Raw genomic sequence first — 71,567 nt, forward strand, 5'->3', positions numbered from 1 at the left:
ATCAAGTATGCGCCGCAACCTCCCACGGAAAGTAAAACACCAAACACCAACCGCTTCCTTGATCGCAAACCGGTTCCTTCCCGTCCCGTCTACCGGTATGGCCCGCCGAATTTCCCGTCCTCCTCCACCGCCATGAAAACCGAAACCTGGAATACAAGACACTTTGATTCGGTCGCTCGCCCACAACAAATTACGACTTACCATCGAGAAATTACGATCGTAATATTACTGTTGAGAAATCTCGATCGTGGATCGAGAAATTACGATCGTAATTTGTAATACAATTTTTTTTAAATATTTTTTTATTTAAACGGAATATTTAAAAAAATTAAAAAGCATAAAAAAATAGAAAATTTCAAAAATATCAAAAATTTCAAAAGAAGGGGGGGGGGGGGCATTTCCAAAGAAGTGTTCATGTGGTTTGTGGATGGTCCCTTAGTATCGCTCCCCAGTTAACTCAATCGGAATTCATTTCGAATCGTTTACGTATTCCGTTTCAAACGCAACAACCGATTCCGTGTACGTACCGGTTGTTGCGTTTGAAACGGAATACGTAAACGATTCGAATTGAATTCTGATTGAGTTGACTGGGTCGTAGCATGAAATTTGTGTTTGTAAGATGTTCATTGGCCTTACTCAAAAAACAAAAATCAGTTAATATAGAATTTATTTTTTATTAACCCAAACAAAACTCAGAGCCTATCAGATATTTTGTTAGCCACGGTGCGTAGATTTCCGTACACTTTACTGGCTGGCGATCCAAGAATTAGGTGGCTTATGGCGCGTTTGGCGTACTGAATGTTTTTGTAATTGCCAAGAATGTGAATTTTGGAATCTTGCAAAACGATGCGCGTCTTGGTGGAGTTTTCCAGCGTGAACTTGGTGCGTCCTCCTTTACCGGCCAGCCGACCAATGGCTCGACTCAGGTGGTCACCTGAAACAAATTAAACAATCGAGTTTTAAAAAAACGCCCCCGGAGAGGGGAAACGAAGAGGGAAAATCCTACCTTTCAACGTTTTGACATCGTTCACTTCGAACGACTCGATGAACAGATCGTCCAGCCGTAGTAGTGCCAACGCGTCTTCGACCTCAAATCCTAGCACGAAGGCGCGGACAAAGTCAGCACCACGCTGCAGATTCGACGGATCGCGTGTCTCCGAACCGAGTCGAATTTCCACCTGCTTACAGCGCACATTGTAACGGATCTGCAGCAACAACTGCTCCACAACCGGGGTGAAAATCTTCAGCCATTGCTCCTTCAGCGCGGACTGTCTGTGTGGACGAAAAGCAAACAATCAGTAAATCGGGGGAAACATAAATTCCGCGCGGGGAAAGAAACCAACCTGGACCGGGGAACGAAGATTTTGCGGATTTCCTTTTTCTGTCCTGTGCTGGCCTTCTGCGAGTTTTGTCTCGTGGCCAAGGGAGATTCCTCAATTGGTGCACTATCGACCTCCATTTTATTGAGCTGAATTGGTAATTGCGAACAATTAAGGCAGAAAAACAATTTTTAATTATGGAAATTGCTAGCACATGGCATTGTTGTCGTTATGGAAAAGAAACGTCAACACCCCAACACGCAAAGCCGACATTAGTCTTTTAAGACTTAAAATTAGGCCTTATCGAACCTAACCGTGTTAAGTTTTTTTTAAGCATAATGATGGGTTTGTCTTAAAAAGACTAGTTTCGTTTTAGTACGAAAAAGCCTAAATTTTAGGCTTAATGTTATCGCCAAAAAAACATAAAAATGCGGCCGAAAAAACGGCACAAACGGATCTTGTGAACAGTGTGCAAAAGCGAAAGCTTCACGATGGCATCCATAACCTCGAAGAGGAATCGCGTTCGAAGCACCCGTACAACACCCGAGCGGCGGCGGCGGCACTTTCGTCAGCATACCAGGTTCCCGGTAGCAGCAGCAGCAATGGCAACAACAACGGTGCATCAGTGGTACTGAATGCAAACATCCCAATCAGCAACCAGTTCGACGGGCTGGAAGAGGAGCAGGGTGACGACTCAATTTCGTTGCGATCAATTATCACACCACCTCCGGTGCTAAAAATCGGCGAACCACGAGGGGTGGCTAACTTCCGCCTTGACCTAGCGATAAAGCAACCTTTACAAGAACATTCAACGTTCGTTTTACTTTTTCCACCTTCTGTGACCTTTTCTTGTGCTAACGCGCCTTAACTCGCCTTTTCTGTCCTTTTTTGTTGCCTTCTCTCACCAAACTGCTCGAATTATTTGACAACGAGAACTGTCAAGTACAGCTGACAGTTCTCGCTGTCACATTGGTCGAGCAGTTCGTCGTGGTAGAAAATTTATGTTTTTTACAACTATTTGCCACAAAATGCCACAAAATTCCGATTAAATTTAAGCTTTCGTGAAAAAAAGGTCCACCAAGGGTTTGGTATTGCAATAGTCGGAACTCTTCCACACGACCGGTATGGATGGATAAAGAAGGAGAATGCAGCGAAGGTCTCGGAAGAGCACGGAAGATGCTAAGTTTCTTCCACCGAATCTGCTTCGGCAAACATCAGATCGTCAAACCTGTAGGGTTTTCGTCCTTCAAAATAATGTAAACAATATAAATATATTGACCGGGTAATAATAACCCGAAACAGACTATCCCTTACTGAAGCGTGTACTTGGTTTTTGACAGCGCATGAAAAGAGGCGCGTGTTTATGTTTACGCTGTGGACAGTTGAGAGTGAACGTTTGGCGCGGAAGTGTAAGTGCGATTGAATTGTGCTGGAACCGGTTGGCGGAATCCGGAGCAGGACACGACGGAAGCGGACATGAGGTCAGTGGGTGGTTGGGAGGTTAATGATCGGCAGCGATGGTGCTGCGTCCGGAACGTCGTGTCTCAAGGAGTCCCGGTTGCGACTCTACATCTGGCGACGAGGAGAAAAGGACCGTTTTTTTATCAGAGGGAGAAGAAGGGGACAACGGACCAGTTTCCGGGTGTCGTCAAATTTTAAACGAGCGATTGTGTGGGAATTGTAAAATTGATAATTTGATTCTGGTAGTGAAGTGGTGAAGCGAGTGTGGTTTCTCGCAAGATTGTTGATGAGAAGAAAATAGTAGAAATTATTGAAAGTGGAAGCGAAAGTAAAAGTAAAATGGTTGATTGTTTTCCCGGAGGGCTTGTCGTTGTTTATGATTTGATTCTTGACAGTTTGGCTAGAGGGCCTTACTGCAGTAGAAGATGTGCTGAGCTGGAAGGGTCATGGATCGAATATTTGGCTAGGGACCAAATGTTCTAAAATGATCGGGCTCTGGAAATGAATTTGGCTAGGGGGCCAAATGATAAAAAAAAACTTAGCAAAAGCTAGGGGGCTCAAAATTGAATTTGACTAGGGAGCCAAATGATCAAATGTTTGCAAGAGCTAGGGGGCTCTGGAGTTGAATGATTTGGCTAGGGGGCCAAATGATTTAAAGTTTGCAAGAGCTCGGGGGCTCTGGAGTTGAATGATTTGGCTAGGGGGCCAAATGATTTAAAGTTTGCAAGAGCTAGGGGGCTCTGGAGTTGAATGATTTGGCTAGGGGGCCAAATGATTTAAAGTTTGCAAGAGCTAGGGGGCTCTGGAGTTGAATGATTTGGCTAGGGGGCCAAATGATTTAAAGTTTGCAAGAGCTAGGGGGCTCTGGATTTGAGTGATTTGGTTAGGGGCCAAATTAAATAAAGTTTGCTAGAGCTAGGGGACTCTGGAGTAACATGATGTGCTAGGGGGGCAAATGATCATAAGTTTGCAAGAGCTAGGGGGCTCTGGATTTGAGTGATTTGGCTAGGGCCAAACGATTGTAAGTTTGCAAGAGCTAGAGAGCTCTAGAGTTCAATGATGTGACTCTTAAATTACTCAATTTTGGCTAGCGGTTACAATCTATAAAGATTTGCCAGATCCTGGGAGATATAAATATCAGTGATTTGGCTTGGGGGCTAAATTTTGATAGCGTGGAGAAACTAGAAGGCTCTACAGTAATATAACTATTGCAGAGATGTCATATGTCTTTTGATTATCCGATTTAAGAGGCACCTTAATTTATTTAAAAGAGCTAAATGTTTGACAAGAGTCAAAGGAATTGAATTTGTACGAATTGATTCCCAGTACGTTGTTGTATTTAAAAGATGTTTCCTAGTCAAATCTGAAGTATTCAAAAGTAAAAGTGATTTCTCGATAGGTGTATAATCGAGGCAAAATCTTGACGGAGTTTGAGGACAAAATGTAACTGAAAGATTTCCGAGTCGAATTCATTGACAGTGTTCTATATATTTGACAGAAAAGGTTTGCTTTGGTTTGAGAGCCAAACGATGATCAAATTTTAATGTGCAAAGACTTGAAGACGAAACATTTGAGACTAGTGGTCGGATGTGGTTGGAAATGTGACAAGAACAAAACGCATGCTGCAGTTTAACTCACTTTACTGCAATATTAATTAGACGATATTTGGTTAAAGGAGTTTGAAGTTGAAAAAGGCTTCAATTGAAATGATTCAACTCTTCCATGTTTGTTATGATTAAAATTCCCACCAGGAAATATTTGTGAACCATTCAAAACATAAATGTGCTAATTGTTTCAAGTTTTCAAAGTGCCTTTTGTTTTGTTTGGTGTTTAAAACAATAGTAAGGTCTTTCTTCTTATCATTGTGGCGCATATGAGAGCAAGCTAGATGAAAGAAAAGGAAAGAGATGAGAGGTTGGCAAGTGTTGGACGAACAGTCCAAAGGTAGACCGAAGGTGATCCACAGGTTGGCGGGTTCGAAGTGCATAACAGGTTTTAGTTAGAGGTTTGCAGCAGAGACCACCGAAGGTTGTAATGCAGATGATTTAGTAAGTTGTTTACATTCCTAATGTTTTGTGCCTAGTCTAAGTCGCAAAGTATCAAAATGTTTTCCAGATACAGAATTGCTAAAATAATAGGTAATGATGGAACACGCGATGGATTGTAATTTTTCAATTGAAGTTGGTTAAATGTTTGTCTGAACTAGTCGATTAAAAATAAATGTTCGGCGAAAAAAAAAGAGAACTTTGAATGCATGATGTTTTTAAAGATTTAATTATTCAAGTGGTTTGTGTTACTTGTTGGTTTTATATTTTTTCTGTGATTTGTGAAAGCATACTGTATTAGTACACTGAATTATGTTTTGAGAAACGTAGAATTATGACAGTTGGAAATTGTATGGATCTAAGAGTTTTCATTTTTTTTTAAACATTTTTAAGTTGATGGCCACTGATAAATGTAAACGTAATTGAAAAAAAGTATTGTGTTGTTTTATTGATACTTATTAAACATTATAAAAATGATAATGTTTATAGACATGACAATTTACTGATTCAAATACTAGTATACAGGAAGGCTGCATAAGGTTCGAAAACATTGATTGTGTTTTTGAATAAGTAAAATACTACATGTAAAATATATAAGATTGAGAACAGTTGAAATACGAGAGTACTGATGCATTTGTTTTGAATGGCTAAAGTAACGTGTTTATAAAGATTGGATTTATTAAGGTTCAGATCGAAAGTCGAGATGAGAGGTCTTGTATAATAATAAATAATAATATTAAATTAAAGTGTTATTTGTTCTATGATGGAATTGAAGGATTGGTGAACTTCAATAACCGTTCAAAAGTTAGTTATCATCTCAGTTTTATAAAATAATTGTTAAAGGGCTAATCACTCCTGATATTATGATGATTATGAAATCTCTTTCGATATGCAGCAAAGGTATACTACGTGAATATTTTAGCAAATATGATATAACCAAAGTGATAACCTCTTCTATTGCTGTTTAGCTTGGAACAGTAAAGTTCTCTTCTTCGGTACGGAATAAGTTTTCGACTAAATTTTCAATCCAATGGACGTCAGTTTATGAGTGATAACAAAAGTGATCTAGCTAGTTATTGAACTGAAAATAATCAAACTGTATGAATATGTACAATTTTGAAATTTATTCAGATAATAAATGTTGAGATTTCATAACAAAGTGATTGACCAGAATTTCAAAATAGAGAAAAGATGAAAACATTGCCCAAATATGAGTTGTTGAATTCAATGTAGTTATGAAATGATAAAGAATAAAAGAATAGTCGAACTACTAATGCAATTTTTGGTAAATGCGATAGTAAAATTATAAAAATGCTTTTCAGAGTTTGTTGTGTTGATAATAAATTTATGATTTATTATTTTTTTATGTTAAATTTTTGGATTAACTCCAGGATTGATAAAAAAATAGATATTTTATTTTAAAAGCAATTCGAATAAAGTAGGATGTTTAGCACATTCCATTGGTATGTTATATCTGTAATATGATGACTTAAATCCATTGCAGCTTAAATAGATAAATCTGTGTGTCTTGTATGACATCTTATATTGGGTTCAAAATTCTCAGAATTATTCTCATGAAGAAATTGGGGCATTGACAAAAAAAAAAAAATCGGGATAGAACGTGATTTAATGTTTTGATAGCTTGAAGTGTAGAGAAATCGTGAGAATGTATTTATTAATATTGCATATTGGTCATACGAATGGTTTGAGGTTCATTGAAGTATACTAACTGTTTTCAAAATTATTCAAAAGGTGAAGTGGGAGAGCGGATGAAGAACATAGCTGGTGAACTAATGAACATCACTGTTTCAAATGTGTTGAAGGAGATTGAGTGTTACTTAAAAAAAATATGTTAATTTTCACTTGTGTAGGAAATAACTGAAGACGATTTGAATTCTAATTTGTTTTGAAAATATATAGTTCCATTTCGGCAAGTAATTGTGGCAGTTGATAAGGACGTTGATTTGTTTTGCCTTTAATGTTGAATTATCAAACTTGTTTGCTAAGCAGTAAATAAGCTTGGGATCGCTAGATAACTGGTTGAAACTGATGTGTATTTTGGTGTGGTTTTGTTTAGTTGAACTAAGGATAAATTATTGAAGCAAGTGATGAAGAGATTAAATATTTGAAATTGTCAATGAGAGTGAATTCAAATCCAACAAATGTTTTATTTAAAGGAAGATGGGGATGTAGGGTTTTCGTCCTTCAAAATAATGTAAACAATATAAATATATTGACCGGGTAATAATAACCCGAAACAGACTATCCCTTACTGAAGCGTGTACTTGGTTTTTGACAGCGCATGAAAAGAGGCGCGTGTTTATGTTTACGCTGTGGACAGTTGAGAGTGAACGTTTGGCGCGGAAGTGTAAGTGCGATTGAATTGTGCTGGAACCGGTTGGCGGAATCCGGAGCAGGACACGACGGAAGCGGACATGAGGTCAGTGGGAGGTTGGGAGGTTAATGATCGGCAGCGATGGTGCTGCGTCCGGAACGTCGTGTCTCAAGGAGTCCCGGTTGCGACTCTACAAAACCTCTCTGACCACCAGATCCACTATACAAACTTCTCAACTGAACCTAAAGTAAGTAGAATGAATCGTACGCTGCTTCATTTTCTCTGCCTGCCATCGTTAAAGCCGATTATCATCTTCACAGGTCGGGCAATAGTGTGACATCACCGTCCAGCTGCTGATGACAACGTAACGGCTCCCGGTCTCAAACTCCACCGTTGAGCTAAGCATCCTCGCAGTCAAACTCCTCCTGCAACAACCCGCCCACCAGCAGCAGCAGCAGCAAGATTGTATTTCCCCTTGTAACAATACCACCAGGACACAACCATCAAAGTGACAACATGCCGAAGCTAACCGGGTGGGCTGACTTCGAACGGGTTGACCATCCCGGTGTAGAACCTACAGCAGCTGACGGCGAACACGCTGTACTCTACCAGCGATTGGACTGTTTTGCACCAACCTCCGGACTCGGTGATAATTCCGGCAGCGCAGAAACGGTCGTGGGAGATTCGATGCGGACAGGTTACGACTTTGCAAATTCCGATGGTTGGCGAGCAGTTTAATCCGGTACATGAAGTTGGTCAAACGGTGTACTTTCACGAGGATTATCAGGGGTCGGGAATTGTCAAGAGGAGTACGATGAAGCGCCGGAGGCCGAATCGATCGTACCAGAGGAAGAGGTTCCAGCAGTGGACGATCACTACGGGGTGGAGCCACTGAAGCTGCCGGAGATTTGGAACGATTTGATTACTGCCAACCAGGAGATTTTAATATTGCACGAGTTGCAAGATTTGAAGCACTACATTGTGGACGCGAGGAAGATCGAGGATCAGCTGGTCGCTATGGTAAGGTTCTTTGCAAAGTTTAAGGAATTTCTTAAAGTTTAATCGATTTTGTTTTCACAGACCTTCGACTACTGTCCCAAGGAGCTACCGGATGTGGGCACTTGGAACCTTCACATCAAGAAAATACAATCTTATCGCCCGTTATGAAAACCGCCACGCTGCCGCTGTACCGCACAACCACCGTCGGAGGAACCCCAGGCGGACACAATCACTCAATGATAGATCGAAGAAAAGCTGGTCGGACAGTAGGCCGGCATAGTAGCTGCTAGTCGGTTCTCACGAAACTGGTTAGACGGCTGACATATTTTCGCAAGTTGCTAATCTACGACAAACCCTTTTTGCGACATCCTGTTTTCGTCTAGCACATCCAACGCTTAGGACCGCAAAAGATCCTAAAACAGTTCAACCACTTTTTCTCGATTCTCGATAATGTTTGCAATTAGTATATAGTGTGATAGTGCAAAAATGCAAAATAGATTTAAAAAAGTCGCTCAGTATGCTGCTTCATAAATAAAAAAATGTGTTTGATGACAGCAAAATTAAAGTCATTTTTATTTATTTTTTTTTAATAAAAAAAACCCAATCTGAGCTTCTTTCTTCTCCACCATTCACAGTCACGACCTCTCAGTGGCCGGTTCCACGGCACCGAATCTTGCGGAACTGACGCGAATCCGCGAGTTGTACGCAGCGACAAAGTCGTCCTGCATTAGCGCCGGACAGCCAGCTAGCAAAGTATTCTTCTCCTCTTTCTTGATACCTCAACTCGACGAACCCGCGGATGTTCCTCAGGGCCGACGAAGGTCCGGATGGTTTAAGGAGGACGCATCGTACCTGTTCCAGATTTAAAGTTCTTATCAACATGCGCTTCTTGTCGTTGTAGGTCCTTACACGGTTTAGTACTGGCGGAACAGAACCTTCATTTGGTCAGTACCACGACCGCGGTGAAACCGGAAAAGCCTAGTGAAAGAAAAACTTTTTTTAAAATTCTCCCTTAAAACAACCTCGTGCGAATCTTACCAATTACGGTTTCCGTAGCCAGCGAGCGCAGGATCAAGGTAATCCTGAATGTGCGACATCTGCGGCGAAATCAGGACCTTCAGCGCCCGACCGCACCAGGTCCGAAACCCAAGACTTGTTGAACTGCGTTTGCTGGCCAATCAGCTGGTTGATGTTGGTCGAGTCGCTCATCTTGCCCGGCTTAGGCGTCATCACCGGGAGACATTTTTTGGGGTTGTTGGATCGCTTACATGTGTTCATGCCTCCCGGCTGCAGGCTGATCCTTACTGCGGGCTTGTTGCTGGCGGTGAATGTCGGTTCCCACAGGACCTTGATGGGTGGGAAGAGGTCTTCCAGGAAGAGTTCAATCTTATGCCTAGTCCGGCGAAGGTAAGCGGTTGGCGTTGGTAAGCGTTGGTAAAAACTGGGCCTTGTCGAACTCGACGGAGGCCACGTCGCACGTATTGTTGGGCACAAAGCTGAGACCCTGGATTAGCGAGGAACACTTGTGATGAAGGAGGGGGCAGATGAAGGGCGACTCTTCAGTGACCTCGTAACAGTAGATGGTGGAGTCACCCTTGCAGGTGGCGAAGACTGTCGAGCTATCCTCGTCATAGAACGGGATGAGGGTCGCCGGGAAGTACCTACCGTTCTGTGACTCTGTATGGGGAGAGAAGTAAGGTTACTAAAGGGCAAGTCTTGCGGGATCTCTGAAACATACTTATCAAATCCAGTCATTACTATTTACTCCCCTTCAATCGCCCACACCAGCTTCTTCAAAAAAAATAAATTGTTCGCTAAACAGCAGTTTATTTGCACTTCTTTCACTAGTTTGGTTATGTTTTTGAAGGTTTTTGACAGTAAACATCGGACTGCTAGAAAAAAATCAAAACAAAAACCGAGTTGCCAGAACCGATGAAAAAACTGCTCGATCTAGCATGGCAAGGTTGCAAGTTCGATTTCTCGCAGCTCGACATTCGAGCAGAAGCAAGCCGCCCTATGAGCGCTAACGCGCGTTAGCTAGCCTTATCTTGCCTTCTCGTAGCGTTGTGGAAAAAATCGTCCCTTTGTGCAGCGTTATGAAATTTCGAGCTTAATGTTGAGCGTTTTTGTGATCTAACGCGAAGTGAGCTACCCCTCGCCCCCGCTGCTGAGCAGCCGGTGAAAATGGTTCTCTCGGGACTACCTGTGTATGACGAATTTGAACTGGAAACGGAACTCGCCGTTCTTGGCATTCACGTCCAGGAGCTGAAACTGTTTTCGCGAAAAGTGGTCGGGATGGAAGAGAGTGCGCTGTACCTTCTCCACTTCGCAAAAGGGACAGTAAAGCTGTCCGACCTGCAGAAGGTTAAGGCGGTGTTCAACACCGTGGTCCGTTGGCGCTACTACGAGCGGAAGCCGACCGATGCTGTGCAGTGCCACCGCTGCCAACGCTTCGGGCATGGTATGCGAAACTGCAATCTGGCACCACTATGTGTGAAGTGTGGCGAAAAGCACTTCTCGGCGGATTGCAGACTGCCGAATAAAGCTGAGCTCGCGAGGGTGGACAAAAGCGCGACACGAGAGGCGATTAAGTGCGCGAACTGCAGCGGCCAACACACCGCCAACTACCGGGGCTGCCCAACCCGAAAAAGTTACCTGGCCAAGCTTGCCGAAAAGAAGGCCGAGCTCCGCAACGCGCAGCCCCCAACGCTGCGTCCTTCCCGCAACACCGTGCCGCAGAACGGGAACCCCAGCATCAATTCAACGGCCGACACGTCGGTCATGACTTTCGCCGAAGCACTGTCCCAAGGGAACAGTAACAACACCAGTAATGACCTGTTCACCATGTCGGAGTTTCTCGCTCTTGCAAGAGAAGTTTTTACTCGGCTGAAAAGCTGCAAATCCCGACAAGACCAACTTGAAGCTCTCGTGGAGCTTACCGCCAAGTATATCTACAATGTCTAACGTTGTAGATAACTTGCGCGTGGCTAACTGGAACGGACGATCCGTTCACGGTAAGAAGCTCGAATTTTTCGACTTCCTAGAACGGCACGATGTGGACGTGGGAGTCGTGACCGAAACCTGGCTGCAAGAGAGACTCGCCTTCTACCACCCAAAATTTTCTTGTTTACGATTCGACCGTGCCTCAGCCGATGCCGAAAGAGGCGGCGGCGTCCTGATAGCGGTTCGCAAAGGCATTACTTACACGGAGCTCAACTTATCGACCAAGGTCATCGAAACTGTTGGCATTTCCGTCAGCACGACGGAAGGAAACGTACACATCATCGCTGCCTACTTCCCCGGGGCAAGATGGCGCTCAGTATGGACACAGTTCCGCCGCGACATTTCCACCATCATGCGGGGGGCCGGGCCTTTCTTCGTGGCCGGTGACTTCAACGCTCGACATCGATCCTGGAACTGTGCTCGGGCGAACAAAGCGGGGACAGTCCTGTACCAAGAAGCAGCCAGCCGCAACTTCTTCGTTCACTTTCCTGACGCCTTCACCTTCCACCCGTCAGGCCGCGGGCGGCCCTCAACATTGGACTTGGCGCTCTCCAACAACCTGCTGGACATGACGAAACCGGTCGTCTTGAACGAGCTTTCGTCGGACCATCGACCAGTCCTGTTTGACATCAGTCTGTCAGCTCCGATTGAGCAGTCATCGCCCAAGTTTCGCTGCTACGCTCGTGCCAACTGGCCGAGCTTCCAAAGGGAGGTAAACGCGAAGCTGGACTTACTGAACCCCGAAGTCACCGACCTCAACACGGTAGCCGAAGTTGACGCCGCGGTAGAATTCCTCACCAAGACCCTGCTGGAAGCCGAAGCTGTTTCAGTTCCAGAAGTTCAACAGCGTGACTACCACACTGCGACAATCCCTGAGGACACCCGCAGACTGATCGCGCTCCGCAACATGCGAAGGCGTCAATGGTATAGGAGACGGGACCCGATCACCAGGACATCGTGTCGTCACTAAACCGTCGAATTCGTGAGGAGTGCAACCGGGCAAACTTCAGCAAGTTCAAGGACACGCTACGAACGCTGCACGACGACCGGGACACGCTTTGGCGAATCACCAAGGCCCTGCGCGAGGGGCGTGACAATGGCCTTAATGTATTAAATACTGGCATTTAATACATTAAGAAATTAAATATCTCTTGCCATTTGACATTTGACAGCGCCACACCTGCTTTGTTAAAAACTTTGTGTTTGCTTTTGCGCGCAGCTGTCAAATTTATTTTTGTTTTTGTTTTAAACCTAATTTCACTTCCAAACAAGAAAATCTTTTCTGGAATCTGGCCACTTTAAAGGCAATCGCCCACCAAAGATTCCAACTCCAACTCGTCGGCGGAAGCAGTTACTACCTCCTTCGAGTCCGGATATACGGACGACCCGTCCGCGCCGGGGCCATCTTCACGGAACACAGACCGGAAAAGCCCTCACGGAACACGAGCAAGACCAAGAAGCCAACTACCGACTACATCGAGTTCCCTTTTACGGAAGGTGACGGCGGGGTATGTTTTCTCCGTAGCGTCCGGAACGCTGTTGGTGAAGGCTTCTTCAACCCTCGCCGTGAGTGTTTTAAAGTAATTAAACGAACACAGTCAAAAAAATACTGTTTATTTCAGAGCAACCAGGGACGCGATGGCGTCTTCGTTCGATTGTGCCGCTTGTGCGATTCACTACTAATCCAGAACCTCGGAACGTGTGCCGCCAAGCCGAGTCTGGACCACGATTCGAAGAATTACGACGTCAGCAGGCGTCGCGACCTGTCGTTCATTTCGATCTTCGCAAAGATGGATTCATCTCCGGAAATTACGGTGAATTCACTGGAATGGTGATTCGATTTTGGAAGATCGACAAGAAGACCCGATGGTGATTACATTTTGTTCGCGTTTCAAGGACCACCATAAAAGTCGTCCCGACAAGCATGATCAATTTAATTTATGTAACCTAGGCCCTTGGCAGTTTTTTTTATTGATTTTAATTGATTTATTTATTTGATTCAATTGTGTATTTATAATGGAAACCATTTAAATAAATAAATTAAACTTGTTTTCTAACTGTCTAACAAATGTTGCTGGACCGCCGGGTTTCATGGTCGTACCGGTGATAGTGGTCGTCACGGAGCCAAAAGATGTCACGGATTGAGCAGTACGGCTAGCCCGCTCGAAGGTGTACCCGACTGCTGTGGAGGTATGATGACGTTTTGCTCGTTTGGCGACAGGTACGGCCTACAGATTGTCAAGGCAAACAGATTGGCCGATGCAAAATAAATCGGAACTGCCAGTTTTGCTGGGCGTAAAGGGCGGTTGGTGTCCAGCGCGTTTGGATCTGTCAAACATTGGCCAATCTGTTTCCTTGACAATCTGTAGTACGGCCCGGAGTGAGATTGCTGCTGGTGTTGTTGTTGTCACACCTGTGGCTGCATATGGCCACTGCTACTCAATGGAGGTACTCCAATCAGTTAAGACTGCTGCGTTTGTTGCTACTGCTGCTGCTGCAGACTAAGATGCAAACTTCCCGAAGGTGGTATCGTCTAGTTGCACGATGCTTTGGAGCTAACCGGCGATGATACGGCAGCTCCACGTTAACCTGGTGCCTCAAGGCATCCACCTGAGAGGAAAAACAAAAAAAAAGTTTAGCTCGCGAAACTCTACCTAATCACTAACTCATCATACATGCAGCGATTTGCTCTCGAGCATAAACGCTCCGGCAACGCCATGTGATCCGCCGGGACCGTGTCCGAGGCTCCCACCTCCTCCGACTTCCGTCGCTTGATAGTGGTGGTGCGGCCCTCCGTGGTGCCCTCCACCAACCACACCGTGGCCGTCATGACTCTGGGCACCACTTCCGCCGCCTCCAGCACCACCACACGAGTTCGTCGCAAGAGTTCGAGCAAGTTCTCGTGCGCCTGCGCATTTGCGTGAAGGTTGTTGTTAATCTTAGCCTCCAGTTGCTGAGCGATGACAGATCCTCCGGCCAGCAGCATCTCCTGTATCAGCTACTTTTTGTGATCTCCTGCGCCATCGTTCTTCTGTTTAACTTTTTGTTTGCGGCAGTTCCACCCAACACAACAAAAACAAACGCGATGTCAAACGGTCGTACCAATGTGATGTAAAAAGAGGTGGCGATGTTTTGATCGTAAACAAAATAAATTCCTCGTTAATTAATTAATTTTGGCAGTTAATTAATTAATTTATTTAATTTCTTACTATTGTCGCGCCCCTCGGCCCTGCGGAAGACGACCAAGTACAGCCCTCCGCTGCGCCAAGGAACAAATATCATCGCCTCCTCATCCGAGAAGGCCCAACTACTGGCGGCTAGCTTCGCTCGCGCTCACACCAACCAAATGCCTGATGATCCAGTGACTGCCGCAGAGGTGTACAACTCCATCGATTTCATCGATCGGACCCCGCTGGCGGACAACCATTCGTGGTTGGTTCGCCCCTGGGTGCTGAATTGTGGTTCGCAAAACGGCCTCAATTTTGAACTGTCAAAGTGGAACCAATTTACTGTTCGCCAAAAGTAGAGAGTATTGTTATCGATCATTAAACATTGTTTTTTTTTGTTTGCAAGAGTAAAAAATATGAGGCTTTTGGAACCTGGAGTTGTCAAGAAAACTTAAGAAAGTTGAAGGCGAGATCGTCATTTTTTATAATTATGAATGGAAGTTGTTTGTGGAGTCGATGTGGTTGTATTCATCCAGAAGCTGTCTTTATTGTTTCATTCTATTGAAAACCTACTCACTAAAATGTTTTCTGTTTGTTGGATCAGCTTCGCTAGAATTAGCGATGTTTTTTCGCTGGACCAGGAAGAGCGACAGGATTCCAAAACCAGCCAGCGAATTTATTTGCGACATCGCAGAATAACACTCTCGCCGCAGTTCTTCGTCATTCGTAAAAAAGAAAAACCTCTTCTAACCAATCGAAACTTGCAAATACACACAATTTTCCAGTAAAAAATGTCAAAAACTAGACAAAAAAACACATACTACTTATTATAAAACAGCTCATTTACCAATGAGAAAAAAGTCATGCTTGTGCTTGAACAGCCTGCTACTTTGTAGATGTAAACAAAGTGGGATCATTCGAAAATCACGTTACGCATTCTCTCTATTCATCACCCAGGTTCGCCCCAAAGAAGTGGCGCAGCTCATCCGAAGACTGAAGGCGAAGAAAACACCGGGCCAGGATCAACTGAGAAACATCGTGCTGAAGCGGCTTCCCCGGAAGGCGCACATCTTCATTGCAAAGATCTTCTCCGCCTGTGTCCGACTCGGATACTTCCAAGCCGCGTGGAAGCATGCGGTGGTGATAGGCATTCCGAAGCCAAACAAGGACGCCACTAACCCCTCGAACTATCGGCCGATCAGCCTGCTTCCAACCCTCAGCAAACTCCTGGAGCGGGTGATTCTGGTGCGCATCGAACAACATTTGGAGAACACGCGGTTCATTCCGGACGTCCAGTTCGGGTTTAGACGAGGGCACTCCACCAACCATCAACTCGTTCGGCTCGTTAAGGAGGTGCGCGCGAACTTCGCGCGGCGCAAGTCAGCCGGCATGGTGCTCTTGGATGTCGAGAAAGCATACGACTCGGTGTGGCAAGAAGCAATCCTACACAAGATGTACCTCGCCAACTTTCCGCTGTACATCCTGAAGATTGTCCGCTCGTTCCTGCAAAACCGATCGTACCACGTTGCGGTAAACGGACACGTGTCGGACCGGCACGAAGTTCCTTTTGGCGTCCCGCAAGGCACCGTCCTTAGTCCCACGCTCTACAACTTATTCACGGCCGACTTGGCGATGATCAATGGCGCCAGCTATTTCCTCTTCGCCGACGACACGGGGTACCTCGCGTCGGACTCCGATCCGGCCATCGTCGTGACCACGCTGCAAGCTGCCCAAAACGCCATCGAACGCTACCAGAAGAAGTGGAAGATGAAGACAAATGCCGAGAAGTCGCAAGCGATCTTCTTCACACGCAAGCGAAGCCCACGCTACCTTCCCCGCAGGGAGGTTTCGGTGTGGGGTAGCCATGTGCCATGGTCAGAGGACGTCAATTACCTGGGGGCCGCTCGGACAAGAAGCTGACTCTCGCCAAGCATATCCAGAACGCCACGATCAAATGCGGTAAGATCACCAAGATGCTCTATTCTCTCGTCAACCGGCGGTCTCACGTGGATATCAACTCTAAGCTGCTACTCTACAAGACGGTGTTCAAGCCGGCGATGACGTACGGCTACCCGGCGTGGTACGACTGTGCCGCTTCCCACCGGAAGAAACTTCAAGTCAAGCAGAACCGGCTGTTGAAGATGATGCTAAATCTGGATCCGTTCCACCCGACTGACGACGTCCACAGGATGGCGAAGATGGGTTGATCGATTGGCTCCAGCGAGTGCTACCGAAGTTCTGGATGGGGTGTGCCACCTCAGTCAATCCCCTGCTGCAGCGGTTGTCCCCTTGAGCTGTGATATTAGATTAAGTAATGCCTCCTTTCCTCTAACTATCCCACATCTATTAGCTTTTTGGAGGTTATTTTTGCAATTTTTTTCCTTCTCTGTCTAATTCGTTCTCCCTAGTACCAGTAAACTCTCTCCCCATTTTGAGCAAATCAGCTGTTGAAAGGTAGTCCATATCTCAGCTCAGGATAACAACTGCACCAATGTAATTGTTAAAGCAACCTAATAAAATGAAAAAGTTTAAAAGACTAATTTTTAGGCTTTTGCAGGAAATGGGAGGGGATCAAAGCGGACATAATCCAAGATGGCGGAACTTGATAAGGACTTATTTTATGCCTGAAAAGCCTAGGGGATCAAAATGGCGGGAATAAAGGGTAGAAAATAAAATATTGTTGGGGGGAGGTGTCCACGTGCTTCCATCCCGCCAGTTTATATGTATAGCCTTATGGTACGTTCGTTTGAAGAGCCGGTGCGGCACTGAGTGCCGCACTCGTCGGTGTCAGTTTTGGTTCAATCGAACGTCATTTGTCAGTGCGTGTGGAACTCGCATGAAACTGAAAAAATATCGAGTGCGGCACTAGAGTTTCAGTTCCAAGATGGCGGCGAAACTCGTGCGGAACTAGCGCGAGTTTCTTCAAAGAAACACTTTGACAGCTCTGAGTGCGGCACTCAGTGTGGCACTAGCCATCAAACGAACGTACCATTAGTGTTGTGTTCACTGTATTTGATATTTTGTGAACCACACCGTATGCTGTACTCGACAGATATGGACTGGTTCCCGGCCGGGCTGATGGGTCTCGCAGCTGGCTAGTTGAACGTACCTGTTAGAACATCAAATCATGATGTTTTATCCTTTTGTTTCCTTAGTAACAGGAGAATAGTTAGTTCAGCAAGGGAATCAACAGTTTGATCCGTTCAGCTGTTGAAGCAATTGCTTTCGATTCAAACTTGTGCTGAACATTCTTGGACTACCTAAACTACTGATCAAAGGAAACAAACACGAGGGTACAAAGGGATAAGCTCCCCCCGGATGGGGCTAAATTGTGGAACGCTCCCAGTGAGTTTTACTGAGCTGCTTTGGACATTTTAGGTAATAGTAGTATTGTGGATTTAGCTCGTAGCTGGATTTTCTGGCATTTTCTCACGGTCATTGGAAACGGTCGTGGATAGACCTAGGGGTTTCCAGCTGGAGTGAAAAATATCAATTGATAGAAAAATTATGGATTAAAATTTTGCTTTTTTATCACTTCTCTGACATCAGGAATAATTGAGTACTAAAGCCCTATGTAATTTTTTATGTACAACGGTAAAAATCACGATTAAAAACCATTTCTGATCACTTTTTTTTTCATTTTAATGCGAATTTTTTTTTGACAAGACAACATTTTTTCGATGGATCAACTATGGTCCCCTTGTAACGAGCTGTCAAGTAGGAGCTTTTCTGTCAAGAAGGACGAGGTTAATTTTCCAAAATTGATTTAAAAATCAATTTTAAACTCTATGTGGTCGTACAAAGGGTCATTGCGAGGGGCAGGACACAGTTAATCGATTATATTTACACTAATTAATTAGAGCTGATTTTGGTCAATTAGCTAATTGATTAGCGCTGATCTGATATCTCATTCCTATCCCACATCAAATTACCTTGACATCTGGAGACGAGCCATTTTGACAGTTTGAAAACGTGTTTTGCATTAGACTGAGGAAACAGAACTGCATCAGAAAAAAACATTTATTTCGCACAATTATCTGTAAAATCTAAGCCCGAGTGCGGTTCATCCGGTGCAGGCAGGTTACGGGCTCCGCCGTAGCATGGATTACGGCAAGGCGCTGAGCGTGGCCCAGCGCAATGCAAGATAAGCTTAAAAAGGAAAAGAGGCACGTCGAGAGCTGGAGAAGGAGGAAAAAGCTCCAAGAACCAGAAAGAAAAACGGGGCCGGAGTGGAAGCAAGCAAGCTGGTCAATCCAGACCGGTACAATCCGTGTGAAGAAAGCCGGGAGAAAACGAATGCAAAAACGTAAGAGGAAGCCGCAAAGAAAAGTGCTAAACGGCCGCAAGGGACCTTCTCCACCGGATTTTGTCACGTTGCTTAAGCTGGCAGAGCAGAACCAGCTAGATTCATCGGAGCCTAAGCTGTTAAAATAAGTTAGCTTCCTGCAATAGCTACTGCCGCGGCCTAACCTCATCTCCTCCCGACTTAAGTGCCGACAAAAAGTCACTCTGAAATTCAACTCCCGGCAAATCCTCCTCGCTACCATTAACAGCCTCGTCTATTCTCCCGGCGAACATCCAACGGACGAATTAGTTTTCATCTCCCGATGTCCAGGGTTGTGGACACCGACATCAAGTAGGACTCCGAGATGGAAGATTTAATCGACAAAAAATAGAAATGTATTTTGAAAATTCTTAATGCGACCGTAACGAATAAACTTTTGGTTCTAATAAACGTGGGAAAATATTCTAAGTTAAGTTTTAATTTTACTCAATCGAAATGCCACAAATCTTTGAACCCTGTGGCAAGACTTCAGCAGAATGCAAGCTGTTCTGGGATACAAGACAGTCGGGAAACCTGGAGGTTAACTCCGGGACCTGCGCCGTGGTTTGCTGTTCCGATTACGACACGAATAACCTGTCCGTAAGGACGCCGTTGCGATTCCATTCAGCTACGCACCGGTAGGATCTTGACCGCGAACCTATTCTCCACCCTATACTGCGGCAACGGCTTCGACTGTTGGAAGATTTGTTGCGAGTTGAAACTTCCCAGAAAGAATTTCCTTTGCCTCTTTTGGTAGTCGGTTCTGACGACGGAAACGACTTATGTTCTCTTCGGCTTCCCTCCTCTGCACTCGGTAGCCACTTGCACCTAACCTGATTGGTTCCGGCTTGTCTAAAAATATGGGTTGTTAGGAAAACATCTACGCTGGGCAAGCTCTCCAATCGGCGATTGTCCTGGAGGTGGTTTTATCGGTTCCGGAACCAGTTAGGCCACTTTCGTTGCATACGTTTACAAAACAGCCGCAAGCCGGGAAGTTTTTTTTTGTTTTGTTTGATGTTTTGACGTTTATTCGTCAGCCCAAGGTAAAAGTTAAAAGGAGGGATGCGCTAATTGATTAGCAATAATGCTAATCAACTAACTGTAAATTTTAATCAACTAACCGATTAATTATCGTTGATTAGAGCTTGTGTCTCACCCCTCGGGTCATTGTACTCAGAAAAATAAGCATTATCGCTGTAAACAATAATATCAGCAATCTAAGCCTCATTTTAGGACCCAATTGTTTGAACATGCTCGCAATTTTTTTATTCGGTCGGAAAAATATTAAATTTCTTGAAAAAACTTTCATTTTTAATCACATGATCACCCCTAATTCTGGCTCGATGCCGCCATCATGCGACCGCGTGCTCCGTTTGTTTGTCAACAAAGCTGCAGCTGGATGGTGAGACGAAGTGAGGGGGAAAGAGATTTTGACATTTTTATGCCCGCATCTGGCCCGCCGCCTATTTCGTCGGTCAGTGAGCCGCCGGTCGTTTCCAGTGACCGAGTCCAGCTAGGTACTGATCGTACAATATCACAGAGAACAGATGTATATCATTGAACAAACAGCATTGAAAAACGTGTGTAAAAATTCAAACCAAAATACGTTGAAAAGAGCTAGGGTGCGCACCATCCGCCTAGATAGCGCCACTTCCAAAATCATGATGGCCTACAGTAGCAGAACGTTGGACCATCTAATCACTGCATAAAACATTCCGTACGAACGACATCAGACCAATGTCTGACTGCCCTTCATCAGAGGGTTGCAATTTTACGCGCCAAAGAAGGTAAACAAAACGAAATCGGACATAACTTGTGTAAAGGGACTATTTTAAGTTGTCGCTTGAAAAATAATTTTTGAATGAATTTTCTGTTATGTTTTCGTTAATGTTAATGCATTTTTGTATTATTTTTAGTCAACTGGAATTATACAGAAGTGAATTTTATATTTAAACGAGATTAACATTTATTTTCTTTCGAAATTATTGAGCCTTTTTAATTGTTAAGTCAAGTATTCTCAGTCGCGACGGTGGCGCCGCCAAGCGTATCCTGCACACTCTAATTTCTTTGATGCAAGATTGTATGCAACGCATTTTTTTTAGTTTACACACAAGTTAGAACCAAGATGTAGATCTGTTCTCTGTGGTACGATGTAAAGGGGCCATCCATAAAACACGTGGACACACTTTGAGTGAGGTGGGGGAGGGACTTGCGGTTATCCACGCTACATATTTTTTTTGTAATTGTCCTTGTGGAAAGCCCCCCTCAGAATAACAAAAAAATGTCCATGTGGTATATGACTGGTCCCGAACGTGTTGTCGATCAACTGTAAAATGTCCAGCATGACAAGTAAAAGCTGTCCGACGACTTCGGCCCGAAAGGTTCGATCCCCAATCTTCGAGGTGGTAAAGTAAACGGCGGTGTGATTCAGAAATGCCGGCGCAAGACACTTGAAACGCGTAAGATAGAGATGCTCTTCCAGGTCGTACTCGGAGTCATGATAGACGCTCATGTGCTGCTTCAGGTAACGTACTGGTGTTCGGCTCGGCAGATCCTCATTTGGGACATTCGCAGGCACGAAGCGGTTGATCCGTTTTGTGCATCTGCCGGACGTGTTCCGGAAGGGCCTCGCGGAATCGAACATGATCCTACAGCACTCGAAAACTTGTAATCGATCGGTCAGATTCTTCAACAGATCCTCAGCAGTTTTCCTTAGCGGCAAGCTCAGGCACACTCGTCCGGGCGGGCAGGCTGGGATGGCTGCGGAGTTCGGCGGTGACACTGGTGCTAAAGTTCAGATGACGGAACGGTGACCGGGGGTTCGGTTTTGCGATTGATGGGAACCCGCTGGCCAAATGTGGACTGCTGCTAGCTTGCCGATTCCACCGCTGACTTGCGCTTCCCGGAGACGCTTGTCGCGTCTCCCCCAACAATTGACGGCGACATCATGCTCCCGTTTAAAGTCGTACTGTTGTGGTGGTGGTGCAGATCTTGCACAGGTTCCCAAACGGCAACACCTGGCTCTTGTTCGAGGTAAGCTTCAACTCGGTCGTGACGCACTTCAACAGTCTGGTCGTGGTTGGGTACGTGCGACGTTCGCAAACGGTAGACCTTGGATGTGGTGGCACAGGAAGTCCTTGCAGCTGCGGAGAAAGCGCCGGATCACTTCCAAGGTAGTGCGCCAAATTCGGAATCGCTTGCAGGGGCAAGCAATCCGCCAGCAACGCCACGATCACCTCCTTGATCTGCAACTCAACACTCGATCCGCCACCCCCCTGAAACTCGTCCAGCTAGTCCTCCTGCTGCTGAAATTCGCTGACCTACTTGCTCTCCAAACAATCTACGCATTCCTGCCGGATCTCGTTCGTGATACGCTCGTTCTTCGTGAACAGACCCAAGATCTGCTGGTTCACGTTCAGCTGGCGAATCGCGACCAATGCGTTCTCCAGCAGCCGCGAGCTGTACGTGACGAAGCGCGTGATGTTCAGCATGTGGTCGGCCTTGCCGGCGTGTGGATTAAAATCGAGCAGCAGCTTGTTCGCGCCGGCCAGCAGGATCGAACAGTTGGATGTAAAATGGGCGTCGAAATGGGTGCACGACTCGTCGATGATGTGCAGGAGGAGGCGCAGGAAATTCGACTTGGTATTGATCTGGAGCAGGATGTGGAATCCGGTTGGGAGTTTTCCTCGCGAGGCGGTTGGCGAGGGGAAGTCTGCTGGTGAGGGGGTGTAATTCCAGACGAAGGTGTGTAGGAGTTGAAGACACTTTTCGGTATAGTCGACTTTTTTCTCATCCCTTGCTGTTGTATTCTCGTTTCACGACTTCCTCAATGCCATCTTCCAGCGCAACACGTCATCGAAGGAGGTATTTCCGTTGAGTTTACTCTCGGCATATCCGTCCCCTTCATGACTTTGTCATCGACAACGACCTTCTTGGCAAGTTGCTTGAGTAGTTCCTGATCCGCCTTGCGACGGTCAACCAGCTCACCGAACGCGAGCTCAACCAGCTCACCGAACCATTCGCTTGATGGCGGTCGTGGCCGTGCGGGTAATCTGCTCCGACGTAACCAATCAGTTTGAATCAGTCCAATCTCAAGTTGACAAGCGATAGCGTGTGCAAGCAACGTCTGCCCCGAGCCGGGACCTCTGTAAAGCAAAAATCCACGCGAAGGCGGAACTCCAATGTGCCGATAAAACTCCGGATGCTTCACGTGCAGCAACAACTTTCACAAATCGCGCAAGATCTCCCAAGTAACCATCCAGCACTAAATAACAGTCACTGTCCAGCCCTTAATGCGCTTTCATAGCTGCGAGTAAAAGCTAAACGGTTTTTACTTCAGCACCAACAGCTACTATAGTGCTGAATAGTGGCCGCTTTTGGACTTTTCTCGGCTGTTTAGGCCCCTACTGTTTTCGATCCAACGTCAAAAAAATGGGAGGAGCAAAAATGTTGCTCTCTCTCCCTTTCCTCTCTAGCCATGTTCTATTTTTGGGTTTGTTTACAACTACTACGTTACCGACTCAGGTGATCCGAGTGAGGGATGATTTTTTTTTTGCTCGAACTTGACCTGTTGGAGATTTGATGCCCGATGGTGGAAATTATTGTCGCTGATGTCCGTGAGCCCGAGCTTTCAAGCATAAATGAAAGGTGGCTATCCGAGGATGCTTTACAGGTACTTGTAAACTAGTTGCTGATACAATAAGTGCCAGGAGTGATTACGGGTAGTGTTTTTTGATGATCTATTTTAATGCAGTGAATTCGTTTCGATTTACAAAACATATTTTGTGTTGTTCGTTTTGAATTCTACGTTTATTTATTCAATTTTTAAATTTAACAACACATATCCGATCTACACTCGGCTCAACACTCCGTATTTTGGAACCGCGCACATATTTTCAGCGGTGTATGCACTTCGGAAGGAATCTGTCAAGAAAAATTTCAAATGGGCAGTAGCGGCAGCGAAAGCAAGCCAGAGAGGGTGAAGAAAGGCCCCAAGAAAACACTCCCTCTCCTTTGTTCTGCTGTTCGTAAAGCTGTTTCTTGACTCCTTTCTTTCCGATCTCCATACTAGCCTTTCCACAGTTAACGTTTTCCTGAAAATTCTAATGATGTGTGATGAGTCCGGCGTCCACCCCGAACAGCTTGTTACGCTGGAAATGTTGCAGGCCTTATTTGTGCCGCTTCTGAAATAAATACACACGCCTGTTACCTTGCCTGTTACAAATTTTAAAGACAATTTTGGTTGTTAAACTTACCTATTTGTATCATAATTTGATGATCTCAAGAAAAACTCGCAGTTTCCCACGGTTGGAATGAAATAATAACATGTTTTCATGCCATCTCCCTCGCTCTACCGTTCCGAATATAAACAAAGCTTACGCTGTTGCCAGTTTCATGAAAACTTACAAACAGAGTTGCCAGCCGCCGCACTTAAACAGCACTATCTCAGCTATCTTGAATGCTACGCCCACAATGCTAATTAGCACTTGCACGTGCTGTTGCATGGCAATCTTGCATTAGGATTGCTGATTTATTGCTGTTTTATGATTTTTCCTAGTGCTGGATGGTTACTTGGGCTTGGCCATTCCACCAACATCATCGAAGTACGTGTCCACCAGCTTGGACTAAACCGCTTTGATCGCTCCGATCGACATCCTCTGCCTGCCTGCACTAGAAAGAAGCTGGTTAGTCTTGAAAAAGTATCCACTTTTTTTTTGGAAGGTCTATGAACTTACGCTTCCAGAACGATGTAGTACTCGACGGTAAAGTGGTAGTAGCAGATCCTCGGCGGTTTTCTTTCGCTGCAAGCTCGGGCACACTCGTCTGGGCGGACCAACTTGGATTGCGGCGGAGTTCGCGGTGGCACTGGTACTAAAGTACAGCTGACGGAACGGTGACCGGGGATTCGGGTTGACGATCGATGGGATCCTGCTGCTGGCTCGTGGATCCCAAGATTAGTGGGAGTGCCGATGGGCCGGTCTTTCCGAAGGACGGCATTTGTCTTCTGTGAAGAGGAAAGAGTTGGTAGTAGTTAAGATTGTTGCAGTTTCTTCAGTCAGGTCATGACGTCCCTTCTCACGCGTTCCTTCGTGGACAGTTTGCCGCCTTCAGTCATCACGCCCCGGATCATGGCCTGGAAACTTTTCCTCTATCCGGGCGGGCACGTTCTTGCCGATCGGACCCGGATTTAGTTCGCACGATACATGGGGTTGGCGAAATAAGCTGCCGCATGCTTCCACGTCAACGAATTGGCCGCTGAAACCCTGTGGCCGATGAACTCGAATTCCCGTCGTCCTCGTCGCTCCAAACTTCCGGCAGCTGTACCGGTACCATCGGCATAATCAATGGCACCATCTTGTTCAGCTCCAGCGGCCGGCATAAGGGTCTCGTTGCAGGTGGCCATCACCTCCTAGTCGCTGTTTCTTCGCCCATCCCTACGACGGCTCCCTTTTTGAGCTTCTTGTCCTTTTCGTTCTCCTGCCACTAGCGGTCCTCGGCCTGCTTGAACGTCACCAGCGAATCTTCGTCGTCCAGACAAACCGGAACTGTTTGCACCGTGCTTCGATCTCGAGCAAAACTTTTTCGGAAAGAATTTAACCGACGACGATTCCGCGATGATGTGTGTGTGGTCCAATCCAATACCCGCTAGCCGGTAGCGAAATTATGGGAAAGTATAGTTTGTATCAGACTTGGGTTATGCTGATACAACTTATCTCAGTCCCGGGTATTAGGTGGTGATAGCCCTCGCGCTGCTTCCAACGACCCATTTCAGAATGACAGAGCTCCTTGCGGTCCAATTCCGAGGTCGTTGGGTATTGTCCGGCCCCGCCTAAACATAGAGCAAAAACTAGACGGGTTCTCGATCTATCTTTAAACTTCCAATCCCATCAGGCAAACAGGGATCAGCGCGTATTTAATTATGGTTGAAAAGAAGGCAAAATTTTAAATTTTCAGTTCGGATAGATCTCACCAAGTTTCTGGATCGACTGGTTGTCCAATTTCTAGGCAGCTTTGAAGCAACCGGACGTTGTTTCCTGTTTTGTTCGCAAGCGCCTGGAATTCAATCTGCGAGGAGCTTGATCACATCCTGGAGTACAGATTCTCTGGCTTTAGCGCAATATCCACCATTTCCGACCGACTTCACCCGATCGTAGAACTTAGTGTAGTTTCACTGATCTTCCAAGTACTTTCTCTTCATCTGCAACACCTCCTCCAGTAGTAGATAAAACTGCTAGAGCGCTGCTTCCAAAAACCTTCCTTTGTACACTACTTTTATTTTCTTTCGCACTATTTGATTTTTGTTATTTTAGGCGTTGAAAAAAAAAAACAGGTTGAATACTACCTACAATACCACCCTTAGAGCTAGCTAGCTCACATCTCACTAATACAATGGCAAGACCGAAGCCACCGCGACGATTTGCTTGAATTGTCAAACCCTCGGTGGCTCCTCTTTCCCCAAGTAAATTATATTTAACACTTCCGCTACCAAGCATTTGAAAATGTTCAATCACAGATTCAATAAATGATTTTTTTTAATATGGACATTCTCTAAAATGTTCCGAATATGAGAGATGATTATAAGTTTAATAAAGCTTACTGCTGTTTTTTTAAAGGTCCATTAACACAAATTTTATTTTTTGCTTTTTTGGAGTTTTTAAAACCGTTTTCAATCCGGATTCTAAAATCTTTAAATAAAAATAATTTGTCAATTAATTAAATTTTTTGTACATATCAGTTGTAACCGTTGGTTACAATTCTGGATAATTGAAGCTTCGCCTCAGCATTTTATACCACTTACACTACACTACAACAGTTTTGAGGGGGCGAAGCATATCAGTGTAAGCGAGGCTGATGTCCACTAATTTCCTGCGGGCGCATTTGCTTACGTCAGAAAGGAAATGGTGGGAAAATGGACTTGGGCTAAACTTATAATATATGAGGGAAGTCGATTTGGGAAAAATCGCTCTCTTCCAAACAGGCGTCCGAGTGGACAAGTCGTGCTCCCGCGAAGGGTCGTCAATCGCCCTTCCCATCGACGGAGCCAGGAGGTTTCCGCGAGCAGCTCGTCCATCTCGGATTGGTCGGCCTGGGTTGCGTAAATCCCGTGCTGGTAGCTTCCCACGTCTAATCCGTAATAGGACCACCCCGTCGTCTGGCGCCTCCCCGCGCCATCATCGTCAAGGACGACCACCCTCAGGCCGCTGGCCTAAACCGCAAAGGAGGGTCTCCTCTCGGCACGCCCGCATCAGTGGACTCTGGGGCTGCCGATCAGCCAATGAGGGAAGATGGTCGTCCATCATCCCGGCACGGAAGCCGGAAGAACCGACGCCGCCAAAAGGGGTCGGCGAACAACGCTGCATCTGGCGCCGAAGACCAGACTACCGCAGCCAGGAACGAAGGGCCGCTGCATCCGTCAGCAACAAAAATAACCCCCCCCCCCCCCTTGGGGCAGTTCCCGCCGCAGAGTGGAGGTTGGACGAACTCCTCTGCCGGCCCGCAATCGCCGGAGGCGAACCATCAGCTGAGCGGATCACGGTACGTTAGCCCCTGAAAAACCTACACTCAACACACCCACACCCACACGAACAAAACCCCACACTCAAAAAACTTTTCACCACAAGGCCGCATGAAAATATATGTGATTATTTTCCATACAGTTAATCATGCAACATTGACGTGAATTTCCGGTGGAAGCAAAATCTGGAGCGAGCAGTCATTCACTATCGTATCAAGTGGATTTAGCATGAATTTCACGTGAGATGTGCATGACCTTTCATGCACTATTGACATGATCATCGCGTGAAGGCTGCATGAATTTTATTGCGGCTTTTGTTCCTTTCTTACTTCCTGTTTTCTTATTCTTATACTTCTTATTAAATAATACGCACTGCAAAGTTTTTAAAATTTTTATTTTCAATACATTCAAAATGTCTAATACAACGTTTCACTTACAAATCACTTCCGTTACACTTACACCTAGCAACTAAAATAACACTTGCGGAAGCAGGAAACCGCAGCAGCTTCTCGGGAAGGCGACGTGTCGCTCTCATCACCGCAGTCAATAAGTCCAGCTACCGGGAGAAGATCGATACATGAAACTTAGAGGTGCTGAACTTCTGGCTCTTTTTGGTGGGTTTGTCCGTTGCTGCTCCAGCAGGCAACGGAGGAGACTTTAGTCGTGCTTTTCCTGATCGCTTGGTTCCACCTTTTGATGCTCGTTCCGATGTCCAACGTAGACCGACATGTTTTAAAATTGTGATGTCTTGTCGCCTGAAAAAACATAAACGCACAAGTTAGCGTTGAATTATTTTTTTAGAAATAGAAAATACATACCCTCCGTTGCAAAATATTTAATTGTGTGCATTCTCGAACTAATTTACGCTCTTTAAAAAAAAATCTAAGCTGACAGAATGCGCTTCATGCCAGGTCAAGCGCCGAGAAGAAACTGCAGTGATGATCCATCGGAATCTTCCAGCAAGCGAGCCGAAATTTTCAGACATGAAAATCATGCAACCTTCCCTCACTCCCTCACACTAACATTTTTTCACCACAATGTTGCATGAAAAGGCACATGGATTTTTTCCATGCCAGTTCCCATGCGGATGTGGCATGATTACCATGCAAACTCCCCATCAGCTGACTGCAAGCCACGCCTCCAAATTTTCAGGCATGAATTTCACGTGACATTTATTTGTGTGAGTGTAAGCAACGTGAAAATCAATCAGAATTGACATGAATGCATGGCGGAAGTTGCATGACTCATGTAAAACGTTGTTCCGGACCAAAAACTGGCTGCCACCGGAATTTTCATGCAACTTTGTGGTGAAAGGTTTTTTGAGTGCAAATAAAGTGCTGATGAAAAGTGGAAATCCTTCCGTGTTTTTCTGTTGCAACCGATCCTCCCTTGAATCACCTAGTAGATTGCCGACCCTGGGATTACCCGGTTTGAGTCTTGTGCTACGCTGGCCAAGCCATTACTTTCACATTGCATCTCTTCACGTCAATGAATTTTTACATTAAGAATGAGTTAGCTCTTTGTTAGCTCACTCAAGATTGAATCATTCTGACCCTTGGCTAATTCTGAATTAAAAATAGAACGTATATTTCGGTTCGCCGACTAAATACATTACATTGCTTACTTTTGTTTGTTTGACCACTTTCTTGTTTGTTTTTACCGTCTACAATCACAAATTACTTCCCTTTCCCACATTGTCGCGCCCCTTTCTTTCAGCCGTCTCGACTCAAAAAAAAAGTTTCTTCTTATAGGCTGATACTCAGATGGGAAGGAACGCAAAACTCCATACAAAAAAACGCCCAAGAAACGGTCAAGGAAAGGGTCACGAAAAGATTTTTCTTAAGCGGTACGCAGCTGAAAAGTAACAGAAACGGAAAGATTGCGTTTGACGTTTCTTCGCGCGGTGCTTGTTTGTAATATGTTTTGATGAAAAAATCAAAGAATTGTAATTTTCCTTTTTGAATGCGACTGATAATTACAAACGTTTTAATAATTTTGTATTGGATATAATATTGCGGTATTTAAAATTCCCGCCGAATCTCAAAAAGCAGAATATTGAAACTAAAAGGACAGATTTAGTTTTTTGGTCGAAATGGAGTAAAAAAAGAAGTTGTCTTTATAGATGTCGGCCATCGTGTCACCAACAATTTATTGCTAGTACCAACCAGCTACCTCTGGATTATGAGTCCCCTGCACTGTCCGATTTATCCACACTCGCGGGACCAAAATGAAGTAAATCAGAGTGAAATTAAACTTGACAAAAATCATACAAATATCTATGTTCTTACTGAAAATACAATAATAATCTGAAATTTTGAAATCCAACCAAACAACAAATTCAAAAATATGAAAAAAAAACAAACATTTCAGAAATTTCAAATAACTTTTTTTTTTAAATAATAAAGAAAATTTCAACAAAAATCTGAAATTTGGAAAATCAAAATTAAAAATATGCAGTATTGAATAATAATTTTAATATTAAAGTTTTTATAAATTCAATAGAATAAAAATGTTAAAATTCGAAACGAATGTACAAGTTCGAATTCTTAAATACAAATTTACGAAAACCTCGAAATTATAACAATCAAAAACTCTATTTCTTCCAAAATTAAAAAAAAACTAGAATGAAAATTTAAGAATGACGAAATTGAAAAAAATTAAAAATTAAGAAATTTAAAAAAATTATAAATTAAGAAATTTAAAATAATTATAAATAAAGAAATTTAAAAAAAATTAAGAATTTAAGAATTTAAGAATTTAAGAATTTAAGAATTTAAGAATTTAAGAATTTAAGAATTTAAGAATTTAAGAATTTAAGAATTTAAGAATTTAATAATTTAAGAATTTAATAATTTAAGAATTTAATAATTTAAGAATTTAAGAATTTAAGAATTCCAGAAAAAAAATTAAACATTTGTACCAGCCTTATTTTATAATTTCCAAATTTCCTAGCTTCCTAGTTTCCGAATATCCTAATTTCCTTATTTCCTTATTTCCGTATTACCTTATTTCCTTAATTCCTTATTTCCTAATTTCCTTATTTCCATACTTCCAAATTTCCTGATTTCTTAACTTCCTAAACTCCTAATTTCCTAATTTCCTAACTTCCTAATTTCCTGATTTCCTCATTTCCTAACTTCTTAATTTCCTAACTTCCTAATTTCCTGATTTCCTAATTTCCTAACTTCTTAATTTCCTAACTTCCTAACTTCTTAATTTCCTAATTTCCTAGTTTCCTGATATCCTAATTTCCCAATTTCCTAACTTCCTAACTTCCACACTTCCTAATATTCTAATTTCCTAATTTAATTTTCTAACTTCTTAATTTCCAAATTTCCTAACTTTCTAACGTCCTAATTTCCTTACATATAAATTTCCTAATTTCCTAATTTCATTATTTTCTTATTTACTTTATTTAACTTATTTGCTAATATCATAATTTCCAAATTTCCTAATTCCCTGGTTTCCTAATTTCCTATTTTTTTAATTTCCTTATTTCATAATTACATAGTTTTTTTTTAATTTTCTTATTTCATAATTGATTTTTTTAATTTTGGTTTTTCTTGTTTTAGAATTTAAGAATTTCTAAATTTGCTTTTATTTATTGATTTCTTAATTTTGTCTATAATTGTTGTTAAAATCTATTTAATTTTAAGTTTTGAATATTTTTAATCTTTTTATTTTTTCCTCGAAAGAACCTCAAGCGCGCACACCGTCAATCGGGCTCATACCGAACTGTCAACTTTTCTTGGGGGGGTCACGAAAAGAACACGCAACATTTCTTGACCGCGTTCCTTCCGATCAGCATACCGTACTTATATCGAGAAATTAAAAAGAGAATTGTGATCCGGTAACATGGAGTTAAACTTTCGCAACTGTCATGGTAAAATTTACAGAAGCTTGACAGAAAGTTTATCTCCATGTTGCACTTTTAATTTCTCGATTCAAAGTGGAAAACTTTTATCGACACAACGATTTTGTTCCATAAATGCATGGTAGTATCAACAGCTTTCCAACTTATCAATCAAAAAAATGAACTTTCTACGAATATTCACCAACGCAAACTTTTAATCCAACGAACGATCTTTTTAAATTTACAGTATTTTTTTCTTTTTTATAAAAAATTGTCAAACGAAAAAGTGACCAACCACCGCACTATGGGGTGTTTCCATAGAAGCGAGCGGCCAACAATATTTTTTTTTACTTTTTTGTGATTTTTTTGTGTTGTTTGGGAGCGTTCTTTTATTACGTAACGCAAAATTTTGGATTTTTGACCCCCCTCCCCCCCCTTTGTAACAAATCGTAACAGATGAGCCATCCCCCCTACCCCCCCTGTAACGCGTAACGCAAGGTCTTTTTGCAAATTTTTATGAGTGCTTATATGAAAATTTTGCGTTACGTAACAGAATTTTTCAGCACACCCCCCCTCCCCCAATTTTCGTAACATTTCATAACAGACACCGACACCCCCTCCCCCCCCTAACTGCGTTACGTAATAAAAGAACGCTCCCTTTGTACTTTATTATCCAGGTTTTTAAGCGAAGATGGCGTTCGAATGTTGAACGTCCGAAATGTCAAAATCGCGCAGTAGCACCAACATTAGAAAAAAAATGCGGCTGTCATGCCATGGCACACTTTTTTCGTAATGTTGGTACCACTGCGTGATTTTGACATTTCGGGCGTTCACCATTCGAACGCTATTTTCGCTTAAAAAGCTGGATAATGAAAACCAGTGATCCCCGTGCACCGCGTTCTCTGTTTCCCAGTCAAATCAATCCGAATTCTGAAACGGAATCTAATAAGAATCGTATACAAATTCCGTTTCAAACGCAACAACCGGTTCGAACACGGAAATTGTATATGATTCTAATTAGATTCCGTTTCAGAATTCGGATTGATTTGACTGGGTTGCTGTACTCGATCAAACACCAGCACCGCGTGTGCACGCGTATATATATATACGCGTGCACACGCGGTGCTGGTGTTTGATATATATAAGCAAACCTAAACCACAGACAAACAGACGGGACACTCGAGTTCGGAATCATCGTTCTTCAATAACCGAGCCAAAACGGTTATTTCAAATGCAATTCAGCTTCGGCATTCACTCACCCGGAGCTGATGGCGCTTCTGTCGTGACAGCTCGCCCGTCTTTCCTCAGTGTGTGTAATGCATTTTTGTTGTTGTAAAGTTGAGTGTGAGCACGTGGCAGCAAATGAAAACAAAACAAAATATGATTCAGGAATTCTAACGGTGATCCACAATCCAGGCTTTGCGGGACAAGATTGGGGCAGTTTCGACCAGGGTCAGATGAGCGGCTGACTAGCGAGGACATACCTTTTGCCCCACTATTAACCTGGTAGGCCTGCCGCTGCCGTGGCCAGATTCTGTGGTGAAGTCATTTCCTTCGGAGCAACCTTGGAGCAACCTGCTTATCCTTCATGGATTGCTGCTCAAATTGCTGCTGCTGGTCGTCCTTTTGGCGATGTTGCGTTGATCATGAGCGCCACTCAATCTTTATCCACAGTTGTCCTGTTTCGATGTAAGAGTTTGCGGCAGCGTTTTTTTGTAATCATTGCGACTTTTTTCATCTCATTCGCCACTTTTTGCTGTTTAACGCAACTTTACTGCGCCGTGGACACGTTTCCCGCGGATGTTTCGAAACGCCCATCGTTGGGATCAATTCCGGTAGATTTGAATTGATTTTTGTTCTATTTCGGCGGCCACTACTGGTGTTTTCATGACTTGTATCTTGTTGATCAAGTGTAATGGTTCGAGGTTTCGGGAGAGAAGGAATGTTGGACAGTTTTTGGGAGCAACGGGGAGGACCAGTGTTTTGGTCATTCCTTTGTGGACCATCATTCAGTGAGGTACTCCTGGATTTTAGCTCCTGAAAAGTGCTTAAAAAGTGCAAAAATGCCTCAGGGCAAGAAAAAGAGGCGGTCCTCACCAGCAGGATCGGCAGATTTGAAGAAGCTAAAGAATGCCGAAGCGCTACCTGCAAAGCCAGGCAGTTTGCGCAAGGACGCTCAAAATTCGTCTGGAAACCAGTTCGCTACCCTCCCTGTGGACGTGAGCGAGAAGGAAGAATTTGAACAACGGGAAAAGTTGCCACCCATTTTTGTGAAAACATCGTCATCGGATTCGGTGCGAAAGTGGCTGACCGGGTTTATCAAATCTGGTGCTTTACGAGCTTCCATCCGCTTGTGTGCTGATGGACTCAAAATTCTGCTACCTACCAGAAAGGATTACAACTACGTTCGGGATTTCCTGAACAACACCAAGATTGAATACTACAGCCATGACGATCCAGGTAAACGCCCCATGAAAAGGTCCTCCGAGGCCTGTACGACATGGATGTGAGTGTGCTGAAAGAAGAGCTCAAAACTCTTAAGTTGAACGTGATTGAAGTCTTCAAGATGACGAGACACAACAAGGACATCAAGTATCGTGATCAACTGTACCTGGTTCATCTCGAGAAAGGATCGACAACGCCTTCTGAGCTGAAAGCAGTTCGGGCAATTTTCAACATCATCGTGACTTGGGAACGTTATCGTCCAGTGCACCGTGACGTGACACAGTGTTCGAACTGCTTGCAGTTTGGACATGGTGGAAGGAACTGTTTCATCAAGAGTCGTTGTGCAACCTGCGGAGGTGAGCACAAAACTCAAGCTTGCGAAACAATCAACGAGAACATCGAAGCGAAATGCTTCAATTGCGGCGGCGACCATTCGACCAAGAATCGAAGCTGCCCAAAACGTGCTGAGTTTGTAAAAATTCGGCAGCAAGTGACGACGAGGCACCAACCAAATCGTCGCAAAACACCACCAGCATACACGGACGTGGATTTTCCTGCTTTGGCGTCACCAGGAGCAGGATCTGTTCGAGTGGTTCCAAATCTGCAGCCATTGCCGTTGAATCAGCGGCAAAGAGTTGCAGAGCATACAACACCTCCAGGCTTCAGTCAGCAACCGAGGGAAAACCAACCAACATTAACGGGTGAAGGCAGTAGTGACCTGTTTTCTCCACAAGAACTTCTGAACATTTTCATCGAGATGACAACAACTCTGCGTGGGTGCAAAACTCGCCAGCAACAAGTAAGAACTCTTGGAGCATTCATCTTAAATTACAGTTCGTAGTTTACTCGTTCTAGTGATTTTGAATATTTCAATGGATTTATTTTTTTAGTTTTAGGTTAGGATTAGCTGTTAAAGTGATTTTTTTTTCCTTTTTTACCCAAATGTATTCAATTCAATGCAATAATGTAAAACAATTTGAAGCAAATAAATAAATGTGATCAGTTAATAATAAAACGAAAAATACAACAAAGATGAAGAGCATTAGGCCATACCACTTATCATGTAAAAGAAATGTAATTATTATAAGATTATTCAATAAAGACATATTTAATTTCAAAAAAATTTCAAAAAACCAGTGTTTTGGTCTCTGTCGTTGCGGTTGTGGTGCGTCGTTGCTGATGCTGCCGCATGGTTTGGCAGTCATCTCCGGCCGTCGGTGTTAATTTTTATTTTTATTTCATCGAGTAAGCAACAACAACATTATTTAAATCAGCTGTTGATGTTTACAATCGTTTAGGCTTGTTTGTCTCACGCATACACTGACATGACACGTGACAGTAATGGGTTTGTATTGGTATGTTTGGGCTGCGCTTCGGCATAAGCTCACCAGGCAGCGCTGACGTCGCCGTGATTTGGTGGTTTGATGAAGAACGATGAATTTAAAAAAATATTTGTATGGAGAGTCACGTCTGTTTGTCTGTGCCTAAACTCTGCCGTGTACAGGCTGCACCCGAACACGAACCTCAAGTTTAAACCGAACCTTCACTCAAAATAATCCACACGTAGGTGCTACGTGAAAAATCACGTAAACCCAAAATTCCCCTCCATAGGTCCATTTTACGTGACACACGTAAAAATAATGTGAAAGTGTACCGGCAAAAAAATATTTTCACGTTGAAACTACGTGAATAACCTTATAGTATTTTTCCACTAGGGTTTTCCATGTAGCTTTTATGTGTTTTAAAATGTAACTCCAACGTGACTGGAGTGCAACATTCCGCAAAATTTCTACGTGATTATTTTAGTATGAAAATTGATGGTGTACGGTGAAGACCTGCTGTCGGTCTTGTGCCTGAAAATTGAAGTGAAAATAGAACGGTAAGTTAAATAAAGTTAAAATAATTTGATCAATAATTAATAATATTTTTCTCGCAGAAGCCGATTCTTTGTCAGCAGCATCCTTTTTCCTGGCGGCAAAAGAATTTCTAGGCCCGTTCTAACAGTAGTGGCCGATGCTACCGTGTTGATTGACATCACCGAAAATGTCACGGATATGGCCAGCGTTTGCCGGGTGTGTTCCGGAGGATTGCGAGTATGGATTGCGTTCTTGGTGGTCCGATCTTCAATGCCGGATGCTTTGCCGCCACTCTGTGACCGTTGCTAGTCGATCTGGTGAGCGTGAGATTTATGCGCCACTCCCAAAGGGAGATCGCACGCCATGTTGGTTTGCCCGGTCGAGACTCTTTTGAAAGACGAGCCCATTTTGAACTGATCCTCATCGGAGGATTCAGGATCGAACCAGCTAGATCACCGAGAACTGCCACTAAAACGAAACCGAGAATCCGTCACGCCAACCACAAGAAATTACCCAGACAACTTACTCCAGTGTGTTGCTTCCAACCCTCTGGCACCACTGTAAATGGCTAGAACGTTTGACAGTCACCAAAACCTCGAAGAGCCCACGTAGTAGTATTAGTGAAGAGCCCACGTTGTTTATCGTGGGCTCTTCACTAATACTACTGCGTGGGCTCTGTGAGTGTAGCAGTATTGGTGTTGCTTGTTTGTTTACACCAAATCTTCAAGAAAACATCACTTTTTGTGTGTGTGCAAATCTGTTACGAAAAATGATGAAAACTGTTGCTTCCGATTGACCGGTAAGATTTGCCGGGTAGTACTGGCCAAGTCCCGCTGTTGATCCTTCCGAACAACTCGCTGCAATCTCCGGCAGGGAGTAACCGACCAAGTGCAGAAACATCCGTGATTCCGGTGATTGTGGTGTAGCTGGTCTTTCCGAGCATCCTTCGATAACCTTCTCCGAGGACTTGCCCACTCCCGCTGTCGACTCGCACAGGGAATCGAAGGAATCGCGTGCTTGTGTAGAATCCGACCTTTTGTGGACTCACAAGAAGTTCATCGCGAAGTGGTCCGAACAAATCTGAACCTTGAACTTGTAAAACAGTTTTCATCGCCACTTCGCGGGGCATTTATCCATAGTCTCTGGCGGATAGGGTTCTTCGGGAACTTGTGTTTGGAAATCCTTCCCGTGTCGTTATTTTTTCATGGAAATCATTTCAACATTATGAAATTATGCCTTTTTTTACCACGCGGTTTGTTTATTTTCAAATTTTGACAGCTGTAATTACGTTCTTCATCTTCTTTGTTGTCTTCATGTTCGCGTCGAACATTTAGGTTTCATAAACATGGCCGTCGTGACAGAGGGCTGGTTGCTTCCCATGCCTAAAAGCTCATCATCGGCAGTGCCGCCACCTGCCACCAGGCAGCGCTTCGATCGTGGCAGTGCATTCGACGCCAAGCTCTGTCATTCAGAAAACAGAACGAAAAAAGACGACGAAAAGTGACATAACTCCAGATTCAATCAACCAAAGAAACTCCACAAGTAGGTTTTAAACAACAATTAAACGAACGTTTTATTTATCCGAAAAAGAACTAGGGTGGTTTTTATTCATAACTCCAGAAAGAAAGGAGAGTTCTCGTTTGTTCGTTTTGGGTTTCGCATGCTTATATTTGTACAATAGTGTTGGTGGCCATCTTCAAGTTTTCTATCTTCTACCTACTTTGCGTGTGTGCGTTTACTTCTGTCTGTTTCCCTAACCGTGCTCTTGTGCTCTCTCCATCTTCCAGCAATCAGCTGATCAAATCGGCTACTGCTTCTTCAAATTGCGCGCGCGCGTTTAGATTTCAGGGGTCATCCACGTGTGGCGTAGAAACGCGTGGGATTAAAGTTCGAACCTCAAACTTTGGACGCGTCCGAGAAAGCGGACTCGCGTCTGCCGCCTCGGCACTAGGCCGGCAAAAACCTCGCTACGTCAGCTAGGGACGTGCTTCTTCTTCCACCAAGTGCAAATAAGAACGGACTCACCGAATGATGATCTTGTAGCTGCTGTTGTTCTCTGCTGCTGGTGGCTGGTTGCTCAGCTCAGGGACGACACGTGGCCGTCAGCTGATGAACAGCTGACCGGAATGCGCGGGACTCGGCCTTACGGGGTGGCTCGGGCCGGTTCTGGACTTTTCCCGGTTCCGCGGCTGTCAGGTGCTCGCAACCGGACAGGAAGCTCCGGCCTTAGGGTTGACTCCGGCCGGGACTAACGTTCTCCGCTGTCCTTCAGTGGTGGTTCAGGGACCCTCCCTTCTTCACCGGGGCGATGTGGTTACGGATCGCCTCCTAGCGTGACGTACGGCGACAACGAGAAGTGCGGTGCGCGGGGAACTTCGTCTCCGTTTTCCTCTGCTGCTTCTGCTGCTCGTGTGTTCGCGCTGCTGCTCTGGGCTGGTGCTGCTGCGGGATGGTTAGCGCTGTTGCTAACGGCGATGGGCTGTTCGGAGAAATTCCATGAGCACATGCACGGTGTTCTATTGAGCACAATTACCTTTCTCCTGTTCGCACACAAATTAAACAATTATTAGCACTAGCGCATACACGACTAACTAACGGGAAACTAATAAATGGAAATTTAATTAGTTAACAAAAAATGGAACACGTCACTATACTACATTACATTTTGTACAAAAAGCCAAAAACTCGCGGTACAAAATGCGCACTTCCACTCTCGTTGATAGCTGGGGACAAAGTGAACGAGCCCTGGAGTCCTCAGAATAGGGAAGGTCGCAACGGACGCTCAAGCGGTTTGACCGGAATTACGTCATTCCTTGAGATGCTCTCTGGGTAACTGCGTGCGACAGAAGTAGCGAACTCCCCATCCCTTTTTAGCAACTGTGTTCTCGGGTCTAGCTGTGGTGTTCTCTCACAGAGGTAGTTCAAGATCGGCTCATCTCTCTCAAGAGTCTCTCTCCGGGTCTTAACGCAATCGGTCCAAAACAGGTTGAGTTACCGTGGTGAATACAACGGAGGTTTTACAGAAAAGTGCAAGCGGAGTTTGACTAAACGGATTTTATTGAAAATGTAAATAAATAACATTTAAAATTCAAACAAATAAATAAATAATTTTGCCAAACAGGCCAACTGTTATTATACCCCGTTCGCACGAGCGAGTTATAACCGGTTATAAGACCAAAAGTGGTTATAACTCTTAAAACCGGCTATAACTCTGGTTTTGCCCATACAACGAGCTGTCAGATTAAAACTGGTTTTAAAAGTTATAACCAGGTTATAACTGCTCGAATAGGGAACTCGACTACTTGAAAACTCATAGTAGCCTTTGGAAATATTTGAAAAAAATCCAATATTGACAGGAAACAAACAAAAAAAAATCGTGACGGCTGTTTCAGTTATTATTGTTAAAATTGTTCAATGAACCGGCCCTTCCCAACTTCACGGAACGCACGGATCACCGCGAAAACCAACCGGTACATCGAGTGACAGATTCTAGGACAAGAAGAACTCCCGGAATCTACTCTGGCTGAAGAGTCCCACAACCAAAAGTTGTCTCGATCGCTGAATCTGGCTCGATGGTTGAATTTGGCGACACATTGAGGTGAGTGCGATTTGATTTTTTTGGGAACTTCCCATCTGCCTTCTCGTCTTGCAGTCGTGAAAAGATCGCATTCCACCAAACCCGGATGCTGATTGATGTGATGGGAGTCAATGGATTGGAGAGCACCTATCGGAAAACCTCAAAAGGATCATGCACATCCTCCATCGCAACATTTACAACCTTATGGCTGTCCAGGAGCTTACCGGTATGATCCACTGCTTAACTGGCCCCTGCTGGACGCAAACAAAACCCATCACTTGCTAAACGCCACCGACGCGGACGCTCAAGGACATGGAAGAAAGGCCATAGCTGCAGGGATGGCGGCCGCAGCCACAGAATGTGAGGCTGATGCTGCACGAGAGATCGACCAGGACGGACGGCGCCACCAAGACGGTGAAAGAGAGGGTCAAGGGGGGGTAGAATCGGTCACAACCGGTCGAGCTACGGAACCGGCGAATTTTAGTTCGTCGTCTGAGCAAAGTACCAAAGAAGAACAAAAGACGACAACAGAGAAATCTCCGTAGTAACATTTTGCAAACAAGCAGTCTATCCCTTTTGCTCAAGTGACAATTTACGTTAAGTAAGAGGGGGATAGACTGCTTGTTTACAAAAGCAGATTCGCCCTATTGAACTGTTACTACGGAACTATCAGTATGTTGGGCAAATACCCACAAGGGACCATCCACAAACCACGTGGACACTTTTTTGTATGGAGCGTAGACAATCGCCAATCACCCCCCCCCCCCCCCCCCCCTTCCCCTAAGGTTTCAATTTAGAATTTGATCGTAGTAATTTCTCATCCATTTCAGGCCGACGAACTGGTCATAATGTGTAACATTGCGGAGGCCAGGTTCTGCAGGAAGAAAATACTCAATGCCAACACACTACCGTTCTAGAAACACTCCCGCTTTTGCGCCAGTGTGGACCCGTTTGCCACACTGCGGAAGAAGCCCGACTAGTTCTTCTAGGGCAGGTTGTGAAACAATCGCAAATGTACAACGGCAAAGAGACCTAAAAATCTACAACATAATCGAAATTAAAAGCCAAAGCCAAATCGCAGTCAACAATGCAACGTATAGACAAACGGTTCTTGGGCAATGAACACATTTTTTATTGCTCTGGCAAAAAACAACAGATACGATTTTGGGAGCTTAATCCAGCTGATTTAACCCGATTTGTGTAGCTTGTCATTCATCTCGCTACCGCTCGTGCTGTTGTTGTTCACGTATACGCTATAGCCGCTCGATGCTCCTACAGAAACGCGGATGTGTACGCCATCTTGTTCTTCAGATGACTACGTGTAGGATGAAAAGATGATCACGTTGCCAGGAGCAGCTCTGCGCTTCTCGACGGTCTCGGTGACGAGCGGATGATGTCGATCACCGCCTAGATGTTGGTGACGAGCCCGGTTGGTCCCGCAGGTGAAAAACGTGGCCTAGTGCGTCCGAACGCTTCGCGACGGCCGTCACAAGTGAAGAGCGGTCATCGACCGCCACATGGGCGTGGATGGCGATCGCGGCTTGTCCCGCGTGTCGATGTTGAAGGAAAACGGAGTGTCTGAGAGTTTTTCAAAGGCCCTTGCTGATTGTCGATCGTGGTTGTTGTTCGTCCCTCACGTAGTCGTGCTGGCGTGAGCCACAAGGTAGATTGTCGCAAGGTAAAACACCTGATAGGTTCCAGCAGGATATTGATGGCACAGCGGAGTTCTGGTCACACGATAAAATGGCGTACACGAGTAAGTCGAGCTTGAGATAGATGGATGATGTCAGATGAATCGTACCGTAATCGTGTCGATCGCGATCGCTGCTTGCAAGCAGCGGTTCCCCAAGATTTCACAGCCGCCGGTGGTTTCCTTTTGCTCGGGGTTTTGGCGCGCTCCTACGGGGTTTACTTTTGTCGGGCAGGCGACCAGCCAAAGCTGAATTTCCCCTGCAGGCGTCTTTAGCTCGAAAATCGTGGCTGTTGTTTCCTACGGGCTTGTCGACGTTCTCGCATACACCACGAGGTCAGTGACCAGTTGCTGTCCGACACTCCGGATGATCGCGTGCTCCGGTAACTAATATTGATAAATATAATTGAAAGAAAATATGGGCGGAATCCCTCAGGGTAATCAACGATCAGAGATATCTACCGTAATCTTGTCGGGATTCTGACCACCCTTGGCATCACAGGCCCAAACGAGTGCCTGTCTGCTATGGTATCCAAAATCTAATGGGCACATGATTGGCCAAATTAACTGTGACGGTGTCGAGAGTCGTCGTAACCCCTGCCAAAGAGAGACAACGATCATCGATGATGACCATCATCAATACTTCGCCAAAGTCACCTGTATCACGACCGTTTATCTTCACACTACTCCGTACCACCCTCAATCAAACGCTGAAGAACGTGTGCTGTCCACCGTTCGCAACGACGGGCCAGGAGAATCTTCACGTTAGTGCCTATGACAATCGTCGATCCGGGAAAGTGGACGCATAGCAAGTACATACTTATCGCCCGAAGGGAGTTTTCCCTTGGAAAGGTGCGTTTCGTCCTCCAAGACCAAAGTCAACACTGCAATAGAGAGAACATGGGCGCATCAAGGCCGGGAGCAATGTTGGCCCAAGCGAGTGGCTAATTTCCAAGATGTTCGGGAAGAAATAACTGTATCGATACTATCGGATGTGTATCAGAATTAAAACTCAAGTGGGAGGGGAGAGGGAGGGTTAGGGACGGGGGGGAGTAAGGAAAGGAAATGTTTAATCGACTTAATCGACGCCCTTTTACGTTAGTGCTGATCTCTTGACGCGACTCGGTCGGCCATTGCCGAAAGCGAGTTGAACGATCTACTTGATCTACTTCCAGACACAGATGTGTCGCATACTGATCAACACGCGGGTGTGAACTTTTCCTGCTCCAGCTTGAACACCTGGATCTACAGGTGATCATTCAGAAAGTCGTCTATCTTGAGGTCAAGCATGTAATTAGGACCCGTCCAAGACTCCGCGATACCCAGGAACAAAGATTCTCCTCCTTCGTGGGTTAGCAGCCCACGGGCCACCTAGAAACTTCAAGCATCTAGGCGCGACCTTGGAGAACACCGAAGAGGTAGTTTTCCGGAAGCAGCTTTATAGATGCCAGAAAAGAGTTCCTCCAAAAAACCAATGGCAGGAACCTGTCTAGCAAAGAGAAGCCTTCCTAGAATTGAATTTCTCGTTACTTTTAATACGGGTTGGACCGAAAGCTGAATTACCATTTTGCTGATTGCTGTTTGGAAAAGATCGCCTCAGTTCCGTCACGATTTGAAAGTTCCGGTAGGTAGGCGATGCTTTCCATAAACTAGCGGAACGCTTTGAGAGACCACTAATCCACCAGATCGTCCAGCTTCAAGTGATATTCCAGTTGGTTTCAGCGGTGACCAACTTGAAATCAGCAGACCACCTTCAACCGGCCGACACTCAAAAATGAATTCTGTAAAATAAACCTATTCTAAACAAATCGAACTTATGAAGATTTAATTTAAAATACCTGCCATCCTGCCCAAATACGGAAGCGAAAACTGCCCAAAAAAACCCGGCCCTTACCGAAAAGACAGCCCAACAAAATCAAGATCTGTATCGACCGTAAAAATGAAAATAAATGACAACACTTAAATAATCACAGATTGCTATGATCTGTCAAAATGGTTAAAACCGTTATAACCTCACGTTCCCGTGCGAACGGGTTGGTTTTAACTTGGTTATAACTTAAAACCATTTCGTTAAAACCGGCTATAACTCGCCCGTGCGAACGGGGTATTACAACTCTCTCGTCGGCCCTGGCCAGTTTAGTGTCCGCGTCGAAGGTGCTCCAAGCAACAAGCTGTATCCAAATAAAAGGATTGGTTTAGAACCAGCATCGGAAATAACAACCAAGGCGGACATCCACTGGGGTTCGACGATGTAAGCCGACCAACCCGACCATCTACGACAACGACTTCGAGACGGGTTCCCTTGCGGCCATGCAGGCCAGCGGAATCATTAAGCTTCGCTCGAACATCTTCCTGCTCGGCACATGCACGACTGGGCCAAGATCAGTTAATCTAGTTAATGAATAAAATGAATTTTTGCAAATTAAATTTAAGTTCTTTTTATTTCTCTTCGAAAAACAAAAATCAATTACAGTACCTGTTCGGTAACTGGGCGTTGTTTAACTGGGCTGCTTTTTAACTGGGCCGTAGCCCAGTTAAAAAGCAGACAAACGTCAAAAAGCCAAAACAAACCAAAATGACCGAGGGGTTAATGGATGCAAAAATCATATTCATTAAATAAAAAAACTTTTTTCAAACTTTTGTTTAATTTCAAGTTACAATTAAAGAAAAATGAAAAGTAAGCATTGTAAATAAATTTGAGTAACTTTTATTTTTATATTTCATCTGGAAAATATTATGCATCGATGGTCCCCTCGTTATTTTTTGTTCAGCCCAGTTAACGAGCAACATTCGGTGACTGGGCTACTTTCTCAGCCCAACAACTACTACATAGTTATCACCCACACCTGCAAAGTTCATATAATGTTTACTAAAACAAACATGTAGAATTTACCAATCGATTCATATAGCTTTTACGTGCGAAACACGTAGAAACAACGTGAAATGATCTGGCCAGCAAATTTCGTTTCTACTAGGGCCACCTCGTAGAAGTCACGTGAAAACTCTAGTGGAAAAATACCACATAGCTTTTCACGTAACCTCAACGTGAAAAATTTTTTGAGTACAAACCCCGTGCAGGCCGACGACGCAGAAAAGAGACAAAAATATTTCCCTCACGCTCCCTCTGCTGTAAAGTGGTGTTTCATTCTCCGCTGCAGTCACACTACAGTGTTTGCCACAGAGAGAGTGAGAAGCAGTCATTTTATTCGTCTCTTTATACGCTCTTCGCTCGCACGGCGTTGTAGCCGAGGTGTACACCCCGTGTTTACACCGCGTGTAAACTTGAGTGCGCCGTGCGGGGAGAACTCGAACATGGTAGCCTTGTGTGTTTGAGGTTCATCTGCACTGAAAACTTGTACGGCGTGTACGGCGTGCGTGCGTTTCGGGAAGACTGATGAAAACAAATGAAAGTTGATATTTTACAAAAAAAAAGGTAAATTTTCGTTTTTTCATATATTTGAGCCCACATGCATTGAAGTGGTGAATTTTAATATTCTTGCTCTGTCTATTTGATGCACGAAATGGCGGCTTACTTTCAACCCAACCCCCCCCCCCCCTCCCCTTCCTCTTAAGTTAAAATCCACCTCTCTTTGAAGACCCCCCCCCCCTCCTCCCCCACCAAATAAAATAACGGTGTTTGTGGTGTTTTAGAATTTTAGACAGTTTATGGTACATCTTCTATATGGGCTTTTGTAAACCTCGTTTTAAAGCTACACAACAACATGCGTAAGTTTTTCCCTGAGTTGATCATCGGATGGTTCTGCAATGTTGTAATTCTTACAAATATACTCGAAAGCAGTTCTCACGTTTTTAGACTAGTGCTTCGTTATATGGTTATATCGTAGAGGGACACTACGGTATTATTATCCATATTTTCAAAAGAACACAACAACTAACTGATATGAATATTCGAAGAATTGTTTCTGTAAAATACTTAGCCAAGGTATTTCGAATTGTATAAAACGTACATAAGTACCAACAGTCATGAATATCAAATCAATTTTAAAACATACATAGCAGGTACTTCATTTCAGCGTGCGCTTCTGGATTGGCAAACACAATGGGACGACGACACCAAGGGACGTTGGATGTATTCCATACGACCTAAGGTGCAAAGAAAAGCCTGGTTCAAGGGAATGGACTTGACGCGTGGATTCATCAGAACGATGTCCCGCCTTATGTCGAACCATTACTCGTCCAAGGCTCATCTGTACCGTATCAACATGAGTGATACAAACTTATGCGACTGTGGGCAGGGTTATCAGGACATCGACCATCTCGTATGGGCGTGTCCAGATCACGAGGCTCACAGAATTAAGTTGAAAGATACCCTCAGGGCCCGAGGAAGACCACCAGAAATCCCGATGCGAGACGCGTTATCTCAACTAGACCTTGATGTTCTCTATCCGATCTATCAGTTCCTCTCAGATTCCAAAATATCTATTTAGTTTTCTTCCAGTTAGTTTTCCTTTTGTTAGAATAACTCGCCTTCGCACAAAGCCGTCGTTTCTGGATTGCACCGGAAGCGAAGCAAGAACGCCCCAGCAGCTGGACACCGAGTTGCGGCTGAGGAAAAAACGCAAAGGCCAGCAGAGCCAACCAAGACCCCTACACAATCCCCCATCCCTTCCCACGCCTTGTCTTTAACATCAATCCCTTCCCTACTAACCCCGAGTAGGCCGCGGGTAATCGGCTCCCCTTCCACTAACATTTACACACAAGATCCTCTGTAATTATTAAGTCAAATGTAATTACAAAAGCCGACTCGGTCCTAACCAGGTCCCAGTACCGAAAAGGACCTAATAAAAATAATTTTATGAAAAAAAAAAGGTACTTCATTTCTGCCTCCGCAGGTAAATAATGTGCTTTTAACCAAGCGTTTACGCGAAATCAAAATGTTTAAAATGTCATAACTCAAAAAGTGCACATTTGTGCACTTTGAAATTTGGAGACAAGTTAGGACATGGTTCAAATTTTAAGCTGGAAATTTTTCAGAATGCGCTACTCAGTACAACTATGAAAAATATTCATTTTTTTGTCATAAAACATGTTTTTTACCATTTTCAACTTTGAAGGTCTGCCATTCAATGAATTTTGAACTTACAACCTTCAAACTTCGAATTTTTCTTAGTTAGAATGTTTATTTTCGAAAAAAAATACCAAAACAAATAATTAGAGCGTGTCGGTTTTTTGATTTATGGCCGCCTGATACGCCATTGTGCACCGGGGGTTGAGTGTAATAAATACTATTGCAGAATATATATTTTTCTATGACTCGATTATCCTATCCAAAAAGTGAAATTTTAGCGGGAACTTAGGAGCCATCGGGTACCTAGCCTGAAAATTCCACTATTTGCGTTACACTATTCCTTGACTCTTCAGAAGGGTGATTGTAGGCGTTTTTCGAATAAAAAAAATACAACGGTTTTCCTTATGTTTAGCCTTTTATTTTGTCAATTTTTCAGTTGAGTAGCCATAGTTTTTAAAATTCATTTTGAAAGAAATACATTCGTAGTTTTTAAGGAGGAAACTAAACAAAATTCGTTTGAGAATGAAAATAAAACCTGGCTGCTTCGCATTTGGAATTTGCGCTCCCCATCCTGCTTATTTAAATTAATTTAAATGGAATATTATTAATTCACAAGTTATCATTTGTGTGTGTGGATTTGTTAGTTTGGGGGAAATTGTATTTTTCTTTCTGATCAGTAGTTTTTACACGCAATTAAAGTTAGGTTTAAAAATAAAGCTGTCCACCGGTTTGCTGCTGGTACACCTCGATAGTGTCGCCTTCCTCCATCTCCAGCGTTGTCGGTGTGTCGTTCTCATTAATTGGCTGGCCATCGAAGCGGAATCGTACGACTTGCATGGACAGACCCTGTGGAACGAGGGATAAAAAAAGAAAGACGGTCCATTTACCAAAGATTCCTAGGAAATAAGCGCCATATTCGGACGCCGTACGGTCCTAACACAACTCACACACACACACACACACACAGGGAGAGAAACGGATGTCATTTTAATAAATTTCTTGGTGTTGGTGTCAGTACAAACGGACGCACACACTCACAAAACTCCATTTTTGATTACTCATGAAACCGCCGGAACAAGAACCGGTGGAAGTTTTCAAGGACCAAGCCAAGTACAACAATGCAGCAACAAAAAAAGTTAGGTTATGCGAAAACTTACCGCTCGGTCGCAGTAGGCGTTCATGAGCTTCCGCAGGGGCGTGTGTTTCTTGATCTTGAACTGCACGACGGCGTTGTCCTGCCCCAGCACCTTGAGGTTAATGTGCTCCGACTCGGAACCCTTGGAATCCTGGATTCGGAGAAAAAAAATGCAAGCACACGACGTTGAAAAATAGGAGCCACCTCCTTCGCTCTAGGCCACCCCGCCCGGGAAGGACCAAGCGTTTTTTTCCACCATTTCCCGCAAAGTGCGCCATTATTGGCGTCTTTTTGACAGCAGCCGTACAATGAAAACCCATTTTTCAGCCAACAAAATGTCGGAAGCTTACGAATGGAAACCGGGTAGAACTTACCTTCTTTTCCTCAGACATGATTAGCGATTAGTGGATTTAGACTGGTTTGCTAGACAAATACAAACTTTTTTTTACAAAATTGTAAAAAATATCCAAACTTGCGGCGATTCTTACAGTTTTACACGTTTTTCACTAGAAGAAGTTCAATGCACGAATGCCGGAGAAAGAATGACGGAAAGAAAAAATGGTAGCTTGATGCCGGCTTAGCGGCGCGTACTAGCGGTGTCAGCGTTGCCAGAAATTCTATTTTGTTATTAAATTTGCAAGTAAATATTTATTAGATTCATGGAGCTGTCAAATCAGCAACATGGAGTTACCCAGTCTCGACGTTCTAGCAGAGGCAGCCATGGCATCGTTGAGCAGAGGATATGCTTTCCTGTCAACTCAATCGGAATTCTGAAACAGAATTCAATTAGAATTGTTTACGTATTCCGTTTCAAACGCAACAACCGAATCGGAATCGGTTGTTGCGTTTGAAAAGGAATACGTAAACGATTCGAATTTGGTACTAAAGCACTATGTCAATTTTTATGTAAAGCGGTAAAAAACACGATTAAAAACCATTTCTGATCACTTTTTTTTTCATTTAAATGCAAAAAAAAATATTGAAAAGACAACATTTTTTTTCGATAGATCAACTATGGTCCCCTTGGAACGAGCTGTCAAGTAGGACCTTTACTGTCAAGAAGGGCCGTGAAGTTATTTTTTTTAATTGAATTAAAAATTCATTTTAAATTATTTGCGGTCGATCAAAGGGTCATTGTACTCAGAAAAACAAGCTTTATCGTTGTGAACAATAATATCACAAATTAAAGCTTAATTTTAGGACCCGTTTCCGTTTCAGAATTCCGATTGAGTTAACTGGGTTACAGCATTCTAGCAGAAATATTCCACCGTTCTAGCAGGATTCTGACAGAACCAGCTTTGCTAGGGTATTTCGTGACTGGGTATGTACACTTTCTGTCTTGTTGCAGTGAAGTTTACCATGGCAATGGAGCTTTTCCATTCGAGCAATTTTTGCTTTTTTCTCCAATGTATTTGTTATGGGAGAACTGTCATTTCTACCAATCGAATCCGGTGTTTCATTCAGAAAATTTTACTCCAAATTAAAATTGCAACAATTTTTCGATATGATTGAGGCTTAGATGGAGATTAAATTATTACCCTATTTAAATACCATCTAAAATCTCGTTACTATCATTTTCAACAAAGCCATGTAAATACACATAATTCTCGTTAAACAAAGCTGTAAGAGCTAGTATGGAAGCTTTTTTTTATCCAGCATGTATCGTCCCCTTGTAACAAAATTGTCATGCATTTTTTTGTATGGAGCGTAAAACAGTCTTCGTGTATTAGTGAAAAATAGATAAACTTCCATAACATTAGTTCTGAAACACGTCACTGAAAAATCTGTCATCATAACTCTGCATATCTGCAGTTCAAGAATCTGATAACCCTGGTAACGGTTGTCGTTTGTACGGAAACTTCGCGCAATCCCAAGATCGCTATATGTTTTACGATGATGCACACAAGAACAAGATGGTTGCTTCACCGGTGAGCCGTGAGCAAGGCCAATGATCCCCAGTCAAATCAATACGAATTCTGAAACGGAATCTAATTAGAATCGTATACAAATTCCGTTTCAAACGCAACAACCGGTTCGAACACGGAACCGGTTGTTGCGTTTGAAACGGAATTTGTATACGATTCTAATTAGATTCCGTTTCAGAATTCGTATTGATTTGACTGGGTCATAGAGGTAAACGCTATCTTATCGAGAAATTAAAAGCGAGAGTGTGTGCGTTGAACATTGCGCGTAATGTATAGAGCTATCTAAGCCCGCTCTCACGCACACTAGCACGCCATTTGTTTTGCTGGACGGTACAAAATTTAACCTCACTTTTTTCGTGTACGTACACGCAATACATGCGCACGTAGATAACTCTATTGCGCGCAGCGTTGCCACATGTACAGATATGTTTGGCACAGACCAAACACTCAAACTAATTATTTTTACAGTTAAAATACACTTGAGTAGTTTTTGTAAACTGCACTAAAAAGATAAACATTTTTTGCATCTTTTTACTTGTTTAGTTTTTGATAAAAATGATTTTCTTTAAAGTTATACTTGATTGAGTGTTTGGTCTGTGCCAAAAATATCTGTACGTGTGGCAAGCAATTTGCGCGAATTCCCGAGACAGACAAGCGGCATATCAGCCTCGAAACGACGCGCCGCACTTTCGTCAAATGCTCGCTGTCAATCCCACTCTAACTTTTGGGGGGGGAGCGGGCGATTATCGGCCATCGCCAGTGCCAGTTAAGACGCCTTTAGTCTAGACACAATCCTTAAAAAAAAATTTTTGTTTGCACACGCACACCAACATATTTGCTCTTTGCCGCTCTCACGCACACAGTCCCATTTCGTAACGCGACCAGCAACTGTCAAAAATTTTCATTTACACGTGTTGAGTGCATCACCAGCTTCAACAACAAAAGCTCGCGAACGTTCCGGGACGCGTTCCGAAGTTCCCCCGGCCGCGTTTCCCCGGTTTCCTCGAACCAGAAGTCGTCCACCCAACGATAAAAGTACCCGAGCCCGCGGGGTTTGTAAGAATTCCGGCGCCGAAGACCCCCAGTGATCCAATCGAAATTCCAGCGGTTAACGCCGCGAAAAAGCAATCAGTCAACCAGTTTGATTTTCTGGGAACCCCGTGCCCGGAACCATCGTAGATGACGTGATCACACTTCTTGAACGGTAAGATCCCCACAAAATCACAAAACGACCACCACCTAACCTCACTTTCCCCGCGTCTCTCCCACAGCAACGACTTCTACTCGATTTCCAAGAACGTCCGCCAGGGAACCGTTTTGCCCACCTCATACAACTGGACGCGGACAAGCTGCAACAGTTCTCGTTGCCCGTGTTGTCGGAATGGAGCAAGAATCGGAAACTGAAGGCTGGGGAGCTCAATTCCGTCTCGCGGGAAGCGGGTTACGCCGGTGAAGAAGACGTCGCTGACGTTTGCCATTTTCGGCACCAGTATGAACCGGATTGGGGTGCAGAAGATTTGGGGGAGGACCGGAGAAGCAGCAGCTGAGGCGATGGTGAGTTACAGATTTACATAAGTTAAACCCTAGATTACTGACTATTTCACTTATTTCAGCAAAACGTCAACCGCAACCCGCTGTAAAACGTCTCCCGACGACAATGACCGCACCGAGGAACCCGCAAACGTGAAACCACTCATCATTTCGTCCTCAATACCGCGTCCGCCCAACAAAGTGAATCTCCTCTTCGAGTGTGTCATGCAGCAACGTCCCCTCAATTCGACGTCCCAGACCGTACCAAGCTGCCCAACGTGACCCTCGGGTTCTCCTCCCTGGGGGCGTCCTCGCCGTGGCGAGTTCAAAACGAAACGAACGTTCTATTTTCCCGATCGAAGGACCTGCTGCCATGGTTTGAGAGAGACGTCGTCATTCGGGATCAAAATGTGCGGCCAAAGTCGCCGGTTGTGGAGCAGCCGGTTTCGCCGGCCAAGCGACAACCTTCAAGTACTAGTTCGACCGGAACGATACTGCGGTGCCGAATTCCTAGCAACATCCTCCACCAGCACCAGTTGTTCCAGAGATTCTGCACAGCGGGGTTCAGCGTGTGGTTCCCGTTCCTTCCTAACTGGGCTCACGAATAACCCAAATCCGGTCATCAACAGTCAAGTGAAACAAAAAAAAACAAAAACACACTAAAAGAGAAGGGAAAACATAAAATCTAAAACCACAAAAGAAAATATAAAAATACACCACTACAATTAAAAAACACAAACAATTTAAAAAAAACGCAAAGAACACATAAAAAAACGAAAACGAATACGAAAACACAAAATACTAACATACAAAAATACGAGAATTACAAAACTAAAAATATAAAAAAAAAACCGTAGATAATTTTACTAATTTTTTCATAATTTACCTAATTTAACTAAATTATTTTAAATTGATCTTAACTCAACAAATTTAACTGAATTTTATAAAATTTAACTTAATTAAGCTTAATTTATCTAAATTGTACTTGATTCATCTAAATTTATCAGAATTTTATATAATTTACCTAAATTGAACTTGATTCAATTTTTTTTAAATATATCCAAATTGAACTTCATTCATCTAAATTTGACTAAATTTAACTTTATTGAACTTAATGCAACTGAATTTTACAAAACTCTACTAAATTTAGCTAAATTATACATAATGAAACTTAATTCAATTTTCAAATTGAACTTAATTCAACCAAATTTAACTTTATACAACAAAAATGAACATAACTCAACAAAATTTAACTGAATTTAACTAAATTTATATGAATTTTACTTATTTTGCTTAATTTAACTAAATTTAAATAATTAAAGTAAATTAAATTTCCATAATTTAACTAAATTTATATAATTCAACTAAATCTATACAATTTAACCAAATTTAACCTGGTTTAAATAAATTTTACAAAATTTAAATAATTTCAACTTAATTTACTTAATTTAAATATATTTTTTAAATATATTGATATTGACCTTAATTTGTCAAAATTTATCTAAATTTAACTTTATTGAACTTAATTCAGCAAAATTATATTAAATATATATTTATTAGTTTAATTAAATTTACTAAATTTAACTAAATTGAACTTAATTCAACTTAACTTAGTTATATATAGTTGAACTTAGTTGAATTTATTTAGATTTAGTAAAATTTATTTAAATTTAGTAAAATTTAGTTGAATTTAATTAAATTTAGTTCAATTTAAGTAAATTTAGTTCAATTTAAGTACATTTCGCTTAATTTATTTCAAATAAATTAACTTTGGCTAAATTAAGTTATATTAAAATAAAATTTGTTAAATTGACTTAAATTGAGCAATATTTAGTTAAACTTAGTTAAATTTAGTTCAATTTAGTTAAATTAAGTTAAATTTAATTACATTTAGTTGAATTTTGTTAAATTCAGTCATATTTAGTTGATTTTAGTTAGATTTCGTTAAATTTACTTAAGTTTGGTCAGATTTAGTTAAATTTAGTTAGATTAGGTAAAATTTAATTAAGTTTTGTAATATTTCGCTTAATTTCTTTCAATTTAGATAAACTTAGTTAAATTTAGATTATTTTAGTTAAAATTAGTTAAATTCAATTAAAATCAGTTATCTTTAGTTAAATTCAGTTAAATTAAATAGAATTTTGTTGAATTTAGTTAAATTCATTAAAATTTTATTAAATTTAGTTGAATTTAGTTATATTTAGTTAAAATAAGTAAAATTTAGTTAGATTAAATAAAATTTAATTAGGTTTCGTGAAATTTCGTTTCATTTATTTCAATATAGTTAGCTTTGGCTAAATTAAGTTATATTAAGTCAAAATTAGTGAAAATATGTTAAATTGACTTAAATTGAGCTATATATAGTTAAATTTAGTTATATTTAGCTAAACTTAGTAAACTTTAGTGAAATTTATTTAATTTAAGTAAGATTAATAAAATTTATTAAAATTTAGTGGAATTAATTTAAATTCAGTAAGATTTAATTAAATTTAGTTGAATTTAGTAAAAAAAATCGCTTAGTTTATTTAGATAACTTTGGCTAAATTAAGTTATATCAAGTTGAAATTAGTTACATTAAGTTAAATTGACTAAAACTGACTAAAAAAAATAATTAAAATTAGTTACATTTTGTCATAATAAGTCAAATTTATGTAAATTAAATAAAATTTAATGAAGTTTCATAAAATTTCGCTTTATTTATTTCAATTTAGTTAAATTTAGCAAAATTTAATTAAATTGAGTTATATTAAGTTAAATTTATTTAAATTTAGTAAAAATTAGTCAAATACAGTTGAATTAAGTAAGATTTATTTAAATTTAGTTAGATTTAGTCAAATTTAGTAAAATTTAGGTTGATTTGATTAAATTTAGTTATATTTAGTCAAAATAAGTGAAAATTAGTTAGATTAAGTAACATTTAATTAAGTTTCGTAAAATATCGTTTCATCAATTTAGTTAACTTTGATTAAATTAAGTTATATTAGGTTAAAATTAGTTAAATTAAGTTAAATTGACTAAAATTGAGTTATATTTAGGTAAATTTAGATAGAAAAAGTTAAATTGACATAAACTTAGTCAAATTTAGTTAAATATAGTTAAATTTAATAAAGTCTAGTTGAATTTAGTTACATTTAGTCAAAATAAGTGAAATTTAGTTATATTAAGTAATATTTAATTGAGTTTCGTAATATTTCGAAAATTTATTTCAATTTACAAAAAATTTAGTTATATTTAGTTAAACTTAGTTAAATTTTGTAAAATTTAGGTAAATTGAGCTATATTTAGTTAAATTTATTTATGTTTAGTTAAACTTAGTTAAATTTAGTTAAATTCAATTGAATTTAATAAGATTCAATTACATTTAGTTGAGTTTAGTTACATTTAGTTAAAATAAGTAAAATTTAGTTAATTTATATCAATTTAGCTAACATTGGCTCAATTCAGTCATATTAAGTTCAAATTAGTTCAATAAAGTAAATTTAGTTATATTTAAATACATTCAGTTAAAGTTACTTATATTTAGCTAAACTAAATTAAATTTGGTTAAATTTATTTTAATTTAGTTAAATTTAGTAGAATGTAAAAAAATTTAGTTAACAAAATTATGTTGAATTTAGTTGAATTGATCAACATTTATTTTAATTTAGTTATTTTTTTATGAATTGAGTCAAATTTAGTTTAATTATGTCAAAGTAAGCTAAATTAAGTTAATTAAGTTAAATTATGTAAATTTAGTTAAACTATGTAAATTCAATAAAATTCAGTTAGATATAGTAAAATTGAGTTAAATTTTGTCGAATTAATTTAACGATTTGTCCAATTATTAAACAAAATTTAACTAATTATAACCAAATTTAACTTAATTTAACTAAATTTATCTAATATGGAATTAATTCAAAAATATTCAACTGAATTAAACTGAACTGAACTAAAATAAACTAAATTTAAATAAACTCAACTAAATTACATAAATTTTTCTATATTCGACTTAATTCAACTAAACTTAACTTTATACAACAAAATTGAACTTAACTCAGCAAAATTTAACTGAATTTTACTAAATATAAATGAATTTTACTTAATTTAGCTTAATTTAACTAAATTTAATTAAATTTACATAATTTGAGTAAATTCAATTAAATTTACATAATTAAACTGAATTTACATAATTTAACTTAATTCAGCAAAATTAAATGGATATTTTGCAAATTTATCTAAATAGAACTTAATTCGACTAAATTTAACTAAACTGAACTTAATTCAACTAAATTTAACTTTGTTCTACAAAATTTAACTAAATTTTACTATATTTTACTGAATTTAATTTAATTTGCATAATTTAACTTAATTAACCTACTTTCACTTAATAAAACTAAATTTGACTCACTGCATAAAAAATAACTGAATTAAAACAAATGTTGATCAATTTAGCTAAATTCAACTTAATTTTGTTGAATAAACTTTATTATATTCTACTAAATTTAACTAAATTTAAATAAATTTAACTTAATTTAACTATATTACTTAAATTTCACTGAATTCAAATAAATTTAACTAAATTGAACTCAGTTTAACTAAATATAATTAAATTTAACTAAGTGTATCTAAATATAACTCAATTTAACTTAATTTAACTAATTTTAACTTAATTTAGCCAAAAATAACAAAATTCAAAAAAAATTAAATAAATTATGCGAAGTTTTTCGAAACTTAATTGAAATTTACTTAATCTAACTAAATTTTACTTATTTCAACTAAATGTAACTAAATTCAAATAATTTTAATTAAATCTTACTAATTTCAACTTAAGTTAACTAAATTTAACTAAGTTTTACTAAACACAACTTTTCTTAACTAAATATAACTCTATTTTAGTAAATTTTACGAAATTTAACTAAGTTAAACTAAATTTAACTCAATTGAAATAAATTAAGCGATATTTTGACTAAATTTAACTTATTTTAATTAATTCTTACTAAATTTACCTGAATTTGACTAACTTTATTTTAACTAAATATAACTCAATTTATCTTAATAAAACTAATTTCAACTTAATATAACTTAATTAAACCAAAGGTAACTAAATTTAAATAAATTTAGTGAAAATTTACGAAACTTTATTAAATTTTTCCTAATCTAACTAATTTTTACTTATTTTGACTAAATCTTACTAAATTCGACTGAATTTTACTAAATTCAACTAAATTTAAATAAATTCATCTAAATATAACTAAATTCAACTAAATATAACTCAATTTAACTCAATTCAACTAAATTTTACTTTATTTTGCTAAAGTTGACTAAATTTAACTAAATTGAAATTAATTTAACTAAATTGAAATAAATTAAGCTAAATTTTACGAAACTTAATTAAATTTTACTTATCTAACTAAATTTGACTTATTTTGACTAAATGTAACTAGTTTTAATTACATCTAACTAAATTTAATAAAATTTTTAATGAATTTAACTAAATTTAAGTCAATTTAACTTAATTGAATTAGCTAAATAAATTAAAAATTCAATCAGATTTCGTAAAATTTAACCTTATCTAACTCTATTTAGACAAATTCAACAAATTTATCTATATTTGTCTTAGTTTAACTGAATTCAACTAAAATTAGTTTACTATAACTGAACTTATCTAAAATTATCTAAATTTAACCAAAATTAACAAAACTTAGCTAAAATTAACTGTATTTACCTAAATTTAACTGAATTAAATTAAATTAACTGAATTTAACTACATTTGACTAATTTTTTATCCTAAATTTTACTTAATTTAACTTCATTTAACTTTATTTAGCTCTATTTAACTAAATTAAACTTGATTTAACTTGAGTTAACTTAATTCATAACTAAATATATCTAAATTTAACTAAATTATTCTTATTGTAACTAAATTTAACTAAATTTAAATAAGTTTAACTAAATTTAATCAAATTCAACTAGATTTTAATTAATTCACATCAATTTCACTCAATTCAACTTAATTAAAATAAATTTAACTAAAATATACTAAATTCAACTGTATTTAACTACATTAAACTAAACTTGACATTTAACTCAATTAATCTAAATTTACCTTAATTAAACAAATTTTAATAATTACAACTAATTTAAAGTTATTGAAACTATTTTGGTTACTTTAGTAAAATAAGTTTATCAAATTAAGTAAATTTATTTAAACATATTAATTCAACTTTTATTTATATAAGCTAGTTTTAAATAGGTTTATTGGCTTTTATTGTAATTTTAAGAATTCTTTGAATAAACGTTTTAATCTGTTTTGTTTTTTTGTCACCCTATTTGTATTGATCACCCTAACCGCTCTAAACTGAATCCGGAAATACTAAAGAAGAAGAAGCACCCCCAAAATGTGCCCCGTTCCGCCATCGTTTTTTTGCCCGTTATCGTGGTCAAAACGGGCCCAAAAGCGTGCCACAGACGGGCGTAACACAGCGGCCAAAATGCGTAACGCCCGCCTAAAGGTGTATTCACATTATACCGCATCCGCAGCCGCAGCCGCATCCGCACAAAATTTGACAGTACGGACGCACAGTGCGGACGCGATTTCTCCAATGCATTTCAAATGTTCCCATTCACACTGTTCCGCATCCGTATACGGATCCGTACTGCGGATACGGATGCGGAACAGTGTGAATGGCTGCATATGAAATGCATTGGAGAAATCGCGTCCGCACTGTGCGTCCGTACTGTCAAATTTTGTGCGGATGCGGCTGCGGCTGCGGATGCGGTATAATGTGAATACACCTTAAATGTTGCATTCTGGCACGCAATGGGCCACAACGAGGGGAAAAAGCGTGCTGAAAATCGGGCCCGCTTTCAGGCAAAACGTCCCCGCTTTTTGGCCGTTTTCCGCCCATTTTTCTATGTGGGATAGAGTTATCTAAGCCCGATCTCACGCACACTAGTTTACCATTTGTTTTTGCTGGCGGGTACAAATTTTAACCTAGAAATCCATCGTGTACGTACACGCAATACATGCGCACGTAGATAACTCTATTCCCATAGGGTACGTTATCCATTAGTGGACCCCTTTCCTATAGTGGACCCTCTGAAGGGTTTTTAATGGAAAATTCAATAAAATCACAATTTCAAGCATGTTGTTGTCTACAAATCTTTTATTTAGCATGTTCAGCATCATTTAGAACAATGATGACTGACATTGAATTCTTGACTTTTTTTTGATAAGGTCCTATAAACCAGGGCTGCGGAGTCGGGTCATACTTCAAGCGACTCCGACTCCGACTCCGACTCCGGCTTTCTGAGTTCAGCCGACTCCGACTCCGACTCCGGCTCCGGCTTTCAGCTCCAACCGACTCCGACTCCGACTCCAAATCCGGCCTACCAACTCTAGCCGACTCCGACTCCGACTCCGACTCCAGCTTTCAACAAATTGTTGGCTCCGACTCCGACTCCGACTCCACATTTTTTTTTTTTTTCAAAAATTAGTGAACCATTATTTTAAAAAATAATTTATTACTCTCTAAGTGTCAAGTTTTTCTCATGGAAAATAAGTTCGAATCACAAAGCGGAAAAAAAAGTTTCTAGGTTACCAATGTTATACGTTATTAAAACAGAAATAAAAAAAATCCAGTTTTGAAGGCATTTTTAGAAGAACAATTTTGTAGGTAAATAAGGATTTATTCACATAACCTCAAATTTACATGTAATTTATTAGAAACTAATAAATTTAAATATTCAATTGTTATTTTTTTTTAAATTAATCATTAAAAGAAACCTAGCCTTGATGATCGATTAACATATAAATTTAATTTGATCACTTTTAGGCTGACATTTGTAAGAAACACAGTGACTCTCTTAGTCACTTTGGATTTTCAAATTTAATTTTAAACGAATCATTTTTTTAAAGCCCCATTAATTTTTATTTAAGACGTAGACGTACATCACGCCATGGCTGAAAGAGATTATTATTGAAAATTAATGTACCTGAAGAATTTCTTCGTGGAAAGGACGCTGAAGGGGTTTTACCCAGGGATTTTTTATTTATTTTAATTTAAAAATTTTCGAAATATTTTAAAGGAGGCGCGCGAGACTTCTTGAATCTTCACCGAAGCTTTATGAATGATCGAGCGCCTCCGGTAAAATATTTTCTACCTAGGTCACAGATATTTCAAAAGGACCCCTGAAGCTAACTTTCAAGAAGATTTTTTAAGGTACATTGATTTGCAATGATAATCACCTTACGTCATATTTGCGAGGGACATATACATTTTGAAAAAAATCTTACTTGTTGAATAATATTTGGAAAATAAACTAAAGTCCTATCATATTCACTAAACATTTTCAGATTCGTTCAACGACAATTTGCAATGATATCAAAATAGTTTTCCTAAGGATCAACACTTTCAGATTTCAGTAGAGAAATAGTAAACATTAAAATTATCGATATCTTTAACATATTCAATGATTATTTCAAAAATTAGTTGCAATTTTTTTGACATTTTTTGTCAGTTTCAAATATTTTAAACTTGACACTTTGATTTTTATGTACGTAGTTATAAACAAAATGCACATGTTGAGGTCCAAGTAGTAGATTGTTATAATCGTTGATTATTTGATGGAAGAGTTATACTCTCAGTGAGTTATTTATTCAGATTTCCAAAAACAGTTATTATTATTTTTAATCTTTTTAAGTACCTCGTAACTTTTTTCCTGAAAAATGATTTACTTAAAACCTAGACATTCACTATCGGGGTAAAGTACTTTTTTCAGAATGAACTGGATTAAATTTGGTGTAATTTGAATTGAAAAGGTACATAAATGTAGGCAAAAGGATGAAGTCAAGAATCAATTGAATATTTCTGAATACAGAACCAATATTGTCTATTACTTTTTAAGTTATGATACTACATACTTGGGTTAGAGAAGATTAAAAGGTTATCATTAAGTGATCATAGTGAAATAAAACAATTAAAGCATTCCAATCACAATAAAAATGCTTCAAAAACAAAATGGCATCTGATAAATCTCTTTCAAAAAATGTCGCAGAGCATGCGACAATTAAAAATATTCAATGCTCTCCTGCATTGTAACAAATTATGAACAATAATAAAAATAATATTTATTGTTGAATTTTAGATAACTCCGACTCCGACTCCGACTCCGGGTTATCTAAAATTGTCGGCTCCGACTCCGACTCCGACTCCAGCTCATAAAATTTAGCCGACTCCGACTCCGACTCCGACTCCAGCTGTTCGAGTTTTGACGACTCCGACTCCGACTCCGACTCCGGGTCCCCAAAAAGACCCGACTCCACCGACTCCGGCTCCGACTCCGACTCCGACTCCACAGCCCTGCTATAAACAAATGTAAACATTGAGTGTATCCCTTTCACACCTTATGTCAAAGTCCATCGGAGTAAGCGGGATACACTCAATGTTTACATTTGTTTATAGGACCCCAAGTAACCATCCAGCATTAAAACAAAAACTTAAACAGCAATATTTCAGCATTCAAGTGCATGTTAGTCATGCGACAGCACGTGTAAATGCAAATCAGCACTAAGATCACAGCACTCAGCAATGCTGACTTAGTGCAGCGTAAGTGCTGGTGCTGGCAACTGTGTTTATCAATTTATATAAAACTGGCATCACGGCCTCGCTCGCGTAAGAAGAGTGAGCGAGATAGAATGTTTTCATGGTGAAATGTCAACATTTGCTTGCCTTTTTTCGTAGCTTTTGCTGGTTGCTGGAAAAAGAATGTAAGTATTTTATTCATATTTCAACAATTAATTGTACTCAAATATTATTCATTTGCAGAAAAACACCCTGGTTGCTCAACTTTTTAGTTTGATTATAACCTGTAAAACGGGGATATGGTGAGGAAAGTGATCCAAAAGCTCCTGCGATGGAAACCAGCCGAAGTGGTGTTTTTTACGGAAGAAGTGACGGCCGGAGATCAGTGGTCAGAAAAGAACCACCCAGAGGAAAAGAAGTGCTGATATCACTGAGTATCGCCGCTAGAATGAAATGGTACTTTTTCTGGCCTAACGTGGAAATAATATTATTATTTTCGTTTAATAAATAATCATTGTTTTTCAAAGTTATTCTTTGATTGATTTAATCTTGAGAAACCAGTTGACTCACAAAAAACTTTATGATGGAGCTAATATAGAAGGCATAAGATGCTCCGAAATCACAAGAATAATCCACATCCAGTTTAGACGTGCGGATACGGTGTCCAAATCTACCCCCAGTGATGGCAGCCTGCAACTTCTGGTATCATATCCCGAACAATTCATCTTCAGTCAAAAAAATCGAATTCGTAACTCAGTCAGCTGCGTCGGTAATGAAGTACAGAGTAAACAAAACGGATAAAAATAGCATTGGGAGCAGAAGTAAAGGGAGAGAGAGAAATATTTTTGCCTCTCTCAACTTTTTGACATTTTCTGCAGGGGTGGATAACAACAGTAGGGGCCAGCACTAAATCAGCCGAGAAAAGTCCAAACTCGGCAATTATTCAGCACTGGAGTAGCTGTTAGTGCTGATGTCAAAGCAGTTAAGCTTTTACTCGCAGCTGTAAATGCGCTATCAGTGCTAAATAGTGACCATGTTTTAGTGCTGGATGGTTACTTGGGACCTTATCAAAAAAAACTCAAGAATTGTCCTTTTCACCAAAATAAGTGTTTTGAGTTCGACATCTGAAATCAGCCATGGCCACTAGCATTTTCACAACAAAACTGCATTTATATTTTATGATTGAATTAACCATCCAATCATTTTTTGACTGATTATTTAACTTCAGCAAGTCGAAGTAATGTAAGTTTAAGGATATTTACTAAAATAAAGCGCAAAAATTATGGGGGTCCAATATAGGACAACGAAAATCCAAACTTTTTCAAAAGTGGACCCCTGTTAATTTAACCTTCAAAAATGATGAAAACTGTGTATTCAAGCAAAAGTTTCACGAAAACATACAATAAATGCTTGTTGTTATCAACCTAAACGCATATTTTTTCAATTGGGTACTAAAGCCCTATGTCAATTTTTATGTACAACGGTAAAAATCACGATTAAAAACCATTTCTGATCACTTTTTTTCATTTTAATGCAAAAATTTTTTTTGGCAAGACAACATTTTTTCGATGGATCAACTATGGTCCCCTTGGAACGAGCTGTCAAGTAGGAGCTTTTCTGTCAATAAGGATCACGAGGTTAATTTTTCAAAATTGATTTAAAAATCCATTTTAAACTCTTTGTGGTCGTACACACGGTCATTGTACTCAGAAAAATAAGCGTTATCGCTGTAAACAATAATATCAGCAATCTAAGCTTCATTTTAGGACCCAATTATGAGTATAACTATAGCTGTTTTCATGTTAAAAGTACCAATAATGCTGAAGCCGTAAGAATTTATAATTAATCAAAACTATAGTTAATTGTACACACAAAAAAATATTATGGTAATGACAAAAGTAACTTACTTTTGAATTAATATGTGGTTCAAATTTGCTTCATTAAAAGTTTTTTTCTTGTTTTGAGAATGAAAACTTTTACTGTTACAGTTTTTGAAAATCTCATTGCTAACTGATTTAAAAGTTTTAACTTTTAATTCGACTGTATAATTTCTTTCATTTTGTCGTTCTCGTGAAACCGTGTACGTCTAAGTCAAAAATGTAAACAAACGTTTAGGTGATTCCGGTGGTTAGTGAGTGGTGTTCCACGACGTCAATCAAAACAGAACGCGTCCGCAGCCAGGACTTGTACGCGGATACCTTCGAAGGAGGATGGTGCGGAACAAGGTTAGGGGATTAGGGGAAAGTTGGTTTTCAAAAGGATGAGGCCAGCTTCCTGCCGGATCTGCAGCTGTTTCACGACCGAAATGGGTAAGAAGGAAGCTTGGGTGTTTGGTGGCGTTTGGGTTTGATTTTGTTTGTTTTTGTAGGACGCCGTTTATGCGGATGTGAATTTGCACCGGCTGTATTCGATAAAGTTAATTTTAACGGTGAGGAGAAGGATCCGACGGAAGAGGGAAACGACGAGAAGCGATCGGAGGTGGTCAGCGCGGATGTTGCACTCGGTGCCGGCAGTTTACGACCATCAGCAGCATTATGTGCCGGAAGTGATGACGGGACAGTGTGGGATGTCCTGAGGGTCCGCAGTCCATTTCTCGGTGCGGGACATGTTTGACGAGTATTACATAAACATCCGGAAGAACAGTTTGCACCAGTTCTGGAAGAACCGTCTGTACGAAAGCCGCAGGTCCTGAAGCTGTCGTACTCGGATTACTTCCAGAGGTTGGAGCGATATCCGACGAACCTGATCAAGATCATCTACCTGGAATACCGAAGAAGCCACCGGTGAGTATTGAGAATGTGTTCAGTGTCTAGCCAATTTAATTTACTTTCAAACTCTTTCAGCAACTCCCGCCCGCAAACTCTCAACTCGCGACGGCGCAGCTTCGGCCGGATGAACTGGCAACATCTGTGCCATTCTCGAAGGAGGACGATGTGATCGGGAATTATCGGTTCAGGCGCTTCACTTCCCAGTCGGAAAACGTCGACTTGCCTTCCCGAATTAACACCCAATGGCCAACTCCTCCAAGCCTGTCCTGATGATGGTCGGCAACGAGACTACCCTGTTCTCTACATCGCTGTCGCGCTCCAAAATGTAGGCCGCGATGTTAAGCAGCATAAGCAGCAGTTTTAATATTAAAATAAAAATAGAAATAAAATCCATCACATTTTTCGAAAATCATCACTGTAATGTTAAATGTTATTTATTGTTGCCATAAAAAGTTTCTTCTTATAATAAAAGTAAAAAACTTTTACCGATACAACGATTTTGTTCCAGAAGTGCATGGTAGTATCAAAAACTTTCCAACTTTTAAATTAAAAAGTTTGAACTTTCTACGAATATTCACCAACGCGAACTTTTAATCCAACGAACGATCTTTTAAAATTTAGAGTATTTTTTCTTTGTGTGTACTTAACTAAAGCACCAGAATTGCAGTTTGAAATGATATTTTATAATAATAAATCAATAACAAAACATTTTTTCCAATAAACATGCGTGGTTTTATCAGCAACTGTAAACAATTCTATTGTTTAGTATCGGTCAACCATTTATGTAATTAATATGGAAAAATTTGCATCAAGATTACTTTTTTTTAAATTATATTTATGTTTACAGTGGTTTTTGAGACGTTTTCTCTGATCTTTTTCGGAAATAAATGTGTTTAAATGTCTGTTTGGTTTTTTGTTGTTTAAAGCCAAATTTGTTAACAAAAAATATTTGTTTATGATGAAAAGTGAGCAAAATCCATCTTTTATTCGTTATATCTATCATTAGACCTACACCATGCATCAAAACATCAAATATCGGTTAAATTTGGTATAAAAATAACAGTTTGCCTATCCAGCTTTTTAAGCGAAAATGGCGTTCGAATGGTGAACGCCCGAAATGTCAAAATCACGCAGTGGTACCAACATTACGAAAAAAGTGTGCCATGGCATGACAGAAGCATTTTTTTCTAACGTTGGTGCTACTGCGCTATTTTGACATTTCGGACGTTCAACATTCGAACGCCATCTTCGATTAAAAACCTGGATAGTGGACCCGGGTCCCCAATCGAATTATGGACCCGGGTCCACTATAGGAAAAGGGGGTCCACAACAGGCAAAAAAAACTTTTTTTTCAATTGGCTATTTTTCTGCTCAAAAACAAATAACTGATGAAACAAATAGTCAAAATTGTTCGAAAGACTTCAGTTTTCATTGTTTTGTACAAAGGGTTATGAAAAAGTGCTTAAAATATTGAAAATTTGTGAAAAATGTGCTTCGGCTCTACTAGGGGGTCCACTAATGGTCAAAATACCCTACTTTGTTCCCATATTTTGTTTTTGTTGATCTTCTTCTTCGAATCGCCTGGCATTGTTGCCAGGTATGTTTTTATTGCACCAAAAGTGCAGAAAATCGCTGGCAACAATGTCTACGGCACATTCAGAAATGCCGCGCGGCGTGTTCTTTTGAGAGAAACGTATAATACGGCAAGTAGATCGAAATTTTGATAATTAGAATAGGCAATCAAACGTCAAAATTACCCCCCACTAGAGGGCGTTGAAACTTGGGGTGATGTTTTCATTATAACCTACAGCGAGTAAGTTGGTTTGGAATTTGAAATTGTTTTATTTCATCATAAAATCGACATTAATAGCAAATTATACCATTTTCAGGTAAGAAATAAATAGCTTAATTGATATAAACGAAAATATTTTTGTGATGGCCGATTAAACCTGTTCATTATCTGATTCAAAATTAGGGAATGTTTTAATCAACCAAAACCTAACTAATCAATTGAGAATGTAGATTATTCAAGTGGACAAATATTTTTTAAAGTCACTTCTACCATAAAAGCAAAGCTCTGCTTGAAAAATAGTAATTGGAATGATTTTCAAAATTTGCAATCTAACCTCATTCTCGCGTTTTCAATCCGGATCTAAGAATTTTCAATGAAAAAGGCATCTTAGCAAAAAAATCAAAAAGTCAATCGATAGAACTTTTTATTTCTTACCTCCTGTTAACTTATTTTGTTCCAAAAGATCAATTTTCTTTTAAAAAACCTTAAAATAGTTTTCACTCGCCTTTGCACTTATCGCACAAAAACGTAAACGTAACCTTGCACCAAAGTTCTCCTACTCGAATGTAGGTGGCGAATCGAGTTTTTAGCTTTGGTTTTGGGGGCCTATGAGAAGCGGGGTAGAATTGCCGTTCAAGAGCCAAACGACATGCGACACCTAGTGTTGAGTAGCAGAACAGAGCGAAGAATGTCGATTGAAATTTCCGCCCTTTGAGGTTATGTATGCGAATTCTGATTTGTTAAATTCCAGCGTTCAAAACAACTTTTGAGCAAAAATTCGAGCTGATACTTTGTTAACTTTTGATGCTCTATAATTTTAAACAATATTATTTTTTCAAAAAATTTTTTTTTTTCAAAATTTTTTTTATTGCGTTAATTTATAGAGGGCAAAGAGTTAACAATCGTACTACTTGAATTTTTTCTCAAAAGTTGTTCTATGAGCTGTAAATTTAATTTTAAGTTTGCATTCCTATAGGATATATGTAACCGAACAGCGAAAATTTGAATCGTCATTCTTCGATGCTTTGCGCCATCTGTCGGAATTTTTTAGCTTTTGATCGCGAATAGAAAGCGGGGTACAGTCATCCCACATATTCGGAACACCCACAAATTCGGAACACTTTTGTGGTAATTTGTCAATAACATGGCAAATGCAGCTTTTCTGTCGATCCTACTATTTTTAGGACCTTCATTTGGACATTCTCTTGCTATTTCACTAGTACTTTTTGAACAAAAAACCACATTTCAAGACTATTTTACCAAGAGCAGCAAAACTCTGGCTCCAAATTGCCTGTTCCATGATTGTGGTTTGTCTGTGATTGTGGGATGTTATTGTGCCTCCCACAATTGTGGAACACCTGAATTTAACTGATATGTTCACAAAAAAAAATTATCAGACCATTCATAAAACATAACTAAGCTTGAGTTTCGTTGGTTTCAGTGCGTGAAGTCATTATTTTGTAAAAATTATGTACTCATGGAGAGAACCAAAGTTTGTTTACATCCGTAAGAAAAAAGTGTTCCGAATTTGTGGATTTCACGGGTCAAAGTTTTTCTCCAAAAACTTGATATAAAAGTTAAAATTTGTAGTTGTTCTATACAGCATTCGAAAGATCGCAAGAAAATCTTTCAAATGAAGGTAAAAGCGAATCATTAAGTTCAATCGTCGATTTTCTATGTTTTTTTGAACATTGGCTGATCTGTAAACTGTTCCGAATATGAGGGATGACTGTATTTTGATGTGTAGAATGGGGAGCGGGGTACGGTGGATTTATCTCTTCTGATATTGTTCTAAACCTAATCTGTTTTTTTTCTCACGGTCATTGGATCACGGTCGTGGAGGTCGTGGACTAGGGTGCAACACACAGCTGAAAGGAACTCCAAAACTCTGTTATGCACCTCAAAAGAACTTATTGTATCCTGATTATTCACTAATAAAACCGAATTGAAATTGAAATTGTTTTACAAAACATATTTTGTGTTGTTCGTTTTGAATTCTACGTTTATTTATTCAATTTTTTAATTTAACAACACATATCCGATCTACACTCGGCTCAACACTCCGTATTTTGGAACCGCGCACATATTTTCAGCGGTGTATGCACTTCGGAAGGAATCTGTCAAGAAAAATTTCAAATGGGCAGCAGCGGCAGCGAAAGCAAGCCAGAGAGGGTGAAGAAAAGCCCCAAGAAAACACTCCCTCTCCTTTGTTCTGCTGTTCGTAAAGCTGTTTCTTGACCCCTTTCTTTCCGATCTCCATTCTAGCCTTTCCACAGTTAACGTTTTCCTGAAAATTCTAATGATGTGTGATGAGTCCGGCGTCCACCCCGAACAGCTTGTTACGCTGGAAATGTTGCAGGCCTTATTTGTGCCGCTTCTGAAATAAATACACACGCCTGTTACCTTGCCTGTTGCAAATTTTAAAGACAATTTTGGTTGTTAAACTTACCTATTTGTATCATAATTTGATGATCTCAAGAAAAACTCGCAGTTTCCCACGGTTGGAATGAAATAATAACATGTTTTCATGCCATCTCCCTCGCTCTACCGTTCCGAATATAAACAAAGCTTACGCTGTTGCCAGTTTCATGAAAACTTACAAACAGAGTTGCCAGCCGCCGCACTTAAACAGCACTATCTCAGCTATCTTGAATGCTACGCCCACAATGCTAATTAGCACTTGCACGTGTTGTTGCATGGCAATCTTGCATTAGGATTGCTGATTTATTGCTGTTTTATGATTTTTCCTAGTGCTGGATGGTTACTTGGGGTATGCGCATCCATATTTACGTCCATGTCGTCCATGTAAGATTTCATTATACGTTTTATATCAGTGTTGTAACTGTCATCGCAGACGCGCGCACTTTTCGAGCTGTTTTGTTTGCCAACAAGTTGCATAACCAAATTAAACAGCATTGGCTGGTTACAAAATTAAACAGCATTAGGTTTTACACCGTGACGTCATTTGACAGTTCGTGTGCACTGTTTACATGGTCTTCGTCGATTGTCGACGAATTTCCCCGAACAAAATCGACGACCGCATCGAACTGTGCTAAGTCCATGTAAACAGTGCACTCCTTTCTAACCTCCAAATCGAGTCGGCGTAAAACCTAATTGGCTGGTTACTAAATTTAATTTAATCCCGCGGCACGGGAACCAACACAAAAAAAACAACGAACGGAGAAAAAGGGCAGTTTTTTGTGCGTCGATTCAAAGTGTCGTGCCAAGTCGAGCGCCTGATATTGGTCTATGGGTCATTCCATCTGAAGCGGAACAGCATTTGAAAATTACCATCTCCGATTCTGCTCAAATTTGGCAGAGCTGTTGAGACTATCAAAACATGCAAGAATCCCGAATTTCATCCAAATCGGACCACCCCCTCAATTTTTGTACCCTCCCAAAAAATTGACTTTTTGGCGATTTTTGAGCGAAACCCCTATCTTCAAACGACAATAACTCAGGAACCACAAATCTTAGAGGGTCGGTCTTAAACTCAATTTTGAAGGAAATTGGACGTAGAATCCATTTCCGTGATCAAAATTTAGATTAAAATATGTTTTCTACCTGTATTGCGCAATTGAAAACTTGAAATGGCTGTGTCTCAAAACAGCCCTATTTATTTTTTAAATTTGACTTCACCATCGTATTCCCCGGCCAATTTTACATAAGAATCACTTATCGACAGAAAGGAATATGTTTCGTTCCAGAGATATCGAATTTTAAAGTTTAAACTATTTGAGATTACCTACATTAGCTACACTCGCCGCATCTGCTAGAAGCACTCAGTCGAGCTGATCAATAATTACTACCTGGTGTTCTGTAAGATGAATTATTTTTTATAATTTTATACGATTTTGAGATAACCAATACCTTGAACAATCTATTTTATGTTTAAGGAATATTTATTGGGTAATTTTTAATGCACTATTTTTCCTGATCTCACCCACTGAGAATTTTGGCTCGAGCCTCGACTCGATTCAGGCTCGATTTCGAGCCAGATCGACTCGAGGCTCGAGCCAAAATTCTCAGTGGGCAGTGTCATTGAACCATTAGACCGTCCCAAAAAAATGAAAAGTTGTCAAATCTTCGGTGCTCACCCCTAGAATGATAGATGTCAGGAACAATGTTTTCATACAACAAAAAATTTTCAAAAATGGTTTACAACTCGCGCGCGGAACTTGAATGAAAAAAGTGCATTTTTCTAGTATTTTTCAGAAATGCGAGTAACAATCATGCTAAAGTCGTTCAAATTTGGTCGCTTTGGGCTTCAAGTCATAGTTTAATGTCCCCTGAACAAATTCCTGTACAGACATAGTCCATAAAAGCTTGTGTTTGTGCATGGCAGGGCGTTTTAGGGAGAAAAAATTGTATTTTTTAGCCAAAAAAAAATCAAAAACCTCTCCCCAAAACGAGCCAAAAAAATTTGCGACGACGACATATTGCTCTGTGCTCTTCTCGATATGAACAAATAAAGCTCTAATGGGTAACTTATTTGGAAAAAATAAGTTTTTTATAAATGAATTTGTTTCATTCGAATGCACATACATAAAAAATCACGTTCACAGCTTGGAGATATGAACTTTAATAAAATTAATTTTGATTTATGATTATTTTTGGTTTACGTCACATTGTGAGAAAATCTTATGTTTTTTTCATGAAATATTATTAACAATATCGTTTTTGAGCGAGCAAAATAAAAATATCCAAAATATATGCCTTCCCGTTTGTAATCATAGTAGCCAATGTTTTATGCTAAAAACGCTTGTATACCAAGAATTTTGAAAATTCGTCACATTTTGTTCACCAAAATGCAAATATCTCGGCTTTGCGTGGATATAAATTGAATGTTAAAAAAAGCAAAATGATCTCCGTGAAATTTCCAATAAGCTGAATGCATTAGTTATGGCTGCAAATTTTTTTGGTTCGTTTTGGAGAGTGGTTTTTGAAATTTTTTTGGCTAAAAAATACAATTTTTTCTCCCTAAAACGCCCTGCCATGCCCAAACACAAGCTTTATGGACTATGTCTGTACAGGAATTTGTTCAGGGGACATTATACTATAACTTGAAGCCCAAGGCGACCAAATTTGAATGACTTTAGCATGATTGTTACTCGCATTTCTGAAAAATACTCGAAAAATGCACTTTTTTCATTCAAGTTCCGCGCGCGAGTTGTAAACCATTTTTGGGAATTTTTTGTTGTATGGAAACATTGTTCCTGACATCCAAATCTATCATTCTAGGGGTGAGCACCGAAGATTTGATAACTTTTCATTTTTTTGGGACGGCCTATTGAACCATATTAAGTAAAATTTGAACTTTTAATATTTCTTTACAAATGTTAGAGTGTTTTTACAATACAATTTTCGAAAATTTATCATTTTTCTATTATTTTCATATTTTTTCTAATTCCTCATTTCTTCCCACTTTCTCAAATTATTTTTTTTATTTCTTCTTTTATTTGAAACGAGAACAAATGTAGAGCTGGCTGTAGTAGATGAAATAATTCTCATGAGTTCTAGAGCTTTTGCCATGTGCGGTAGCGAAATAGTGCCATTCAGCAAAAACCTCAAAATCTGCCTTAGGGTTTGAAAGATTGATCATATTAAACCGATTTTTATATTGTGTTTCATCTGAATAATTGATGATTTTTTTTTCAATTCTGGTACATATAATTTCAAAAGCAATACCATATACTTCTGATACATGTGGACAGCAACTGTATCGTGTTCCAAGATTTCGAAATGATTGACAAACAAAAAAAAATATTATTGTTCGGACGATGTCGAAATCAACACAACTGAATAATAACACAATTAGATAATAAATCAGATTAATCTTTGTGATTTTCTTACATTTTTCAGTTTTATACTTTCCAGAAATCCTCCTCCTTAACCTTTATGAGAGTTTTATTCATGTTAATTAATAATTTTTAACACGATAATGTATCGTACACTTTTTCTTAAGTGTTACTTACAAGATCAATTACAATATCCTGCTAGCTCTACGGGAATTCCATTCTGCCCTGTATTGCGTGTCGTTCTTGCTTTGTCATGTGGGCTAGCACACAAATTCACCGTATACTATTTTTTTAAATTTAGGATTATACAGCAGTTTCCTACGGTGGTGTACATTACATTTTTGCCTAATTTGCTAATGATTATTTGGGATGAAATCTTAATTCAATAAATAACCAGGTAGCAGTTATTGAACTGCGCTTCTGAGTGCTTCCAGCAGATGCGGCGAGTGTAGCTAATGTAGGTAATCTCAAATACTTAAAACTTTAAAATTCGATATCTCTGGAACGAAGCATATTCCTTTCTGTCGATAAGTGATTCTTATGTAAAATTGGCCGGGGAATACGATGGTGAGGTCAAATTTAAAAGAAAAATAGGGCTGTTTTGAGATACGGCCATTTAAAGTTTTCGATTGCGCAATACAGGTAGAAAAAATATTTTATTCTAAATTTTGATCACGGAAATGGATTCTACGTCCAATTTCCTTCAAAATTGAGTCGAAGACCGACCCTCTAGGATTCGTGGTTCCTGAGTTATCGACGTTTGAAAATAGGGGTTTCGCTCAAAAATCGCCAAAAAGTCGATTTTTTGGGAGAGTACAAAAATGGAGGGGGTGGTCCGATTTGGAAGAAATTTGGGATTTGTGCATGTTTTGATAGTCTCAACAGCTCTGCCAAATTTGAGCAGAATCGGAGATGGTAATTGGGTCCTAAAATGAAGCTTAGATTGCTGATATTATTGTTTACAGAGATAAAGCTTATTTTTCTGAGTACAATGACCCTTTGTACGACCACAAAGAGTTTAAAATGGATTTTTAAATCAATTTTGAAAAATTGTCCTCGCGGTCCTTCTTGACAGAAAAGCTCCTACTTGACAGCTCGTTCCAAGGGGACCATAGTTAATCCATCGAAAAAATGTTGTCTTGTCAAAATTTTTTTTGCATTAAAATGAAAAAAAGTGATCAGAAATGGTTTTTAATCGTGTTTTTTATCGGCGACCAGAGGAAAGCAGAAGTCGGAAGTGAGAATGAAAACGCGAGAATGTACAGTTAAGACTAACTAACATTTATTGCTCGTAAAAACGCGTCTGATCGTGGTGATCGCTAAACTGGTTCTGAGGACGATCGACGAGTCGTCAAAGAAGGAGAGCTCGTCGTCGTCGTCATCGTGGTTGCCAGAAGGGCCTAGGATGTGCGCAGACTTGATGTGGACAGCGCAGATT

General features: G+C 40.5%; 3 protein-coding genes and 5 long non-coding RNA genes across 8 annotated transcripts; 3 read left to right on the forward strand and 5 right to left on the reverse strand.

Annotated features, from left to right (window-relative positions):
- Positions 1-660: 660 nt before the first annotated feature.
- LOC120427650 (RNA-binding protein pno1) lies at positions 661-1,574 on the reverse strand. The gene is made up of 3 exons (XM_039592529.2): positions 1,344-1,574; positions 1,007-1,272; positions 661-934 (listed from the first exon to the last, which is right to left on the reverse strand). The coding sequence occupies exons 1-3, from the start codon at positions 1,457-1,459 to the stop codon at positions 693-695; spliced, it is 624 nt and encodes a 207-aa protein (XP_039448463.1). The 5' UTR covers positions 1,460-1,574; the 3' UTR covers positions 661-692.
- Positions 1,575-2,540: 966 nt separating this feature from the next.
- LOC120427649 (uncharacterized) lies at positions 2,541-8,730 on the forward strand. Its single transcript, XR_005606935.2, has 3 exons — positions 2,541-7,407; positions 7,481-8,180; positions 8,241-8,730. It is a non-coding gene; the product is annotated as an uncharacterized LOC120427649 (long non-coding RNA).
- Positions 8,731-13,636: 4,906 nt separating this feature from the next.
- LOC120427648 (uncharacterized) lies at positions 13,637-14,509 on the reverse strand. Its single transcript, XM_039592527.2, has 3 exons — positions 14,372-14,509; positions 13,838-14,201; positions 13,637-13,772 (listed from the first exon to the last, which is right to left on the reverse strand). The coding sequence occupies exons 2-3, from the start codon at positions 14,146-14,148 to the stop codon at positions 13,760-13,762; spliced, it is 324 nt and encodes a 107-aa protein (XP_039448461.1). The 5' UTR covers positions 14,149-14,201; positions 14,372-14,509; the 3' UTR covers positions 13,637-13,759.
- Positions 14,510-36,099: 21,590 nt separating this feature from the next.
- Positions 36,100-38,448, reverse strand: LOC120427633 (uncharacterized). The gene is made up of 3 exons (XR_005606930.2): positions 37,985-38,448; positions 37,856-37,924; positions 36,100-37,801 (listed from the first exon to the last, which is right to left on the reverse strand). It is a non-coding gene; the product is annotated as an uncharacterized LOC120427633 (long non-coding RNA).
- Positions 38,449-40,035: 1,587 nt separating this feature from the next.
- Positions 40,036-43,010, reverse strand: LOC120427634 (uncharacterized). Its single transcript, XR_005606931.2, has 3 exons — positions 42,428-43,010; positions 42,153-42,370; positions 40,036-42,097 (listed from the first exon to the last, which is right to left on the reverse strand). It is a non-coding gene; the product is annotated as an uncharacterized LOC120427634 (long non-coding RNA).
- Positions 43,011-46,014: 3,004 nt separating this feature from the next.
- Positions 46,015-47,341, reverse strand: LOC120427658 (small ubiquitin-related modifier 3-like). Its single transcript, XM_039592532.2, has 4 exons — positions 47,242-47,341; positions 47,128-47,176; positions 46,776-46,904; positions 46,015-46,464 (listed from the first exon to the last, which is right to left on the reverse strand). The coding sequence occupies exons 2-4, from the start codon at positions 47,143-47,145 to the stop codon at positions 46,324-46,326; spliced, it is 288 nt and encodes a 95-aa protein (XP_039448466.1). The 5' UTR covers positions 47,146-47,176; positions 47,242-47,341; the 3' UTR covers positions 46,015-46,323.
- Positions 47,342-49,549: 2,208 nt separating this feature from the next.
- On the forward strand, positions 49,550-51,021 carry LOC120427645 (uncharacterized). Its single transcript, XR_005606934.2, has 3 exons — positions 49,550-49,882; positions 49,950-50,232; positions 50,292-51,021. It is a non-coding gene; the product is annotated as an uncharacterized LOC120427645 (long non-coding RNA).
- Positions 51,022-61,875: 10,854 nt separating this feature from the next.
- Positions 61,876-62,747, forward strand: LOC128092376 (uncharacterized). The gene is made up of 3 exons (XR_008211701.1): positions 61,876-62,080; positions 62,140-62,554; positions 62,615-62,747. It is a non-coding gene; the product is annotated as an uncharacterized LOC128092376 (long non-coding RNA).
- The last annotated feature ends 8,820 nt before the right edge of the window (positions 62,748-71,567 follow it).

The sequence above is a fragment of the Culex pipiens genome, chromosome 1 (genome assembly GCF_016801865.2).
Source record: "Culex pipiens pallens isolate TS chromosome 1, TS_CPP_V2, whole genome shotgun sequence".
Classification (NCBI taxonomy): domain Eukaryota; kingdom Metazoa; phylum Arthropoda; class Insecta; order Diptera; family Culicidae; genus Culex; species Culex pipiens.

Coding starts and splice junctions, on each gene's coding strand:
- LOC120427650 (XM_039592529.2), bottom strand. CDS start 1,459: ATGGAGGTCGATAGTGCACCAATTGAGGAATCTCCCTTGGCCACGAGA. Junction 1,273..1,343: donor ATCTTCGTTCCCCGGTCCAG/GTTGGTTTCTTT, acceptor TCGTCCACACAG/ACAGTCCGCGCTGAAGGAGC. Junction 935..1,006: donor CGATGTCAAAACGTTGAAAG/GTAGGATTTTCC, acceptor AATTTGTTTCAG/GTGACCACCTGAGTCGAGCC.
- LOC120427648 (XM_039592527.2), bottom strand. CDS start 14,148: ATGCTGCTGGCCGGAGGATCTGTCATCGCTCAGCAACTGGAGGCTAAG.
- LOC120427658 (XM_039592532.2), bottom strand. Junction 46,465..46,775: donor ACGCCTACTGCGACCGAGCG/GTAAGTTTTCGC, acceptor CTCGTTCCACAG/GGTCTGTCCATGCAAGTCGT.